We start from the raw sequence: 60948 nt of genomic DNA on the forward strand, positions 1-60948 counted from the left end.
TACAGAGCCCAGGTGAGGAATCTATTTTTATATTGCCACGACTTCTCCCTCAGATGCTCTTGGAAACAGCTTCAGCACAATCTCAGAAAGAGAATGCTACTCTGAGACTTTAACTTTGATTTATTGTAATATTGTGGTAGGTCTCCATTGAAGCCCTGAAGCCCTGAAGTTCTAAAAAGATTACTGTCTGGATTTTCTTTGCATGTCTTCAGGCAGAGCTAGGAAAGAAGGCAACAAGGATGTCTACATTAATCTTCAGTGAATTCCCTGCTAGCATGTTGGCCTCAAAGCAGTTCTTTTCCAGCTTGCATATGACCTTCAAGAATTGTTGGACTGAAACCCCCATCTTTCCTAACTATAGCATGGTGCTGTTGTCATAGGTTATGGTCATAGTCTACAGAAATCTAGAAGTCTAGATAGAAATATAGTCCAGCAATATTTATAAAAAATCAACTTTAGAAAGTGCTTAGTGAAGTAGAAAGAATGGATTCGGACATAGAATGTTGCAGAATCTGTCCCAGCTTGCCTTGGTTCCAAACAATAGAAGACTAGCACAGGACAGGAATATTATCTTTTTCCTAAATGTCCAAAAGCTTTATTTGAAGAAGATGCTTTGATTTATTCTTACAAGTCTCTCTCCCCCACCCCCCAATCCATGTGTCTTGACATGAAGTAGTCTTGATCAAGAAAAGGAAATCCTTCAGTAGCTGGAGGAGGTACTCAAATAAACAAACAAAAATTAGTGGGCTCCTGGAAACAGGATGATGACATAATGAGATTATAAGAGTAACCAGTTACTGAATGCCAGCCATCTTTTTCCTGACTGATGTGAACTGGGGAGGAATATACATTTTTATAGATATACGTGGTGGCTCAGTGGGTTAGGACGCTGAGCTTGTCGATCAGAAGGTCGGCAGTTTGGCGAGTCGAATCCCGAGTGCCGCGTAACAGAGTGAGTGCCTGTTACTCGTCCCAGCTTCTGCCAACCTAGCTGTTCGAAAGCACGTAAAAAAAATGCAAGTAGAAAAATAAGGACCACTACGGTGGGAAGGTAACAGTGTTCCGTGCGCCGTTGGCGTCTAGTCATGCCGGCCACATGACCACGGAGACGTCCTCGGACAAGCGCTGGCTCTTCGGCTTTGAAACGGAGATGAGCACCGGCCCGTAGAGTCGGAAACGACTAGCACACATGTGCGGGGGAACCTTTACCTTTACCTATAAAGTCAATATAAATCTTAATCCTTCTATTTTCCTTCTCAAAATTAAAATTAGACTGCTGATTTTGGATGGGTTAGTGCCAATCTTTGGTGGCTGTATACTGGGGAATTTTGGAGAGGATGACTTACAAACTGTGACCTACAATTTTCCCCTTTCCAGTCTTGAGACTCTGGCTGGATGACCTCTAATGTATATCATTCCCCTTTTGGATAAGTGAACCATAGAATCATATGGTTGGAAAGTCATTTGAAGCTCTTCTAGTCCAACCTCTGGCCAAGGAAGAAATCCTCATACCATCCCAGACAAATGGCCAATCAATCATGGCTTAAACATTCCCATGACCCCAGAAGGCAGGCTGTTTCATTGATTAATAGCCATCACGGACAGGTAATTCCTCCTTATTTTGGATTTGAGTGGCCTTTGTAAAGCTTCCGTCTGTTGGTTCTTCTGCTTTTTTACTATTTTTTTCCCCCACTACGGGAAATAAGTGCATCCCCTTCCTAGCCCTTCAAGTATTTGAAAACTGCACCCATCTGTCCCCTGAACCTTCCTTTAACTATTCTTCAAAGGATTTAGCCTCCAAACCCTTCATGTCACATTTATTCGCACTCTTTCTAATTTCTTAGCACCTTCTTCTACTGCAGCAGTGAAAACTGGGACACAGTATTTCCAAGGTCAGCCTGACCAATGCAACATCGAGCAGAGTGATCATTTGCTATGATTTTGACACTACCTTTCTGTTGATGCAACCCAAGACTGCATGAGCTCTTTTGGCAGCTGCCACACACCACTGGCCCAGTATGGCAGAAACATAACCTTGGCACTCCTCCAGATTATTGTTAGGCATTTTCATGTATTTTGCCACTCAAGAACAGATTGATTCTTGCATCAAAACAAAACAAGATCATTTGAGCAACCAATGCAATAGTTTGCTGGTTCTTCTAGGTGTAGCTTCCCAATTGGATTGGTCTGAAAATGTCCCAAAGATTTGCAATTCCTGTATTCATTTAAACAATTAGGGCATTCATTATGGCACCTCACATTATAGCAGATGAGCCTCATAGTTCCCAGCTGTCTTCTCTAACATCTGAAATCATTTTTCAGTATCTTCCCATCTGAGGAAGTCTTCTCTCTATGACTGATGGTTGGGTTGGAATCTTGATTTATGACTTAAAGATCCTATGTCTCCACATAGACTTCTCAATTAGCAGAGCAAACTTAGCTCTGTTCAGAAGAAAATCCCTTTAGATTTGTGCATGAGTCAGTATGGGATTGGAACCTAAAACTTAAATACTTAATCAAAGCAATGCACATAATGAGTCAAATAGCAGGTATGATGTGCATATTTAATACAAGTGCATGGGAATAAGTGTTCCCATAGAGCATTCCCTTTTTTCTTTCAACTCTCTAAAGTCTGCAGCAACATCTGCATTATCCCAAAAACAAAGAAACAATGTTTCTCGGTTCAGATTTTTTTAAAACTAATATGCAAATGTAATTAATAAATGTATTGCTCCATCAGTCAAAAGTCAATTGGTTAATTGATTAAAATGCCTGTGCCGGCAGTCTATAAATGTGTGAAAACTAGAAGTTTCTTTTCTCTTTTCTTTTTTTTTTAACTTCCATCACAAATGTGTGAAGCTTAGGAGAAAAATTCCTCAGGAGCAGAATGCAAGTATGGACAGTACATTAAGAAAATAAAATGAAAAAAAAGTGAAAAGATGCAATGAGAGGGGAGTTAGTACAATCATATGACAGTCTTGGTGAAGAGATCAAAAGAAGGAATCTTTCAAGTTACCAGGCCTTTTTAAAGCACCCTTCTAAAGCATTCTTTGTTAGAGCTCTTTGAAGACAGTGGGATCTTTAGGAATCAGGACAGGGAGATAGATGCTATATTAAAAAAAGGAAGGCTGGTGAAAGTCTTCCTCTAAGAATAAATGTCTTTCTGTCTGAAAATGATCCATTTAGCTGATAAGGTTGAAGTTTGGACAATGAGAAGCAAAATAGCAGGTTATCATGGGCAAACATTTTCCCAGCTGAGAAGAAGGTATGGATTCTGCAGAGATGTTGTGTTATCTGAGTGAATCTTGTTGTTTTGTCAATGTGTCATTTGAGAGAGATTTCAATCATCTGCTCTTCTTGGTGAATAAGAGGAGAAAATGTGCCTCAAAGCCACAAAAAACAGAGGTAAAGAAATATTCTAGTGTTATTATGTTTTCACCCATGGGATTCCATGCAGCAATGAACTGCATAGAACAGAACAGGGATGGGCAGTTATCAGCACAAACAGCCCAAGAACTGGGCCTAGCTTCCAAAGCACTTGGATTTTTTTTTTAGCTAGACTTATCAAATTGCAATCACTTTGGTAGTGACAATTGATCGAAGGCTTGATCCAAGTTAATTTACAAGGAAATACAGTTAGTCCTCAATTTACTATCATAAGAGTGCCCAGTGCTTTTTTTGTAAAAGAAAAAGGTGCCGGAACTCACACATGTCATACAACCATGGCCCAAGATCTCCAGTCCTTTCGCCGCGGCCTCAAAACACTCCTTTTCCACCTGGCTGACCTGGACTGACAGGCATTTTAATTATGTTTACAATTTTTAATTTATTTTTAATAATTTTAATTTATTGCACAGATGATTTTAATTTTATTTTTATCTTAATTTCTGTACTTATTATATGTTATTGTTGTTAGCCGCCCTGAGTCCTTCGGGAGATAGGGCGGGATATAAATCCCATAAATAAAATAAAATAAATAAATAAACCTGCCTTGCTTACCCTACAAGGTTCCATCCAAAAAAGGTGCCGGAACTCCATTCTGAGCGTTCTATGACAAAAAAAGCCCTGAGAGTGCCTGTCCATAATGGTCACAAATTGTACTAGCCATAAAACAGGTCGGTCAGATGACTAAATGATTTTACAATGTTTTTTTTTTAACTGTGGGCATTAAGAAACTCACTGCAGTCATTAAGTGTATTCGCAGTCGTTAAGTAAACCAAAGGATTCCTATGGGTAAAGTTTTGCTGAAAACTGAAAGTAACCGCCAGTTTGTGGCAAAACCATCGTGAAACATTGTCACATGACCCCGGAATGCTGAAAATGGCCAAAAAGGAGCCATATTGCCCAATGCCCAAAGTGCAGCCATGTGACTGTGCAGGAGGGAGCAACTCTGGATCCAGTTTATAAGTCCCCATTTCCAGGTCTATCATAACTCCAAACAGTTGCTAAGTAATACTGCTAATAAGTCACAGACTACCTGTAAGAGGGATGATATCCTCTTGCAGGAAACGACAGAAATGTATTCTCATTCTACGATTCTTTTTAAAAAATGATGCTTTGGGACGATGATAGTGAAGAAAATTCAAGCTGAGTTTTCTATCAAAGGGGCTGGGCACTGCAGATGAACACTTTGAACACTTTGCTCCAGTTTTCAAATCAATGTATGGTTTGTATGTCTCTCTTAAGGAGCAGCTTCTCTCCAAAACTTCAGTGTGCCTCAGGATCAGCTGTTCAAAAGTTTTGCAAAACAAAACTTGGCCAGCCTTTAGAGTCAACTGGCAGTGCATTCATAGGGCAAAGGATATTTGGTCTTCCTTCCCCCCCCCTTCTTCTTCTTTTCTCTTGTGGGGCTCAAAACCTCCAAGTCAGCAAGCAAAGAGGAATCGTGACAAATAATATCTGGTACAATGAACAATAATAAAGCCTAAGAAAGAGATTTAGGGCTAGGGGAGAAGGGGAAAAAGAATCTATAAAATCAGTGTTGATTCAGCAGTGCTGAAAAGCTGCTGAGCACACAATTTCTGAGGGTGATAGATGGGCACATGACAGCATGGATCGGATGGTGTTTTAAAAGGATTCTCTGAATCCCGATTCCCTTTGCCTCGTGTTTTTTCATAGAAATTGCCTGCCAGGGGCAAGATTTGCAAAAGGAGATTCATGGCACGTTCCCACTGCTGCTTTTTCCAAAAGTAGCCCTACTACATTCAGAAGGGCTACTCTGAGGAAACAGGTCGGAGGGCTCCACAGATTTTGCTGGGTTGTGCTGTCAATCTGCCAGGCCTATCCGACAATCACAAAAGAACTCCATGTGGACAGGATAAATGCTGCTCCAGACCGGCTTGTTAAAATGCATTGGAAGCTTCTTTGTGGTTGATTCATTTTTGTCCCAAGGCTCTCTGAGACCATCATCCCCCACAAAAGGCAATTTATAACAAGTGGTGAAATCCAGCCAAGATTTTCCGGACTAAAGAGCTGAAGTGATTCAAAGCTGGCAGAATCTTTCAATGCTGCTACATGTTATAAACGTCTGGCAGATCTCATCTGGTGTCTCAGGCTAAATTGGAACAGAAATTCAGGAAGGAACACCAGTTACAAACTAATTTCATGTCTAAAGAGATGGTAAAATGTTTATTCTTCCTTTTACTGCATACTTGTTTACAGCGGAAGATCAAAAATTGGGCTTGTCAAACCTACATTGTTTTTTATAGCACACCCAAGGTTTATTAACAAGAGCCAAATGCAAAAGAAATACATTCTGAATTAAAGATCAAACTGATTTAGAGCACAGATTGGTTATGTTCATACAATATCCCAATCCTGCTTTAAAAAACACAGTATCTCTGTTCTGGTCAGACCCCACCCAGAATATATGGGACACAATAATTCAAAACAGTAACAAACAGAAGCAAGTCCAGGGGTGGGTTTTCAAGATGGTGAAGGGTTTGGAAATCAGTCCTATAAGTATCAGTTAAGGAAGTGGGAATGTTTTGTCTGCAGAAGAGACAACTGAGAGGAGATATGGCATCTGAAGACCATATTGTGCCAACCAGAAACAATGGGTTAATATCTCAAGGGTGAACTTTCAGACAGCACAAGCTATTCTTTAGTGGACTAGACTGACACATGAAGTCACATGTTTACTTTCACAAGAAGGCTTCGAAGGAGATCATCTGCCAACGATACTCTAGTGCAGTGCTTCCTAAACCTGGGCATATTACCCAAAATTGGGTAAAAGTTATTTTTCTTTGAGTAACAACACATGAAACCCATTACCCATCAAGACAGGGACATTTAAACTGGCTTAAAAGTTACTGCATATAAAACACATGTGAAAAGTTCACAAAGTATTCTTAATAAGACACAAATAGACGAAATTAGCAATGGTAATTTGTTTAAAGGACATAAAGATCATTCAAAAACATGAACGATGTCTTTGAATGAATGAATTCAAATTCATTCAAACATGAATGAATGGGTGCTCCATCACTGGGGGTTTTCAAAAAAAGACTGGACAACCATATGTTTGAAATGGTATACAGTCTCCTGCTCAAACAGGGGGTTGGACTAGAAGACCTCCAAGGTCCCTTCCAACTCTATTATTTTATGTTCTATGTTCCATGACAGGGTTCCTGAACCTCTAGGCCTGTGGTGGCGAACCTATGGCACAGGTGCCAAAGGTGGCACGCAGAGCCCTCTGTGGGCATGCAGGCCGTCGCCCCAGTCCTAGGCCTTCAGCTGGGTTTTATAAAACCTTTTCACTTTAGGCCTCTGCCACCGTGTGCAAGAAAAAAAAAGGTTAAATCAATCAATCAATTTCAACTTCTTGGGGGGGGGGAAGATCTCGCAAAGTTGGAATTGATTGATTGAACTTTTTAGTTCCACCCAGTCTGCTGTTACCACTGCAGCCACGCCCACCCAATGGGCCATGCCCACCCGGCACCCAATGATACACAAGTGGGTTTGGGGTTGCAGTTTGGGCACTCAGTCTCTAAAAGGTTCACCATCACTGCTCTAGACGGGCCACAGAAAGGGTAGGTGAACACTGCACGTGAAAGTGGTATGTGCACATAAAACCATCCCCTCTTCCCACTGCCCATTGCTGCCACCCCCGCTGTCTCTACCAAGCCAGAAAGGTTGGAGACCACTGTTCTATGACATTGTCATAGTCCTTGAGTTACAACCATGCCTTCCAAAGTGACAGTGGTGCCTATGGAAGGGTCTTATGACTGGCCCTTAAAGTTTGATAAGACTTTTGAAAGATTTGGGGTAATGAAGAAAAAGGGTGGGAAACAATACTATAGTAGACTACATTGAGAGTTGATGTCTAAAGTCCCTTCCAACTCTATAATTCTATGTTCAAATGCTATGCTCAAATAATAAAATCATATTAAGACAATATGACAGCCTGATCTATCCATCATGTTAAGATAATGGCTGGGTTTCAACCACATACAAAACCACAGGTTATATCACTCCTATTTTAGTTTAGGTTAATATATTAGGCAAATTCAGTAACTGACTGCAGGGATTCTTTTTTCCCCCCACTACTGTAACTAAATTCAGTTTACAGTCAATAATAATAATAATAATAATAATAATAATAATAATAATAATAATAATAATAATAATAATAATAATAATAATAATAAAGTTGGAAGGGACCTTGGAGGTCATCTAGTCCAACCCCCTGCTCAGGCAGGAAACCCTATACCATTTCAGACAAATGGCTGGCCAGTCTCTTCTTAAAAACTTCCAGTGTTGGAGCATTCGCCACTTCTGGAGGCAGGTTGTTCCACTGGTTAATTGTTCTAACTGTCAGGAAGTTTCTCCTTAGTTCTAGGTTGCTTCTCTCCTTGACTAGTTTCCATCCGGTGCTTCTTGTCCTGCTTTCAGGTGCTTTGGAGAATAGCTTGACTCCCTCTTCTTTGTGGCAGCCCCTGAGATATTGGAACACTGCTATCATGTCACCCCTCACCCTTCTCTTCATTAAACTACACATACCCAATTCCAGCAACCGTTCCCTATATGTTTTAGCCTCCAGTCCCCCAATCATCTTTGTTGCTCTTCTCTGTACCCTTTCTAGAGTCTCAACATCTTTTTTACATCGTGGTGACCAAAACTGGATGCAATATTCCAGGTGTGGCCTTACCAAGGCATTGTAAAGTGGTATTAGTACTTCACACGATCTTGATTCTATCCCTCTGTTAATGCAGCCTAGCACTGTGTTGGCTTTTTTGGCAGCTGCAGCACACTGCTGGCTCATATTGAAGTGATTGTCCACTAGGACTCTGAGATATCTCTCACAGTTGCTACTATTGAGCAAGGTACCACCTATACTATACCTGTGCATTTGATTTTTCCTGCCTAAATGTAGAACCTTACTTTTTTCACCATTGAATTTCATTTTGTTAGATAGTGCCCAGTGTTCGAGTCTGTCCAGATCCTCCTGTATCTTAAGCCTATCTTCTGGAGTATTGGCTATTCCTGCCAGCTTTGTGTCGTCTGCAAATTTGATGAGTTCCCCATCTATCTATTTTTCACACAAAAAAAATCATTTTTGGGAATTCTGACCTTTCATTTTTCATTTTAGTGAGATGAGAAAAAACATTTGTAGCTATGATCATTAAGCAATCAAGAATTGGAAATTTTTCCTCATCTACTGAGAATTATGTGGGCATCTACTGATAGATTCTGATCTATATTCTGTTCACACAGACTAATTGTGCTGTAAGCAGCCCAGTGGGCTTGCTATAGGCTGACTAAGCATTTAAGATCAGTCTTTGAACAGATCTTTAAAATAAATGAGGCTGCAATGTATCATTGATTAATCTAATAATCAGTTAAAACAATTTTAGTTCAAGTTGATAAAGCAAACATTGTATGTGTGTATACACACACACATACACACACATATATACATATAATGTCAATTATTTTTAAGTAAAAAACTCATAAAAAGCACGTTTTTAATATGGTTCACTGTACAGTCAGTGTAACGTAGCGTGGTCACACACAGAGACGGACACTTGGCTGGGTGAAGAGACTTCTTTATTGATGGTCAGAACGAAGCTGGGGAAAGGGGGTTACCTGGTGTACCTTTATACCTGTCCAGGTGAATACCAACCAATGGATTCAAACCTGGGCTTCCCGCCAGTGCAGGTGGCCAATAGATTTAAACCCTGGCTTCCCGCCAGAGCTGGCCCGGGGCTGTCAAACTCGTTCAAACCAGGCTTTCCCGCCAAATACGGTTATAGCCTGGAGCTGTCCAGCCCCACGCCTCCTGCTGTGCTGACAGCCTGTGTATGCTTTAGTCGCATACACTACAGTCAGCCAGATGCTTAGGTTGGGTTTGGCATTTTTGTCCACCTGTGGATAGGCAGATGTTATTCAATGATGTTAAAGATATTATTGCAGGATAAAACCTATTCCAAGTAAAGCTACCTTTTGCAATTGACCAATGGTGAATTTGTCACTGCCGATGGTGTTCACATGATGCTCCAGTTTTCTGGAATTGCACTCAAAGTGCCTATTACTATTGGTACTATTACAACTATTAGTACTACTATTAATTTTATGTTGCTGCCTATATTACTTATACTACTAGTAGTAACATATAATTAATATCTTTTTTTAATGTAATTCCTGTTGTAACAGAAGCACACATAATAAAAAAAACTGACATTCTCCAGATTTGCTGGAACTTCAGCTATGTTGATTTAGGAATCCTGGGAGCCATAGTTTACATATGGATGCATGGAATATTCCACAAAGGCTAATTCACCATATACTTTTGTTCTTTGGTAATAGTCTTGCTTTTATACAGATTCCTAGTGCATTTTTTGATACATTTATCTGGAAGTAAATCTTACTAAATGGATCTTAATGGCCAAGACTGGTGTACCCGAAGATTAAAGTTCACTCATTGTTTAATTGGCAGGGTAGCTGAATCATTAAATTTATCAGATTCTTTAGACAGCAGGTGGGCTATCAAGGTTTCAGATAAATAAATAAATCTGTTAACTAAAGCCATTTCAGGCTTATAATAGCACGGGTATTCGTAGGTGGTTAGGATTTGTTAGGGAGAAACAAGATTAGATTAAATCTAACCAGGATGGAATTGCTATTTGTAAACATCTGGCTTTTTTTTAACATCACTCCCAGTAATTATTTTAGATGGAGTCACATGTGAGGTAACACACACACATACACACACACACACACAATCCCAAGGTCTCAGCTCTTCTAAGCCACATATCTTCTAAGCCTCAGCTCTTCTAAGAAACCATATCAGTGGGATTTTCACTTAGTTTTGGCTGATATGTCAGTTACAGCCCCACCTGGACTTAGACGTCTGGTGGCAGTAACTGCTATCTTGATCACTTCTTCAACACCCTCTATGCAGAGTCACCTTTGAAGATGACTTGCAAGCTGCAACTGTATGGTGGAATCAACAACTGAAAGGAAGGAGACCCTGTAGGGTAAGTTAAGACATATTCCAGCTTGGACTGCATAAGGGAGAGGAAGCATATGAGACCAAACACTTAGGACTATACCAGGCATTCCCAAGGAAAGACAAACAGCCTGGTGAAATTCTTGTGAACTGGTGAATCCACAATAAAGGAAGATGTTGACCTAAACCTTAGAGCTGTTCTGGTTCCTTGGGTCTGAGAAAGTAGAAAAAGTTTCAGCCAGATGGCTAATAGCCAGCCCACTCTTGCAGACTAACACTTATTTGACATATTGCATTGGCTGCTAGTAGTCTTCTGGACTCAAAATACAAAGCCCTATATGACACAGGACAGAAATATATCAGGAAATGACTTGCCAAAAGTGGCTGCCTTCACGACAGGTGCAAATAGCGTGAACCAAATGACAGTCCTTTCAGTGGGTAAATGACACACTGTGAAATACTCTGCATGGCTCTAACTATGCTAGTATTTTATCAGACTGTGATATTCTGCTCAAGCTTGCTTTTGATCTTGGTTCCCCTCAGGGAGAACCATCAATAACTATATTACGCTGTATTGTAATTATGGGTTTTTTGTTTTTTATACTAGCTTTGCTTTGGATTTCCTTGATGTGCATTGATTGCACTTTCTATCAGGACAGTGCAAAACGAAAACAATCAATCAACAAATCTCCTGTGGAAGACAAAAATAGTATTGTGGTGGTATCTAGTCAGTACCTCAACCTAGGTAAAGGTAAAGGTTCCCCCGCACATGCGTGCTAGTCGTTTCCAACTCTAGGGGCCGGAGAGCCAGCGCTTGTCCGAGGACATCTCTGTGGTCATGTGGCTGGCATGACTAGACGCCAAAGGCACACGGAACGCTGTTACCTTCCCACCGTAGTGGTCCCTATTTTTCTACTTGCATTTTTACATGCTTTCGAACTGCTAGGTTGGCAGAAGCTGGGACGAGTAACAGGCGCTCACTCTGTTACGCGGCACTCGGGATTCGACCCGCCAAACTGCCGACCTTCTGATCGACAAGCTCAGCGTCCTAACCCACTGAGCCACTGCGTCCCTTGCCTCAACCTACATTTATGTAATATAAAAAAACCCTGTTACTATTGAGACACTTATACCACATCGTTTCCAAGTTCTGAAGAGCACTAATTTTAGCATGCTTCAACAGGGGCCCAATACAAAGAAGTCCCCTATGAACAGAGACTGTAACAGAATAACAGAGTTGGAAGGGAACCTGGAGGTCTTCTAGTCCAAACCCCTGCTCAAGCAGGAAAACCTATTCCATTTCGGACAACTTCTTAAAAACCTAAAATGTTGGAGCGCCTACATTTTCTGGAATTATTCTAACTGATTAATTATTCTAAATGTTAGGAAATTTCTCCTTAGTTCTAGGTTGCCTCCTTGTGGACAAGGGGCTATTGAAACTACAGCTTATGTCCTGCTATACTATACCCTCTATAGAACGATTCCAGAGCCTACTTTATAAGATCTGACCCTGGTAAAACACCTGGGAAATTCTGCTCTTTGTTATGTACAGCTGTTATCAGATCTGTATGAGTCAGTCTCCTTCAGCATAGCTAAATTTTGTTATGCTGCCCATAAAATTAGGCAGACTTTGATAATTCACTGATGAACCCAACCACCAATTTCAGTATTCTATCTTGTTTGAGTTTTACTTTTTCTAATTTTTAATGTGTTTTTATTTATCAAAACAAGTCAGTGATCATAATAAAAAATCTATCCCAATGACAATTATCCTGGATCAGGTTCTCGGCTCAACTATTTCATATAATGGCCAATTGGATGCTTGGCTGGGCAATGATATCCATTTCACTTGTCTTTGATCCTGTGTCTGTGATCCTGACCTAGATATACAGTATCCCAAACTCCAAAAACATTAGGGCCAAAGGGTAGAAGTAAAGGAATGTCAGATTTATGGAGACCTTGGTACTCTCTCTACTCTGCAAGAAAATAACCAAGCATGCTTTTCAGAGGTATGGATTTCAACACCCATGATTCCCAGCCAGTATGCCTACTGTTGAGAATTCTAGAAGTTAAAGTTCATACATCTGGAGAGGGATTTCATTGGGAAGCCTGTTCACTAGGATCAGTCTCTCTTCCTTTTGGAAAAATGCAGAGGGGATTTTAACTGGGAAAACAGTATAGACAGGAGACATTCACTGCCATTTGATGTCAACATATCATTTGGTTTTGTTTATTGCTATAATTCATATACTTCTTGGATAGCACCTCCAGTTTTTTTGTGAGATATCACGTTTTCCTCCAATAATGCCCCTTTTTTAGTCTGTAACTTTTGTTGAGCACAGGTTATCTAGACAATGAGATTCCTTTTAAGCTAAGAACCAGATTCTGCCAGAAAACTATGAAATAAATCTGATACAGTAGCCTTCCCATCATGCAGTGGGAGAATTTGGCTTGGCAATGTAAATGTAATCCCCAGCAGATGAAAAAAACATTAACATTTTTTCCTCTCCTTGGGTGCCAAATGGTTAAGCTCTTATATGTCTCCCAGACCTATGGTTATGAGTCATTAGAGAAAAGCTATAGAAGGCCTTCTTTTTATGTCATCATTTATTACTGTGTATTAGAAAAGTAATTGCCCACAGTGAAGGAAAAAAGATTATGAAGTAAAGTTTACACTTCGTACTTAGCATTTAACATGTGGTTGGTGAGAAGATCAGGATCATTTTCATGCTCCATATATTTGTTCTTTTATTCAGAAATTGGTACCAAATGTCTTTCTTTCTTTTTCTTTCTTTCTTTCTTTCTTTCTTTCTTTCTTTCTTTCTTTCTTTCTTTCTTTCTTTCTTTCTTTCTTTCCTTTCTTTCTTTTTCTCTTTCTTTCTTCCTTCCTTCCTTCCTCTTTCTCTCTTTCTTTTCTTAATGCTGTCTTTCTTTTTATTTCTCTCTCTCTCTCTCTCCCTTCCCTTCCCTTTCCTTCCCTTCCCTTCCCTTTCCTTTCCTTTCCTCAACAGCAGCAGCCAGTTCAGAGATACTGCTTAATTTCTGTTATCTCAAAGCCTCAGATTATGAAGTCAGGAACATTTGATGTCGTGGGCCAGAATGAACACCAAGAACAAAATCTCGTGTCCCAGTAGATTTCAAGGACTAGTGTTAAAGGATGACTAGCTATAAGAAAAGTTCAAGAAAATAGAAAAGAGATTGGCTGTCCTGACTTGGAAAAGGATTGGAAGGAATCCTCCCTTTTCCAATTGGGAAAAATAGCAATAATTTGAATCAATTAGACAACTGGAAAAAAGACAAGGGAAGGGAAGAGTGCTATTTTGAAAGGCAATTTTTCACAATTTTTTCAAGAAGGTATCTGTATGCATATGCTGAAAACAGTAATCAACTCCAGATTTGGGGAAGCCAACTTAATTTAAGGCCCCAATGAATTAAATATGTCCGTTTCACTGAGTCCCAAACCAAGTCTTAAAAACTTCTAGCAAATTTAGAATCCCCAGTTTTTACATGAAAGTTTTTCCCTTTGCAACACTGCCACATGCGATGAACAACAACTACACATATTTCAGAGTCAAAGCTAAGAAACTGGAATTATCAAAAATCAGGATGAGAACCATATACAACCACCTCACCCCAATGGAATTAACCAGTCCTACCCATGCTATGGACCCCATTAATCAAGGCATTCTAATTGGTGAGGTCCAGGGAAAGAGCTTTTTCTGACATTGTTCCAGGCCTCTGGAACATTGTCCCCCCCCCCCCGAGGTGAAATCTGACCCACCTCTTGATCTTCTAAAAGGGCCTGAAACCTGGCCTGTGGCCCCAATGGGAGCCTGTCATGCCAGAGGTGGTTAATGGACTGAGCTAAGACACCAGTTCCACCCTATGTGTATCTTGCTCCCTTCCTTGCCATCCTTGTTAATTTTAAGTCAGTTTTGCTGTTAATATGTATTATTTTAATATTTTAATGTTTTATCTTGTTGCTTTTACTTGGTTGCAAGTGGTCTGGAGTCACCTCTAAGTGAGATGGGTGGCCTATACAATCATAGGGCTGGAAGGAACTTTGGAGGTCTTGAAGTCCAACCCCCTGCTCAAGGCAGAAGGCCTTATACCTCCCCTGATAAATAGTTGTCCAGTCTTTTCTTGAAGACCTCCAGTGATGGAGCACCCACAACTCTGGGAAGCAAGCTCTTCCATTAATTAATCATTCTCACTGTCAGGAAATTCCTTCTTATTTCCAGGTTGGCTCTCCCTCTGACAAGCTTCCATACCATTACTTCATTTCTTGCCTTCAGCGGCTTGGGACTCAGTGAGACTGACATATTTAATTCATTGGGGCATTAAATTAAGACCCCCTCCTGAGAGCCCTTCAAGTATTGGAAGACAGTGATCATGCCACCTCTAAGCCTTCTCTTTGTTAGGTAAATATATCAAGTTCCTTTAGCTGTTCTTTTTAGGATTTAGCTTCCAGACCACTTACCAACTTTGCTTCTCTTCTCTGCATTGTTTTTATTAGGGTCTCAGCATCTTTTTTGTATCATGGTAACCAGAACTGGATGCAGTCTTTCAAGAGTGACGTGGTGTGACCAGTGTGGTAGAGAGCAGCGCTATTACTTCTTGTGATCTTGATGCTATCCCTCTGTTGCTGCAGTCCAGGACTGCAATGACACTTTAAGAAATAATGAATATGAAACCACAGAACACCTTTAGACCAGCTCTAGGTGTAAAAGCATTCACTTAGGTCTAACATCAGATCTAACTTCTTCCTCAATTCAGGAATCTGAATTAAACTTCCTATGTAGAAGGAAGCATGTTGACCTAGCGGTTATGATGCTGGGCTTGTTGACCAGAAGGTTGCAATTCGAGACCCAAGCATAGTGTGATTGGGTGATCTCCTGTTTCTTGCCTCAGCTCCTGCTCACCTAGCAGTTCAAAAGCATGCAAATGCAAGTAGATAAATAGGTACCACTCTGGTGAAAAAGTAACAGTGTTCCTTGGCTTATAGTCATGCTGCCAACATGACCATAGAAGTGTCTTCAGACAATGCTGGCTCCCTTGCCTAGGAAACAGAGATGAGCACCGCCTCCTAGAGTCAGACACAATAGGACAGGGGAAATATTTAACTTTATCTTTTTTTTTCTTTTTTTACATAGATGGCTGCATAGCCACCTCTTGAAAACATCCTTGGAAAGAAAGCGCCCAACTCATTCATTCCATTGCTTCCATCATCAAACAGTATACAATACTGTCAGCACTTTTCTTTTCCTAATTATATTTTTTTCCTAATGATATTTTTAATATTTCATTGAAATCTATCTTCTGGCAACTTAAAGTCATTTCTTAGTACCCTGACCTTTAGAAATACAAGAGGATTATTTCCTGGGAGATGTACTTTCAGGTATTTGAAGAATAGAAGCAAAAACAAAACACAAAGTGATGTTGATGGATGAGACAACTGGTCTGAAAATAAAATTAAACAAATTTAACGTTGTTCCCTAAGGAAGCAAACACAAGTCTATTTCATCTACAAATTTGATAAGGATTCTCTTTACCTCTTCATCCAAGTCATTAGTAAAAAATAGTAGAAGAACTAGGATTGAACTTTGTCGCACTTCAACACATAATGATATTTTTCTCAAAAGTAACAAAAAGCTATTGAGGAGCACTCTTTAATAATGATTTTCAGCAAACTATGTACAGTACCCATATAATTATGCCATCCAGTCTATACTTTCTATGGTTTACTGCCCTTTATATACTTGTTCCTATGCATTTTTTAATTTTCTCCAGCTAGATATATGGTAGGATAATCTGTAAAACACTTTCATGTTAGTTGTGACCCAATGGTCAAGTATGTCATAATTACTTTGAATTTGTCCTCTAGGGTATTAACCAATTCCCCAAGTTAGGAATCACCTGCAGATTTAATAAGTGTCCCTTCTATTCCATCCTCTAGGTCAGGGGCCTCTAACCCTTGGGTCATGACCCAGTACTGGGCCACAGCCTGTTCAGAACCAGGCCATGCAAGAGCAGGCAAACAGGTGAACAGGTGACCTCTACCTGGACAAATGGAGCTGCATGCGAGGGCACTTGTCTGCTGCTTGCGTAGAACCATTATCTCTTCCCCTCCCTCTACACCACCATTGAAGCCACTGGTCCACAAAGTTGGAAAGTTTGGGGACCACTGTTCTAGGCATTTAAAACATTGCTGAATGGCACTATGTCCATGGGGTCGTGATGGGTCGGACACGACTTCACAACTAACAACAACATCAGCAAGTGAAACCATAACTGTGCTAAAGCTTTTACTTTAAGTTTCCATTGCTTTGCAGACCTGAAAAGGTCATAAATGCATGGATTGGTCATAAAGTTATTTTTTCATCACCATTTTGATTGCTAAATGAGGATTAGCTGTACACAGTGGGTAAATGGCTATCTGACCAACTTCACCATTTTGAAAAGTAGATGACAGGCTTTAAGAAACCAAAATAGATTTTATAGAGTCTTTATCAATCCTGGGCTATGTCATCTGCTACATCAGTTATATTAGAAACAGCCACTTCCCTCTTGAGAGAAATTGGAGGCGAAGAATATGTTAAATAGTATTGTTTTCTCATATTCCCCTTAATTTCTTCCCCATCTTCACCCTGAGATAGGGAATAATCTCCCTATTTGAGTCACATCCTGAGCCCTTATTCTTATTACATTTTGTATTCCTTGCCAGTCTCATCTTATTCTGAGTATTAGCCTTCTTGCTCTGTGCCCATACAGGCTAAAAGCACCAGTTCATATTCTTCCTTAATAATAAGCTAAGTGTACTTCCATTTTCCTTTTCAGCTTCAATAATAATAATAATAATAATAATAATAATAATAATAATAATAATAATAATAATAATAATAATAATAATAATAAAATTAATTTCTATACCACCCTTCTCCCGAAGGACTCAGGGCGGTATACAGGGCAATAAATACAATAAAAATACAATGTACAAAAGTTAAAAAAGAATTAAATATTGTAGCCCAATTACAGTAAAAATTAATAAAATTAATATTAAAATACCCCAAACCCATCAGACCAGGCCGGCTTGTTCAAATAAATACATTTTTAGGTCACGGCGGAAGGAGCGAAGGTCAGGAGCCATCCGGAGCTCAACCGGTAAACGGTTCCAAAGGTCTGGCGCGCCCACAGAGAATGCCCTCCCCCTGGAGGCCGCCAGTCGACACTCTCTGACCGACGGCACCCTGAGGAGGCCCTCTCTGTGGGAGCGCACTGGACGAAGGGAAGTTGATGCCGGCAGCAGGTGCTCCCGTAAGTAATCCAGACCCATGCCACTTAGGGCTTTATAGGTCATCACCAGCACCTTGAATCTCACCCGGAGGGCAACCGGAAGCCAATGCAGCTCGCGGAGTAGAGGTGTTACATGGGAGTATCGCGCGGCCGCATTCTGCACCAGCTAAAGCCTCTGAGTAGTCCTCAAGGGCAGCCCCATGTAGAGAGCATTGCAGTAGTCCAAACGGGAGGTCACGAGCGCATGAGTGACTGTGCGCAAGGCATCCCGGTCCAGATAGGGCCGCAACTGGCGCACCAGGCGAACCTGGGCAAAGGCCTCCCTAGTCACAGCTCCTATATGATCTTCCAAGGAGAGTTGCGAATCTAGGAGGACACCCAAGTTGCGAGCCCTATCTACGAGGGGTAATAACTCACCCCCCATAATTAGAGGTGGAATAATCTGAATTTCCCGAGATGCCGGCACGTACAACCACTCAGTCTTGTCGGGGTTGAGCCGAAGCCTGTTCCTCCCCATCCAGACCTAATCTAACCCCTTTTATATTTTTCCTTTTCATGCCTTCTGCTTCCAGTATCTCATTTCTCAGGATTTTTTTCACCCTCTGTGACTTCATTACAGGTAGTCCTCGAAGTTACAACAGCACAGAAAAAAGTGACATGTCCATTTTCCTACTTACGCCCATTGTAACATTTTCATGGTCACGAGATCAAAATTCAGACGCTTGGCGACTGACTCATATTTATGATGGTTGCAGCATCCCAGGGTCATGGAATCACTTTTTGTGACTTTCTGACAAGCAAGATCAGTGGGGAAGCTAGATGCACTTAACAAACATGTTACTAACTTAACAACTGCAGTGATTCACTTAACAACTATGGCAAGCAAGGTTGTAAAATGGGGCAAAACTCACTGAAGAACTGTCTCACTTAGAAACAGAAATTTTGGGCTCCATTCTGGTTGTTAAGTCAAGGACTACCTGTATTACTTAAAATTTCTAGCCATGATAGTGGCCCACCTTTCGCTTGAGTTGATTAATACCTGCCTTCCTAAAATCCCAAGGATAGAACTGGTTACTTCCACCTTTGCTCCCCTCCCTAAATGTTCCTCGTTTCCAAATAAAGCAAAAAGGATCGAAATGAGGTCAAGGTGTAGTGCTATCGGGCAAGGAAAACCAGACACTAATCCAATCAAGGTATGAGATATTTTAGCATCTTTCAGAGTAGATGTGAAGGCTGAAACTGCCAAGGCTGTTTCTTCTGGTATCACAAATATTTATGGTTACAGCTTTTTCATTTCTTTTTTATTGGATTTCTAGATAGAGCACATGTGCATTACCTCTTGTTTTATCCATGAAACAACTCACAATTCTGAGTTATTTTGGGCTGAGAGATACTGAAAGGCCTAAAGTGGTCAGCCCGTCAGGTTCATAGACATGTACACAGACATGTACATAGACATAGACATGGACTCAGCCCTGCTTAATTCCAGTCCAACTGTCTGGCATGAAAGACCAAGTCCACACGTGAAGGTTCAAGAAAACCGATTTACTGCTAAAAGTCTATGCATAGGAATTTTCTCAACTAATTGTTGGCACCCTGCTTAGAGTTAGATAAGGGTCAACGGCACTCAAGGAGGGGGTTGACCTTAGTTCCCTTGTGGCTATGTAGGGATTCTAGGCTGATCCCTCTTTTCACATCACCCCAGGTTCTACCATCCCTTTACTACAACAACTTCCTAGCCCCTATGCTGCCCTGGGTCTCCCATTGCTCTTGATATTTATTTATTAAATTTATATGCTACCCATCTCACTATTGAAGCAACTCTGGGCAGCTTACAACTCAGTAAAAACAAGAATAGCCTAAGGCAAATAATTCAAGTGTCCTCCACATCCAAGATCAAGACAGAAGCCAGAAATCTGATTCTGGTAAGATAAGAGATAGAAGATTTCCATCCAGGACCTGATATATTTTAACAAGATGGGTTGCTATATCTTGTAGCAGCTGATTTTCATTATTAGGACTTTGATATCTTTACAAGATTCCTCCCTTACTCTTCCGCCATTAGCTGTGGAATACTGGCTGACAGCTGTAGAGAGAGATTTATTATCTTGCTTTGGGCAAATCTTTGAAAGCAGGCTGTGTAGTCCCCAGAGCTAAAAGTTCTGGTTTGATACCCCCACCTTCCTCTTTCAAGGACTAAGGGCACTTGCTTTGTGAGAAGACAGAGAATTACCTGAAAGAAGGCATCTCCTTATTTTCCAAACAGCCATGACACACAGATCAAATGTATTTTCAATTTTGAATGTAAACAATCATTTGGCAAGAATGCAAGACACTCAGTATCCAAGACCTTCAAGCATTCCAGCTGAATTTAGAGAATAGAGAATAGAACAGAGCTGGAAGGGACCTTGGAGGTCCTCTAGTCCAGCCCTTTGCTCAAGCAGAGAACCTATACCTTCTCAGACAAGTGACTGTCTAGTCTCTTCTTAAAAATCTCCAGTGATGGAGCGCCTACGATCTCTGGAGGCAAGCTGTTCCACTGGTTAACTGTCCTCACTGTCAGGAAGTTTCTCCTTAATTCCAAGTTGCTTCTCTCTTTGATCAGTTTCCAACCATAGCTTCTCATCCTTCCCTCTGGTGCTTTGGTGAATAACGACCCTCTCTTCTTTGTGGCAGCCCCTCAAATACTAGAATACTGCTATTATGTCTCCCTATTTCTTCTTTTCTTTAGACTAGCCAAACCCAAGTCCCACAGCTGTTCTTCATATGTTTTAGTCCCCAGGCCTTTGATCATCTTAGTTGCTCTTCTCTGAATTTTTTCCAAACTCTCAACATCTTTTTTTGTGATATGGTGACCAAAATTGGCTGCGGTATTCCGGGTGTGGTCTTACTAGGGTTTTATAAAGTGGTACTAATACTTTGCGTGATCTTGATTCTATTCCTGTTTATTCAACCAAGGATTGTATTAGCTTTTTTTGGTTGCTGCTGCACGCTGCTGGCTTGTAGTCAAGTGATCGTCTGCTAGGACTCCAAAATCCTTCTCACAGTTACTGTTTTTGAGCCAAGTCTCACCCAGCCTGTACTTGTACCTTTTATTTTTCCTGACTAACTGTAAAACTTTGCTTTTCTCCACACTGAAGCTCATTTTGTTGGATAGGGCCCATGGTTCAAGTTTGTCAAGATCTTTTTGGATCCTGAGTTTGTCTTCTGGGGTGTTGGCTACTCCTGTCAGTTTGGTGTCATTTAAAAATACTGTATTTTATCTCTCCTGCAGAAGTAACAACAGGACACAAGCTTTTACTCGCAAGCTTGCTTTCAAGATCAGGACTTTGGTTTTCTAAAGCAAGACAGTAAAAAAAAAGTTTTGCAGCTATGTTTTTAAATCCTTGGGATATTTATAAATGCTTTTTAATGTTATAATAATATGAGATCTTTACCCAGGAAATGTGCCACAGGTAAAAAGTAGTGTTCCCTATTTCTAGATAGGCACATTGAGAACTGCTCAAGAATTACCTAGAAATTAAGCCTTTTGCAGGGTTTTATGAGTGATAAATTATTCTAGACGGCAAGGATTTAATATTGTATCTCAAATTTGGCATGCCCTCATGGTTTTCAACATTTATAATTCAATAGGAAAGGCTTTGTATCTGTCATGAATTAATCTTGTGCTAAAATCTATCTTCCATTTTTTCTGGAAATTATTATCCTTTTAAGAGAAATTTCTTTAAAAAAAGAAAAAGAAAAAAGAAAAAAACCTCTCCTTCTCCGGGTCGTCTTGAACCTCTTCAGTTCAATTAGACTACAAACTCCATCATCCCCAGGATGGTGTTTGAGGATGTCCTATGCACACAAACCAGGGATATAAATAGAAATAATAAATAAAGAGCATGCGTGGAAGGCTTTTAGTCGGGGCAGAATGAATTAGACAGCTATTTGAAGGCACTAAAGGTACCAAAAATATACCTCTTACAAAAATATGGAGCATAAACAATGCATTATCCTTTTAAAAAGGATGGATGGGAACTAAATAATTGATTCCCAGGATACACATACAAGATTATATTGTCTACGTCATGTTAGTGACAAACTCCTTGAAGTTGGTCATTCCAGCCGGAGACTTCATCTGACTCATTCGAGTTAAGCAAAACATCATCAATAGCAAAACACAAGCATTGCTGTGATACCAACTGCCCATGAGGTAGCTATTGGCACCTGATGCTCCTGTTGCTTTGCTTGTTAGCGTTGTTTATTCTTAGCTGCAGAAGTGGATCCTAGCTCAGATTGCTAATTATATGCTGTATTTCTTCAAGCACCTCTGCCTCTGACAATGAAAAATGTGCAAGCTTCAGCAGGGCCCAGTTTCCCAGCTACATCAGACAGGTTGAGCAGATCACTGTTAAGCTTTTATTCATGTTACATTTATATATGCCTGTCTTCTCTCTCTCTCTCTCTCTCTCTCTCTCTCTCTCTCTCTCTCTCTCTCTTTCCATCTCTCCATCTCATCTGTCTTATCTATCTGTCTTATCTATCTATCTATTTATCTATCTATCTTGTATCTTCCATTTTCTACAATCTATTTATCTCTCTATCTATATAACATCTATGTATCTCTCAATCATTATCAATCTATCGATCTATTTTTCCATCTATCTACCAGTCTCTCAGTCTCTCTCTCTTATCATTCCACCAAAACTATTAAGAGGTACTGGGGAACAAAGACAGTCTCTGGAGCTCTGTCTGTTCATTGAATCTCCAGCCATTGGTCTCATATATATATACTTCCAAGTATTTCAATCTGGACTTACATTAGTTCGTACTCTTTCATAAGTTTTTTTTTTAATTAATTCCCTCAATATACAAAAAGGAGGAGCGGAGAAAAAATGAGAATGAGAAACCTAAAAGTAATATGTATCACATGCATTCAAGCAGTTTTAAAGAAAATAATTTCATAGTACTTACTGCAAAACACAGTGAATATAGTAGACATAATTCCTGGGTTTAAACATAGAACATAGAATAACAGAATTGGAAAGGACCTTGGAGGTCTTCTAGTCCAACACCCTGGAACCTCTACCATTCCAGACAAATGGTTGTCCAATCTCTTTTTGAAAGCCTTCAGTGTTGAAGCATCCACAACTTCTGAAAGCAAGCGATTTCATTGGTTATGTTGAAAGAAAAATCAGGTCCTGTCCAAGCCGGAAATAAGAAAACGGAGACTGCTTTAGGAAAGAAGGTCCAGTTTGTTGAGTTGCAGAACCATAACTCCATGTGGTTCTAGGGCAGCTGACCAAGTGGGATTGGGATAGGTGGGTTTTTATATATTCTTTTGGGTTTTGTTTTTAGAATGCTCCAGGGAGTTGTGCATTGAGGTGGGCTTTTGTGTTCTAAGAGTGTTGGGCAACTTCTATTGTGGTTGATGGGTAAGTCCTGTATTGGATTTCTTGGGGTGAGGGGTTGCTGGATCTAATCTTATCACTCTGCTATTGTCAGCTGTCAAATCTTGCTGCAAGGGATTTGAAAATATTTTGTCTTGAATGGATTTCTGCCCCCGTAGTGTTTGCTCATGAATGGGGCCTCAATCTTTCTGAATAAATTACTGTATCTGCATTTCTAAAAGGTGATTTCCTGAGTTTCTACTTGGGGCAGGAGACTGGGGCCTGGTTTCTGTCTAAGATTTTTCTATTACCATTATTACTTGGGGGAAATATAATATTCTGCCTTTTTTTTAAATATCCCAAATATTTCCTTCTCTAGAATGGTGGGTGGGTGCGGACTTCCAACAATTATATTGTATTGTGCTTCACAGAATGAAAGGCAATATATTCCTTGTCTAAACCAACTGAAAGAATGTACCTTCCTCAAATATTTTTCATCCCATCCTGAGTATATCTTAAAACTGTGTTATCTCTACAACTAAATGGACTCCAACTTATCTCCTATCTGGAACCTTTGATGCATCCCATTCAGTATACGACCATCGGTTAAAGCAATATTTCTCAACTTCAGGTGCTTTAAGATGGGTGGACTTCAATTCCCAGAAGTTCCTAGCCAGCCTGTTTGGGGAATTCTGGGAGTTGAAATCCACCCATCTTAAAGCAGCCGGAGTTGAGAAGCACTGAATTAAAGGCAACCAGCATTAAACCTGCTTTGAAAACCTCCCGTTTTTCAGCTTCTAATCCAGCCTCTTAAAACCCTGCATTTTACGTAGAAGCTAAAGAACAAAAAACAAAAAGGTATTTTATTTTCCTTTGATTTTGCGCTCTTCTTGGCCATGGAGGGAGAACCGGCCACACAGGAGAAGTGGGGGGGGGGGGGAAACGAAAGGGAAACCGTTTACATTTTATTGGCTGGAGACAATGGGGTATGTAGTCCTCCCGATCAAAACACAATTGAAACACCCAGGAAAGTAACGGGGGAGAGCCGTGCGGGCCATTTTCTCCCGAGGAGGGCGGAGGTCCGAGAAGGAGTGACTGTACGGCGGGGGAGGGGGGAGGGGAGGGAAATGGCTGCGCCCTGCCGATTCACAGAAGGCATCCATCGCGCCGAGTCCGTACCGCGTGACGTCATCACGTCCCGCCGTTCGACGTCCAACGCCGGTTTGCGCGCTGGGAGGAAGTCGACGCCGACGGGGAGAGTCGACGGCCCTGGATGGGACGTAAAAGGCCGGTGTTAGCGTGACAACGACCGCTAGGTACTCTCGTGGCTATCGCCTTCTTTCCCTCCCGGCCCCCTCCAAAGATAGTTGGACTACATCCTTTACCAACCCCAGTTCAGTGGCTGGGCATGATGGGCCCCGTAGTCCAGTGTCCCTGCAAGTTGTCGGATGAAGGAAGGCTGAGATTATAAATCAGGCGTCTTCAAACTTGGCCCTTTTATGACTGGTGGACTTCAACTCCCAGAATTCCTCAGCCAGCATGGCTGGCTGAGGAATTCTGGGAGTTGAAGTCCACCAGTCATAAAAGGGCCAAGTTTGAAGACCCCTGTTATAAATGATGTAAATGTTTTATAAAGACCCGTTTTTGTGCCTGAGGTTTGGCAGGCTGCCCCCAAAAGATGGCTGATTTTATTTCTGGGAGTTTGTGTGTGTGTGTGTGTGTGTGTGTGTGTGTGTATGTGTATGTATGTGTGTGTTTTTAAAGGAAACTGCTAGACTTGATGAGCAGAGATGTTTCAGGGTTCTGTCCCTTTGGAGCTGAGAACAAATTAAGGGCCCTGTCTTTTAAGTATTTGGTCCTGGGAATGCCGCCTGAAATTGTGGGTGCTCCAGCCTGGAGAGCCATTTCTCCAGAATGGAAGATTCCTGCCCTGAATAAGGCGGGTGGGGGGGTGGACTAGAAGCCCTTCAAGGTCCCTTTCAGCCCTGGATGTATAGGGATAGAAAGGAAGCAGACTCAAGAATAGGTTTCAAACATAGCAGATGCTTTAGGACAGTGATGGCGAACCTTTTAGAGACCGAGTGCCCAAACTGCAACCCAAAACCCACTTATGTATCGTCGGGCGCCGGGTGGGTGTGGCCCATTGGGTGGCTGTGGCTCTGGTGGTAACGGCAGACTGGGTGGGACTAAAAAGTTCAATCAATTCCAACTTTGCGAGATCTTTTTTTTTCCCACGAGAAGTTGAAAGTGATTTTGAACTTTTTTTTTTGCACACGGCGGCGGAGGCCTAAAGTGAAAAGATTTTATAAAACCCAGCTAAAGGCCTAGGACTGGGACGATGGCGCACGTGCCCACAGAGAGGGCTCTGCGTGCCACCTGTGGAACGTGTGCCATAGGTTCGCCACCACGGCTTTAGTAAATAAGACATTCTGGAAAGTCAGCTCCCGAAATCTTCAAAACGAAAAGGTGTTGGTTCTTCTGAATTGGTTTTGGGTCTTCAAGCAGCCTAGTCCAGCAGTTGGTTTATATAAGAAAGGGCAAAGATTGCTGTTCCAAGATAGGATAGGATATGCAAAAGGGACCTATGCAAAAGTGGCCTAGAGAAAAAGAAAGAGCTTTCTAAATCAGAAACAAAAGCAATGTATAAAGTGTGCAACTGTAAAGAAGGCTCATCTGAATGTTTAAGCAGAAACTAGATCCCTCTCTAGCAAGGAGTCTTTAATTTGGACTTGTGCACTGAGCAGTGATGTGCCCTAAATGAATTCTTCTGCCTCTTCTGTGAAATGTAAGGTTTTGAGCATGACATCAATTTGTAGACAGAGGGCCCAAATTTAATTTAACTTCAGTATGTCAATAGCAAAGTATTAATATATTAAAGATGCATGTTGGGTAATTGTGAGTGGGGAAGAAGGTGCTATAGCTGAACATATGCTAATTGTTTCCAACAGATTTGTATACTCTGACTCCATTTTCCTATTTATAGTTTAATTTATAGTTTGATTCTCTTGCACTTCAGGATGTCTACACCGCCTTTAGCAGGGCCAGGATTGCCTTCTGGTCCATTTTCTGGGCCTCAGGGTCAGGCTGCACGAGAAGTGAACACAGCTTCGTTGTGTCGCATTGGTCAAGAGACTGTGCAGGACATTGTATTCCGCACTATGGAAATCTTCCAGCTGTTAAGAAATATGCAAGTAAGGAATCACCTGTCTCATCTCTTGTAGAAAACCTGAACTTAATTTTTAAAAAGGGCACAGTGAGAAACAGTTAAGCTAAAGACATCTTTGGAATTCAGAAAAGGAAGTCTTTGCCTCCTATATATTTTCATTAAAAAAACCTGCTTTAACGATTTATCTGCCTTTCTCCCTAGATAATTTACTTCTAAAATTGGAGAATATTAGCTTCACTGAGAATATGGTAAAGGAGGCAGATAATTCTTTTCTAATTAATCTGCCTCTTGGAGAGTATTCATTTTGAGTTCAAGATTTTTTTTTAAACAATGTGCTGCTATAAAGAAAACAGACCAATTGCATGTTTTTCCCCTTAATGTAAAATATAACCTTCTTGCTTCTGCTTATTTGCATGTACCTTGATGGCAGCTGGTAAATGTCATTCTTTATTATTCCATAGTTGATGGATTTGTAGGATTTTCCCATATTCACTTTTATTTCTTCTAGGAAATTCCTCCCCAGTTTTTTATATTTAAATTTTAAAATAATTCCCCTAACTTTTATTGTTTTATTTTGATTGCTTAGGTTTATTTTTTTAAATATAGTTCATATTTCCACTGAATCTGTAGAAAATGTCTATGTATTCAGCCAGTATTCTTCTGTTAGCAACCTACAGTTTTTACATGGACTTTTAAAAACATAGTTTACAGTTCTTTTCATCCTAAAAAATATAATTTTCCAGTTGCAGAATAATATGCTTTATTCAAAATTTGAAGAAAAAAATTATCAAAGAAAATTGTTTTGGCATGCCACATTTAGCATGTTTATATATGTTCTGCTGATCTCAATCAACCTCTCTTAATGCAGAAATTATGAAGCTGAAGGCTGTGGACCCCTTCCACTTTTCAGGACTTTGTGAGCAAACCTAAGGGGAATCACAAATTTGGGGGTGCTTTTGCATACAAAGTAGCATTGATGTCACAACTTGCTCACAATATGCTAACAAGAAGATCAGAATTTTCTTTAATTCTTGTTATAAGGCAGAAATATTGATCCAGAATGAATATGAAAATTGGCAGTGATCATGTTAAGAATAGAATCCCAGACTTTAGGAAGGATGCAAAATTATACAATCACACATGTCCCATTAAAATGTGCTTTTAAATGTGATTGTTTTATTATTACACTCAGTAACAAAACTGTCCTGCTGTGATATTACATAACTACCTTTGGCATTACAGCAAGCGGTCGCGATCGACTCCCAAGGATCAATGGGACTACCCATAATTGCTATTATTTATTTGTTTGTTTATTCAGTTTCTATAGCCGCCCATCTCAGTCAAGTGAGAGTACATAATTCTTAATTCTATTAACTAAAGTAGTATTAATTAAATTATTTTCATAAAATAACTGGGTGTTAAGGAACACTGAAGGCATCAGTGAGCTGATGAGCTTGAGGACCCCTGTATTAGAGGCTTCTGGGTCCCATTTGTAGGAAACAGGAGTGGGAGCATGCTAATAATTGAAATCCTTCTTGCAGACTTACTATCAGCTTCATTTATTTATTCAAAATTGTTGTCCTGCCCATCTTCCCTACATGGTGACTTTTCAGACCATTTTGGACACAGAGGGCTGGGTTAAGTAGGCTGATCCAGTAGTCTTCTACTTATGTTCTTATCCAAATATTCTGGAGCAGTTTCATGAGATGGCAGATTTCAGCTAGGGATGAATGAACACTGGCAAACAATAATTCTTCGCCTTCAGTTAGAAGAGATGTCTACTTCTAATCTGCCTTTGGCGAATCAGACTTCTCTGATCTCATAATATTTGCAAACATGTTTTTAAAATGAGGGGAAAATGCTCTTAGTAGGCTCTTCTCAGAGGTAGCTCTGACTATGAAATTCTTTTCCAGAAGAAGCTCATCAGTATTCAAAAACATATTTTGTAGGCATGGCGGATAATTTTATGATGGTGTTTTAATCTTTGATTATTATTTTCTATTTTGTTATATGCTTCAGTAAGTATAGACATTGGATAACATTCTAAATAAATTGAATGAAGCTCAGATAGCATTGGAAACTAAACAAGTTTTTCTCCAAAACTGTTCATGCTTGTTGAAAAAAATGAGTGAGGTTTTCTTTTGCCATTGTATAATCTCAAGGGTGGCTGAAATTTGATTTCTTGCTGTTAAATATTTGAATATTCCAGCTTCCAAATGGTGTCACCTATCATACGGGCACATATCAAGACAGATTAGGAAAGCTGCAAGAACATCTGCGCCAACTCTCAATACTGTTTCGGAAACTGAGATTAGTGTACGATAAGTGCAACGAAAATTGTGCAGGACTTGAACCTATTCCAATAGAGGTAAGTAAAATGGGCAGGGGAGACAGGCACAAATATCTAGACCTGAAGAAGAGGGAAAGTGATTTGTTTCCAGATCTCATTTATTCTAAAATCCCAAAATTCTTATGTGAAACCTGGATTAAAATGGATACAGCCAAATGCTAGTAATAACTACTGTAAAATCTTTACTTAATGGATCATTGGGGAAAGGGGGGGTGTCATTAAATACAAATGTCTGTAAAGTTCAAGCTTATCTTGTTTACATCCATTTATATTGTTTGCATAATTACCTAACTGATGCAAATGGCACCATTAGCACTAAAACTTCAATTTAGTAGACAAATCCTCAGTTTAATAGACGTTTGTCTGTTAAATTGGAGGAAGCCCAAATGAAATCTTTGTCCACTATATCTGAAGTCCACTCAACTGAGGTCCATTAAACCAAGAGTTTAGAACAATTCTTTCTGCAGAAATACTCTTCTGCTTTACCTCATGGTTTCTCAATTGCACAGCAAAGAGCGGGAAAATTATTATATTGCTCTTACTGTAAAACTACTGAGAGCTAATGTACTGCAGATCACCGAAGGATTTGCCAGTAGATCCAGATCAGCTTACGTATGGTATCCATCTTTTCCAGATGGTGAAACTTAATGTATTTTCCTGCTCATGCCTTTTGAATATGGTTGAAAAAATTATAGCGAGTTGCAAGTCGGTAAAAGGCAAAGTATATTTTTTATTGCTTTGAGACATCTTAAGCTTTCTGAAATGTCCAAGAACAGGTCATATAACATAAATGCTGTTAGAAAAAGGAACATTCCTGTAATTCATATTTACCATAATTGACTTACTATGACATAAATTACTATAACTCCAGATTCCACCAGACGTTCTCCATAAGTCTTAACATAGGATTTCCTCCCCCCCCCATTTATAGCAGCTCATTCCTTACGTGGAAGAGGATGGCTTTAAACATGATGATCGGGGAGCCACCAGCCAGCTACTCTTTGCTAGTGAAGAAAGACGGGAAATCATGGAAGTTATCAAGGTAGACAGTATTTTATTTCTGAGCACCTTTTTGTGGGATTGTAAGCCAAATATATATTTTTGACTCATTGAAAACAAAGATTAGTAAATAGAGCCCAGGACACAAATGTTGGGTTGTATATGAAACTTCATGGTGTATAGTCATGAAAAAGAAATAGAATAGAATATTCTTTATCGGCCAAGTGTGATTGGAATTTGTCTCTCCGCTGCATAAGCTCTCAATATACATACAAGCAACAAAGTGATAAATCATAAGTTACGGTCATAAATCATAGGAAACAACCAACAAAATAATAGTCATAAGATAATAATAGGAGTAGGCAATAGGAACGATAAAAAGGATAGTAATACAGCCCTACTACATGCTTAGATATCCTTAGGTATAACTCTGTGGAAATTAGGTGTTTAGCTGTGTGATAGCATGGGGGAGGGGGGGAACTGTCTGTGTCTAGTTGTTTTGGCATGCAATTCCCTGCAGCAGCATCCTGAGAGAAGAAGTTGAAATAATTTAGGTCAAGGATGTGCAGGGCCTGTAAATATATTAATTCATCCATCCATCCATTCATCTACTACCTTAAAGAACATTTTTGAACAACTATCATTGAAGGCGTTTATGCTGAGACTGTATAGCAAACATTTCAGAACATTCTAGGATTTTTAATTTTTCATTAAATTGTTTTAATTTGTAAAGTAGCCAGGTTGACTTATTAAACATTTTAACAAACAAAATAATGTATAAATAAATTAAAAATTCGATAATGTTCTGAAATGTTTGCTACATAATCTCAGCCAGTTTGGTCTGATGGTTAAGGCACCAGCCTAGAAAGCAGGAGATTTTGAGTTCAAGTCTCAAGTTAGCCGTGAAATCCAGCTGGATGAATTTGGACCAGTCACTGTCTCTCAGCCCAACCCACCTCACAGAATTGTTAGTTGTGGGGAAAATAGAAGGAAGAAGTATGTTGGATATATTGGCTGCCTCGAGTCATTTCTAAAAATAATAAAGGCGGGATACAAATAAATAACATTTTTTTTCTCCTTTAGTTGTGTATTAATTTTGCAGGAGATTACATTATACTATTTTAACTGTTTAAAGATTACATTAGAAAAATATGTTCCTTCTAGGGCAGACATGTCAAACTTGTGACGTCATGTGACGTCGCACAACGTATCAGGACGGTTTTGCCATTGGCGGTAATGGGGTGGGCGTGGTTTCCGGATGACACGTCCAGCCCGCGGGCCAGCAGTTTGACACCCATGTTCTAGGGCCATATATGGCAATTCTGTATTTTTACATTTTGAGATGTTATTCTGGATGTACTTACCAGCCCATGAACTAGGATTTGTTCTGATGTTTATTAAATGCTAATTCTTGTAGGACACTCATTTTATGTTTTGAAAATGAATTATGTGTCTGGGGAAACCAATCAAACCTTAGAAAAGTACTTAAGTCCCAAATGCTCTTCTTGTAATTCTCTTTAGTTCTGTGCCCTTCGTTGTACATGCTCACTCTTGGTAGCCATTTCATTCATTAGCTATGGTCTGGATTTATATTAATTAAAAATATTAAAATTGCACTCTTTTTTTCAGTTTAAGTTTCAATTTCAGTTTAATTTGCTGGTAGATTCCTGGCTTATAATGGTTTGAGGAATTTTGTTAGGTGCTTTATTCATAAATTTACTGTATGATAACTATTCAGTCATTTGCTTGGTGTTTCCATTTGTATAAGGATGGGGCTGGTTATTCATTCACGGGACACTAATTGAAAAAAAGAATAGATTCTTCTAAAAAGTCAGTACCTACTTTCTTTCTTCAACTGGACTCTTCTAGCAAGTGTCCTGCATTGTTCTCCCTTGAACTCCTATTGCCCATTGATGGTTACTTTTTATTAGAATAAACTGTATGCATTTCTTGGTATGTTTGCTTGAAGACATTTCATCACCTAACTAGGCAACATCATCACTGTGAGTGTACGGTTTTGCTGCCTACTTATATGCAGTAGCTTACAAGAATTTCTATTTTGAACTTCAAGTATCCATATTTGTTAACTATATATAACCTGCTTATTTGAAGAAAGACTCATTTTGGACAGAAAGTCTACAGCTTCCTCCAAAATTAACATTTGATCCTGAGGTTTGACCATCCGTAAGTACATCTCTAGTCTTGACATTTAAAGAAGGTCATGGATGTGCTCAGTCATTTAGCAATGTAGATCGATTTAGAGCATTCTGTCTTTCTTTTCCAGACAGAACACCACTAATGGTTTGCCTCAAAGGATTGTCAGTTTTACTTTTTAGAGAGAAATTGCATGGCATTTTTTTAACAGCCGATGTGATCAAATATACGTAGGTAAATATTTGTCTATGAAGAGCAGGTGCCTGTTAGCTTTGCATGGATTGGTTTTGCTGTAAAGGATGCCATAGAGAAGAGATGGGTAGAAAGATAGGGATAGAGAGATGTTTTCCATTTGGTATTTAAAAGATGAAAAAAAGCTTTGTGTGTTACTTTAAAATAATAAGCCACACTGGATTGTATTCAACCGGTGCCCTTGAATACAATTCTTTATCCCCTGAAGGAAAAGCTTTTATCTATTTATTTGTTATCACCCTGTCACCTCTCCAACTTACTGAGTTTTCCCAGTGTTTGAATAATTGGATGTTGTTGCACGGAGAATAGAAGGATAACCATTTAGGCACATCCCAATTTTTATTTCCATCACTTTGCTACCGTCGGAAGCTGCCATAAGAACAAAAAGCCTTTGCCAGCAGAAGGATGTCAGCTGTTTATTATCTAGTATATATTCAGTGTAACCTAGTAAAGGTATAGGTTCCCCTGCACATGCGTGCTAGTCGTTTCCAACTCTAGGGGCCGGTTCTCATCTCCGTTTCGAAGCCGAAGAGCCAGCGCTTGTCCGAGGACGTCTCCCTGGTCATGTGGCCGGCATGACTAGACGCCAAAGGCGCACGGAATGCTGTTACCTTCCCACCGAAGTGGTCCCTATTTTTAGGTGCTTTCGAACTGCTAGGTTGGCAGAAGCTGGGACGAGTAACAGTCACTTACTCTGTTACGCAGCACTCGGGATTCAACCCGCCAAACTGCCGACCTTCTGATCGACAAGCTCAGCATCCTAACCCACTGAGCCACCGCGTCCCTTCAGTTTAACCTACATAGGCCTAAAATTAATTGTTGCAATGGGCAGAGTTTTTCTTGGTTTAACTCTCGCAGAAGAAAGTTTGTAGATAGAAGCATACACAAATGTTAGGCTTATAGGGAACAATCTTTTTGGCAGGTTTGTCCAGTGGCATCCTGAACCTATAATAGAAGTAAGAAGAGCTTCAAAGAGCAAGGACAATATAAGGTCAGACAGAATAAAATAGGAGCCCTGTTCTCCCTCTTCTTCTTGTCCATCTCTGGATAAGGCTTTGATTTCAGAGACCTTTGGAGTTAGATGCACAGTTGCTGAATGGTCAGGATAAAGTAAACATCATAGGAATTAAAAACTCCATTAACTATTTTCAGCAAAGTGATATGCACGGAGGGGGATTGTGTGAGTCTTTGTCATAATTTCTTCATGGCAGGAGAGAGGGGGAAACATGTTCTTTATGCTAAAGATGGAATCAAATTTTCAGCTTTGGTGTTAAAATCTACAGTTGCAAATTAACTTCCAAGTTAATGCAGCTATCAAATTAGCATTTATGATTAAGGTACCTGAAGTGTGATGTCTTTTAGCTATTTGTCTGTGAAAGATAAATGCACAAATAAGATGATGTAAGATCTTACAATACAAAAATTATTGAATGAAAAGTAGGAAATGAGGATCCAGAGGACTTGGGCTGCAATCCATTAGGGCAAAGCAGTGTTTTTCAATCTTGGCAACTTTAAGATGTGTAGGATTCAGTTCCCAGAACGCCCAGACAGCATCCTAAAGTGGCCAAGTTTAAAAGATACTGGGATAGAGCAAAGATAGGGATTCTTTTATGTGATTCTGTCAGCCATAATCCAGTATGGTTAACATAGGTAAAGTAAAGGTGAAGGTTCCCCCGCACATGCGTGCTAGTCCATTTCCAACTCTAGGGGTGCTCATCTCTGTTTCAAAGCTGAAGAGCCAGCGCTTGTCCAAAGACGTCTCCGTGGTCATGTGGCCGGCATGACTAGACGCCAAAGGCGCACGGAACGCTGTTACCTTCCCACCGTAGTGGTCCCTATTTTTCTACTTGCGTTTTTACGTGCTTTCGAACTGTTAGGTTGGCAGAAGCTGGGATGAGTAACAGGCGCTCACTCTGCTACGCGGCACTCGGGATTCAACCCGCCAAACTGCCGACCATCTGATCGACAAGCTCAGCGTCCTAACCCACTGAGCCACCGCGTCCCTTATGGTTAACATGGAATAGCACAAAACATTCATTTACTTGCAGAGAAAAAGGAACAGATTAACTGTGTCATTTATCTCCAATGCCTTAAATATTATCATTCAATGCTCTGGGTAAGCATACATATAGAAAAATGAACTGTAAGTAGGGAGTCTAAAAGGCTCTGAACTCCAGCAGTCTTATTTGTAACATCCCTGTGAAAAACTAATTTGAGTGTTCATATGGAAATGCCAGACTACAGCCTAATTCAAGTTTGATTAGAAATGCATAGAATAAAATGTGACTGCATTGGCTGGTTCTGCCTTAGCTTCGTTGTTTTTTTTTACCATTTGGCCTTCCATGTAGTAATATAGATAGACACCCTTCATGATTAAGAATCCTGATGGGGTTGAATTCTAAATTGCATTGGAAACCTACAAATTTATGGAGAATAATCAGCCGGGCAACCCAAGTATAGCATAGTCAATGAAGCCCAAAGCCACATCCCTATTCTATACTCATGCAATTCTAACCCTGAGGAAATTTAATGCCTGAATACATCTTAGGCTGTCTGAATTTTGTTGTTGTTCATTGTTTCCTTTCTTCCAGCACAAAGGTATATAATTCATGCATTTTATTTAGTAATCTTTTGACTGCAGATTTTTTTTTGCCACAATCAAGCTATAAATCCCTGTCTTTTTTAAAAAAAATATTTCAGTCATTAAAATATCTTGGAAAGGTGAAAAATTGCTTTCAAAAGAATCAGTTTGACATTTCAGTTTCTGTCATTGCCAATTAGTGAGAAAAAAGATGTAAGGAAGCACTGGATTTCAATATAAAGTGCCTAGACGTCTTAAAAAAGAAAAAAAAAACACCCCAAAGCAGTGTGAATTTGGAAAAGCAAACCATTAGACTAAACTAATAGTATAACATTGCATAGGATTTTACTGTAATATAAATTTATGTGAGCGCTTTGCTGTCTTTAACTGTTAATATATTTTACAATCTCTTTTGGGGAGTTTATATATTTCTTTCCTTGTTGTCCACAAATGCTGATTTGTTTATCATCCTCCTTGGAGCATTCTTGTATGAGGATTTTCATAAATGTTTATGATATAATTTAATCACTTCTTTAAAAAGTATACTGGTATCACTGCATTATGATTTTTTTGCCTTGAAACCTTACCACCAGCTATATTTTGCCCTTCAAAAAAAATCGTATTGTATTCTCCTGGGTTTTTAAAAAAAAAAACATTTTGGAAGGACACTTTTTCAGAATAATAGCCTGGGATAAATATTTATTAGTTTCTACAGAGCAACCCTGCTTGAAATAAATTTAGCCTGACCGGTACCACATGCAAAACGCATAAATGAGCAAGAAACTTCGGAGCTTATATGTGCTCTGTTGCTTTGGCTTCAGCTTCATTTGCAGTCCTATGCTCAGTCGCCTGGAAGTAAGGTGCACTGAGCTTAGTAGAACTTAAAACTGAATAGACACTCACAGGCCTGTGTCATCAAGCCTAAAGCAGCTTGTGTTACACGATGCCATTCTTTGTAATATTTTCCTGTATAAAATAAAAGTGAAAGAAGAGAGTTCTCAGGTGCTCAGAGCAGCGTTCTACCATCAGGCTCCTTCAGAAAGTCCTCCGCTTAGAACAGGGGTGTCAAACTGCCAGCCCGCCGGCCGGTTTCATCATTCCAAAGCCGCGCCCGCCCCATTGCCGGCAATGCAAAAAGAGTCGCGGCACGTCACGTGACGCAGCCGGTTTGACACCCGTGGCTTAGAACATAGAATAACAGAGTGACATTGCAAGTCATGGTCACATGATGTTTTGCTTAACAACTGCGGGTGATTTGCTTAATGACTGCAGTGGAAGCGCGGGTGTAAGTCTATCACAGGGGTCTCCAAACTTGGCTGCTTTAAGACTTGTGGACTTCCAACTCCCAGAATTCCTCAGCCAGCAGGAAGAGGAATTTTGTTTGAAGACCCCTGGTTTTATCACAATCACACGATGTCTTGCTTAATCTCTTAGCAATGAAGTTGCCAATCCCAATTGTGGTCTTTAAATAAGGACTATCTGTAGAGCACGGGTGTCAAACTCAAGTTCATCAGCATTGCGGTTGCCCTCGGGGCCGGATACGTATGGCCTGGGTGGGCGTGGCCTACTGAGTGGGCGTGGCTAGAGTATGTATGGCCTACTGGGTGGGCGTGGCCAGCTCTACATCGTTCGCATCAAGGGTGCCTATGGGTGCCTGGGCAGGAGTGGGACAGATCTGAGGGTCTCTGGCAGAAGGAGGGTCTCTGGGCCAGGGCCAAGGCAGTGGGGGCCGTTCCCTCACTGTTTCCAGGATGGCTTCGCGGGCCGCATGAAACCACTTCGCAGGCCGGATCCAGCCCCCGGGCCTTGTGTTTGACATGTCTGCTGTAGAGGGTTTCATGGAGAAAACCAGCATTTTAAATTATTCTTGGAAATGTACTGATAACTCAGGCGGGACCAAAACACAGATATAATGTGTTCTACTGCTAGTCTCAAGCAGGTTGCTTCATTTTGCATCAGGCACCATTTCTGAGTGATCTTTAAGGCAGTCCTATGTGTATTGACTGCATCAGTTACCACTGCAAATTCTCCCATTCCAGGTAGGGAAATATCCTGGTTATATAGCTTTCATGTGGTTATCCAACATTAATCTTGAGTACAGAATGAACCCTGTAGACTTTCTCAGAGACAGTGCTGTCCTTTCCAGAGATAAGACCAAGAGTTCCTGGGCCTAACTTCAGCTTGTTTACTCCTATCCAGACCCCAACAGTCTCCAGGTGCTGAGAAAAGACTTCACACACTTCCAGAGTAACCCAGGGTGGTAATTCACAATTGGATATCAGCAGTATCTTGATATTGATGGACCAATGGATAATGTCAGTTATAGAATAGAATAGAGCAGGGTAGAATAGAATAGAATAGAATAGAATAGAATAGAATAGAATAGAATATAGAATATAGAATATAGAATATAGAATAGAATATAGAATAGAATAAATAGAATTCTTTATTGGCCAAGCAGGAATTTGTCTCCATTGCATAAGCTCACAGTGTACATAATAAATAGGTCATGGATCATGTTGAACAAAAAAAAAATGCTATGGGACCTTAGCAGTTCTAGTAATGAATTACCTGAAAAAGATGCCATGGTCCCATTTCTGTCAGTCCAGTCTAAATCTGACATTCTTCTCAAGTTATGACAGGAAAATTTTGGGGAACAATTAATGAAATCAGGTAGCTTTCCCTGATTGTCTTGAAACATTCTTCAAAAAATGGTTTTTGAACCTTTGAATTACAATACATAAGGGATGTGTCACTAGACATAATGAACATCTTTTTTTCAGTTCCCCTACAACTTGCTCACTTGGATTGAGGTGTTGAAAAGGTAGAACATTTTCCTTGATTCCTGAATGATAATTAAAAATGGAATGGAATGTGCCTTTGAAAGCTGCTTTTATTTTCTCCTCATGCAGAATTTCATTTCTTCCTTAGTATTAGCTGTGTAGCAATCTTTTAACTGGGGTTGCTAACTTGAGCTTCGCTTGAACTAAGACTCACCTTAGACACAAACTGAATAGAAACTTTTCTGGGTCAATATTTGATTCTTTGAAGGGCACCAAGGCTCCCTCTATTCATTGCCTTCTGTGGAGGACCAGCAAAAGTAGGCAGTATGAACCGTGTGTACCATTTCTGAATCAATATTTAATTTGCACTTCCCTGTCAATGATGAGGACATATATTGAAGTGAATTAAAATGGCTGGAAGTCAAGGTTGCCTTTTACTGTAACCTATGCTGTCTGAAGCTGACATTTTACCAGCTTTTTAGTACTTGTGCTACATTTCAAACCAGGTCACCTTAGACCAGCTTTCTCAACCTGTGGCATCTAGATGATTGGATCTGAATTCCCATCAAATCTCAGCCAGCTTGTTGGCAGAGTTGGTCAAGAGTGATGTAAGTTGAAGCCCAGGACATTTGGAAGGTGCAAACCTGGGAAAAGCTGCACAATTAGTTGCATAATCATGGCAAATTACGTTTTCACACATCAGTTTTTTCTGTACAAGACTATCCTTTCTCCTCATTCCCCTTCCTTATTCTTTTTCAATGGCCTAGGACAGGTCACCTTGATTCTGAGAACATTATGCACTTGTGCTGGCACTTTCACGATTTATTACTGATGAGTAGGCTCTTGTTTTCGTTTCCTTGAAAAAAGGAAGCTTACTTTGCAGCACCAAATATTCATGAGCAAATCTCTTCCCTCTCCACACCCCATTTATAATCTGAAAAGAAATCTGGAAGCCACTGAGATATTCTTGCCATCTGAATAATTTAAAATGTGTCAGTTTCTTTTGCCGAAAGGACTTACTATTTAAATTAAACAGCCAGATTCAGGGGAGCTGTTTTTTTTTAATACAAATTACATTCTGGATGCATTTCCCTCTTACTTATTTGATATTTCTGGAATTCCAATCTACGGCTTTACATTTAATATGTATATGTACTTGTGCTTAAGCCGGCTCTTATATTACGCTGCTTGGTTTTTGCTGCAACTCCTAGGAATTATTTTGCCTTCTCTTCGTTCACATTTTAGAGAACCAAGGCCAAGTTGTAGAGGCGATCTTCCATTCTGTAAAAATGGGTTTAACACAGTATGATCTTGTCAGTGGCCTGGTCTTTGCCTTTGGATCAGGGGTCTTCGAACATGGCCCTTTTATGACTTGTGGACTTCCAACTCCCAGAATTCCTCAGCCAGTGAAGTCCACAAGTCATAAAAGGGCCAAGTTTGAAGGCCCCTGGTTTGGATAGTCAGTTGATGACAGAGTAGCAATGATGGTGGATACCATGGTACCCTATGTACATACGCAGGATCTTTCACACTGTTGTTCACCTGTCTTATTTCCTAACTGCATGGGCCCTGGATTTTAACTAACTTTTTACATACCTACTGTATGCAAAAGTATTGTGATTTCAGAGTATCTTGAGTTTGAATGAGCTGATCCAATCTTGAAATGACCCAACAGTGTACTGTGTTCTAAGCTCAGAATGGTCCTGAATTTGAAACATGGTTGATCTGATACCAAAATACTTCTGATATTTTGAACACCTTTTAACTATTTCATACAAATTAGGTCTTATAAATTTATACACAAATTTCCTACAGACTATTTCTTGTGGGCCTACATACAATTTTTAGTTCAGTGTTATCAAAGTCTGGCTCAGTTGGTGATAACTACATGGATAAGTGATTGTCATATTGAACTATCTCCAGCAGTTAAGATTTTTAAGGACAGTTTTGTGATCTAGTTTGTTTCATTCATTTCCAATTGTGTAAAGGTAAAGGTTCCCCCGCACATGCGTGCTAGTCGTTTCCGACTCTAGGGGCGGGTGCTCATCTCCGTTTCAAAGCCGAAGAGCCAGCACTTGTCCAAGGATGTCTCTGTGGTCATGTGGCCGGCATGACTAGACGCCAAAGGCGCACGGAACGCTGTTACCTTCCCACCGTAGTGGTCCCTATTTTTCTACTTGCATTTTTACGTGCTTTCGAACTGCTAGGTGGGCAGAAGCTGGGACGAGTAACAGGCGCTCACTCTGTTACGCGGCACTCGGGATTCGACCCGCCGAACTGCCGACCTTCTGAACGACTAGCTCAGCGTCCTAACCCACTGAGCCACTGCATCCCAATTTTTTTTTCCAATTGTGAATCACTCCAATTCTTATAGCGGATTCTTCCTAATCGAGTGTTTTGAAGAATCATTATAAGCAGATATTCTGCTATCAAGACCTGATTGTTCTTTATATAATGCAAAGGCAGATACCTAGAGCTAATGTGAAAGGTGTGTCTAACTTACATACTTGCATCCAGTGTCAGAAAGTAGGTACAAAATGGCAGGTTGATGTTGTGATTTCATGCCACTCATTTATCATTTTTGTGATTTGCCTGTACTTTAATATATTAAGATGTATTACATATTCTCATATGGTTCAAAGAAAGGCTTGGCTGTAGGTAACAATAGGAAGGTAAAGGTCTTTCTCACATTCGTTATCCTGTTCATTGCACATTTTCATATAATGTAAATTTTCATGCCTTTCATTTCATTTCCATTCTTGGATATAGGTATGTGTATTAATATTTTCTAATCTAGGCTACACATTTTTGTTTCATATTTGTTGGGAATAGAGCTGATAGTACTTTCACTGTCTCCGCTGCAACTTCAAGCAGCTCATATGCACAAGTTGCTTTCCCAGTTAATTCTATATCAGAGCTGTTTCTATATATACAGGTATTCATTCTCTGCCATGTTTTTGTTCTATATTTCCATTGTTAAAAAGATCTTCCTACAGTCTTTCCATCTTTCTTTAGCTTTATTTGGCCCCATTAAGTCTCTTCTGTGGTTAATCTTCATTACTTTCATCTAAAAATTGTCTTATTTTCCCTTTCTTGTTTTATTTGTTAGCTTCCTTCATTAGTTTCCTTGTCTTTTCTTGTTTGTGTCCATACTTAATCGTCATATATCCCTTCTTGTTTCTCAAGATTTTCATCATCCTTTTTTTTTCTTTTCGACTAAGATCCCTTGTTCTAAAAACAACTTGGATATTTTCCCCTTTGAAATTTTCTGCTTCACAGTGTCTCTTATCTCTTCGGTAGCTCTCTTTTTTCACGTAAATTAAGCATCCTGAATCTGTCCTCTACTTTGATTTTATATTCTGGAGAAGTATGCCCTGCAAATCAAATCTTGCTGGTACGTTTACTTTTTTATTTTTTTTTAACCCCCACATTTCTCTCCCCACAGACTTACAGATGGCCTTAAACTTTATAAGCATTTTATATGCAAACCAAGTAATCTTATCTCTAATCTGCATTTGGTTTCCCATGCTTCTATTTTGGCAAAAATTGTATTCCAGTTGCCTATTGCATTACAAGATCTTTTCTTGCATTGAACATCTCTTAAAATGTTCATAGAATTTTTCAGTCTTCTACAGTTACATCTGCGGCGAGTCCATATTCTTTCTAACAGTGATGTTCACTAATTCTAATAGATCTTGTCCTATTGGAATGTAAGGAACATGGCCGCTTGGGTGGTTAGGATGCTGGTTTGACAAGCAGCAAGCTGCATTCGAGACCCAAGTTCTGCCTTGGGGCAGGGTGAGCTCTCGTCCTTTGCTCTAGCTCCTGATGGGGAGATGAAAGGAGCCCCCAGCTAGGCATCCCCTGGGCAATGGTGATGCCACCGGCTAATCCTCTTGGTACTTCTGACATGAGTGCAATGCGACTGGATTGTAACCAAGCACATATTTAGCTATTATGGCTTTTCAGAGTTTATTCCCCAAAGGTGCTTTGTAGTTCAGAAGAGTTCAAACATTAGCAGTTCTCTAAAGCAATTGGGTCTTTTCCTGGGATTCATGGCTGGCTGCCATAGCTGTTCTGAAATTCCAGGAAAAGATGCATCTGTTTCAAAAGATTGCAGACACCTTGCAACTTCTATTCTCTGAAATACCTTTCTGACATGAACTCAGGATTACTTGCACCGTCAAGTTACTAAAGCCCTTTGGAACGTCACTGTATTGGCAATGGCCTTATGCTTTACGCAGTATATTATACAACCACCTGATTTAAAAGACTTCCACTTCTCTGACCTACACTTATTTCTAAAAACATCCAATGTACCCTGCTTTAACTATTACAAGTTATCCTTGCTTGGGTCTTTCTACATTCCCTGTTCTCTATCCTTTTGAGATGTAAAACTCCTCTGGCATAATCACTGCTGGTAGCTATTAAAGTTGGCAATATTATCTCCAAATCTACTTGTGAAAAAATTCAGCATTCTTCTCTGGTAATTAGAGAAGTCTTTTCAGCTCTCATCACCTACTTGTTTAGATATTTCAGCCATGCCCATAGTCGGTACTTCTTTGTCTGCAACCATAGTTATGTGAGTTGCAGTTGCCTTCTTCCAGGTTTGATTTTGAAGTTTCTAGGTGGGTTGGTTTCTTTCATCCTTGCAAAGTCCTTCTCCTCTCCCTTCTGTGAATTACTCCCCTCCTTTTACCTTATTGTCAGTGATAACCTCAGGTTTAAATCTGCCTTGCTCTCAAGAAATTACTGAAGCTACTGAGCCCTCCCATTATTTATTTATTTATTTATTTGTTTGTTTGTTTGTTTATTTATTTATTTATTTATTTATTTATTTATTTATTTATTTATTTATTTATTTTATTACATTTATATACCGCCCTTTCCCGGAGGACTCAGGGCGGTTTACAGGGTAATTAAAAACCAAAAATACAAAAGTTAAAAACCAAGTTTAAAAAAGATTAAATTTATCCCTGTATCAATAAAACCCCCAATTAAAATAAATTAATCCTCAGCCTGGGCCAGAGAGCTCGAAGAGCCAGGTGTTCAGGCCCCGGCGGAATGAACGGAGGTCGGGGGCAGTCCTCAGCTCCACTGGCAGCTGGTTCCAAAGGGCAGGCGCCCCCACTGAGAAGGCCCTATCCCTGGGTGTTACCCGCCGGCAATCTCTTACCGGTGGCACCCTGAGAAGACCCTCCCTGTGGGAGCGCACGGGACGAAGGGAACTTGATGCCGGCAGCAGGTGTTCCCTCAGATATCCCGGACCCAAGCCATGTAGGGCTTTATAGGCTTTATATATAAAGTCAGCGCCTTCTCCGAGAGCCTATACCTTTCTAAAAATGCCTTGCACTGCTAACACTCTTTAAAGTGAGAGAACATTTAATGGGATGTTTATCAACTAGCAAGATTAGAAATTGGAGCTGAGAGATCATACATTTGATCAGTGGAAATGAATGCTTAAAAAAAATATACAGGTCACAGCAAGAGGGGAAGGAATGCATGGGCATTGAAACCCAATATCGATCCCTCCCTCTCTTTCTGAATCCAAATCCTTGGGTCCTTTTAAAGGCCTGCTGGTTGAAACAAGAGGAACCCAAGATGGATGGTTCCTGTTGTATCTGGTGCTAGCGGCTTGAGCTTAATAACTGCTTTGTGCTGCTTGATTGCTTATTTGTTTGTTTGTTTATTAAAGTATATTTGTTTTGTTATTTATTTTGGAAACTGCCCTCTCTTCTTCGCAGAGAAACACGCATGCAGAGGCAGTATGCAAGTAATATACAGTATAACAACATTTTTTAAAAAAGAAAGTGTCAAATTTTATTAGGAGGCGAAGATCGTTATAATTCAAAGTTAAAAGGTGAGGGGGAGAGTCTTCAAAGCTCCCGTGTTGAACCCCAAGAAAGACAGCAGATCCTGTTCTTCAGACAATTCTGAAAGGCCAGGAGAGTGGGGAACTACCTCACCTTGGGGGTGGGTGGGATGTCCCAAAGGCTGAAGGCAATGGCAGAGGAGGTATTCTTCCTGGACCTTTAATTTAAGTGGAATGGGCTGATGTAATGGGGCAAGGATAGTTATGCAGTCGATCACTTTAGTGAAGACTGATTGTGCTAGTAAATCACAGAAGTGCGCTTTTTGTGATGGAGGGGTTAACAAGGCTGGCATTACACCAACTATAATAAAATGAGTGGATCTATGTAGCCAAATACTGTTTACAGGTTTTCATTGTGTACGGTCCTAAACCTAGCAGCAGAGACAAAGGTTTCCTTGCCTCTACCAGAAAAAAAGACATATAAATCAATACTATAAAATTAGTTTATATAGAAATATTTCTTTCTTCTCCATTTGAAGTTCTGAAATCATTCTCTTACTGGGGCTGTTTGTTAACGTTTTCTAGATTACTTCATTGTCTTCTTGATTTTCTTTTCAAGTTTTACTTGTTATTAACATTTGACATGTTTAAATAGCTTCTCTCCAGACACCTGTCCCTGTGACAAATGACTGGAAAAAGAAGAGCTAGTAAACTTCATAGGATTTCATTCTTTAGAGAACTTCTAAAATACGAAAGAAAAAGTCTGGATAATTTGAATTTATTTTCCACCAGCCATAGTAGGCAATTATTATTTTTTTTCTTTGCTGTAAAAATAAAGTATGTTTCTCATTGTAACTTTATTGCAGAGGTTTTATTACCGCTACAGCAGCTGAAAAGTAATTAAGTTTAGCAGTTGGAAATGGACTTTTCACCAGATATGAAAGAAATTCATACAAAACCTTAGTAAAACCTCATCTAGAATACTGGATCCAGTTTTGGTCACCACATTATAAAAAAGATGTTGAGACTTCAGATGTTGAGACTAAAACATACGAAGAATGGTTGGAAGAATTGGGTATAGCTAGTCTAGAGAAAATCAGGGACGCGGTGGCTCAGTGGGTTAGGACACTGAGCTTGTCGATCAGAAGTTCGGCAGTTTGGCGGGTTGAATCCCGAGTGCCGCGTAGCAGAGTGAGCGCCTGTTACTCGTCTCAGCTTCTGCCAACCTAGCAGTTCGAAAGCACATAAAAATGCAAGTAGAAAAATAGGGACCCCTACGGTGGGAAGGTAACAGCGTTCCGTGCGCCTTTGGAGTCTAGTCATGCCGGCCACATGACCACGGAGACGTCCTCAGACAAACGCTGGCTCTTCGGCTTTGAAACGGAGATGAGCACCGGCCCCTAGAGTCGGAAACGACTACCACGCATGTGCGGGGGAACCTTTACCTTTACCTTTAGTCTAGACAAAAAGACTAGGGATGATGTGATAGCAGTGTTCTAATACTTGAGGAGTTTCCACAAAGGAGAGGGGGGGTCTCCTGCTTGAACAGGGGGGGGGGCTTGGACTAGAAGCCTCCAAGGTCCCTTCCAGCTCTATTCGGTTCAGTTCGGTTCGGTTTGGTTCATTCTGCATCAGCTGAACAACAACTGGGAGAGTGGAAGGATTCTTATGTGATTTTGTGACTTTGAAGTCCTGGGATTTGTGTAATGTGGGCTTTGTGTTCTTAAGGAGTGTTTGGCAATTTCTATTGTGGCTGATGGCTCGTGTTGGATTTTGGAGTGAGGGGTTACTGGTTCTAATTCTATTGCTCTGCTATTGTTAGCTGTAAGTTTTGCTGCAAGGGATTTTGAAGTACAGTATTTTTGTCCTGAATGGATTTTGCCTGTAGCATTCCTTTACTTATGAATGGAGCCATTTGGGGAAGGCTTCCTTAGCCAGCAGCAGTGCTGGCTGCTGGCTCCTTAACTTTCCTTTCTAAAAGGTAAAGGTAAAGTTTCCCCCCTGCACATGCGTGCTAGTCGTTTCCGACTCTAGGGGCCGGTGCTCATCTCCCATTCAAAGCCGAAGAGCCAGCATTTGTCTGAGGACGTCTCCGTGGTCATGTGGCCAGCATGACTAGATGCCAAAGGCGCACGGAACACTGTTACCTTCCCACCGTAGCGGTCCCTATTTTTCTACTTGCATTTTTACGTGCTTTCGAACTGCTAGGTTGGCAGAAGCTGGGACGAGTAACAGGCGCTCACTCTGTTACGCGGCACTCGGGATTCGACCCGCCAAACTGCCGACCATCTGATCGACAAGCTCAGCGTCTTAACCCACTGAGCCACCGTGTCCCATCTTTCCTTTCTAGCCAATGGCTAATTCTTAAAGGGGAATGTGCCTTTTTAAGCTAGTTCCCTCTGCAGCTTGTCTTTTCTGTCTCTGGAGGCTGTTCCTTGTTTGATAAATATATGGAAGAGGGAAAATATGGAGGGGGAGTTCCCAAATTCTTTCTGCAGAAGGAAGGAGATGGGAAGGAGAAAGAGGGAAGGAGGGAAACAGGAAAGAAGAGAGGAGGGAGGGAGATTGTAATGAAAGGGAGGGAGGGTCTGAAGGAAGTCCCACCTTAGCACTTGGCCACCAGCAGCCCTTCCATTGACTTGGCTTGTCAAAAGGTTGCAGAAGGGGATCACATGTCCCTGGGACACTGTGACCATGATAAAGATGAATCAGTTGCCAAGCATCCAAATATAAATCACATGACCCTGGGGATGCTGCAATGGTCATAAGTGTGAAAAATGGTCATGAGTCACTTCAGTGCCGTTGTAACTTTGAACAGTCACTAAGCGAATTGTTGTAAGTCGAGGACTACCTGTACTTTTTCACTTTTTTCCTTTTTTGGGGGGTCATCAAGTTTCTGACACCGTGCTAAGTGGTATTCGAATATTGCCATATCCTAAAAGTGGTACAATCGGTGAAAAGGTTGAAAAGCCCTGGACTAGAAGAACTTCCAAAGGTCCCTTCCAACTCTGTTATTCTGTAACTTTGAAAAGCACTGATCTATAATATGGAGTGGGGTTTAGAAAGATTCAGTGCAGCCCTGTTAACCTGATATAGACATGGAATACATTGCAATATTTGGAGGTATTGAACTATGTCAAGAGTTCCTGAAACAAGCCAACCAACACAAAGCAAAATCCATTGAGCACTATCTAGTTTAAAAGTCACAGCATGGTATGGCATTCCTGTTGCAGTCTGGAAAGAACCCCATGGGGCAGTTGAGAAGGAAAGCCACACAGTGTGTAGCACTAAAATCCAAAGAGCTGAACCCCAGGAAGAACATTTATCCGATAAAATATGCTTGAGAAGGCATGGCTCCTATCTTTAACTGCAAATTCAGATTGAGCTTGCTAACCTAGGAGGCAAAATGCTATGCAGCCAAACCAAATTGAACATTATTACTTTGGGACTGAATGTAAAATGGATTTGGGTGGAGGAAAAATGAGTGTTAGGTTCTTTATGCAGAGAGATCTAAGTGACATCACACTGTGAGACCGAAATTGCAAATGCTTCAGTTCTCAGTCATAGAGAAAGCACAAACTAAGCTATAATTTTTGGCCTTGGAAAAATCAAAATGCTTCAATGCCACAATTGACAGAACTTTGTAGTAACTCAATTCATCTCTGTGCCAGTCATTAATACAACCTATTTGTACAATGCTTTGTGAAGGCAGTCCGGTTTTGTGGTATTAAACAGATGGTTTTAAATTGGGAATGTGGCTGCCTTTAGGTTTTTTTTTAAGCTTTGTCTTCACTTGTCCTTTGTTCATTAAATATTGAGGGTAAAATACAAGGACTTGTGGCCTGAGATGCTCTTGAACTCAGTATACTTTAATTTCTGAGTAGATATGGCATAGCTACTTACAGTAATAAATAAATATATAAATGCATGCTAGGTTCAGATACATTAGTCAACATCTCTTAAAATGATGGGAAAAGGCAAGTTAAGTTGTTTTTGTTACTAAAATTCCTGCTGAGCAGAATGGTGCCTTAGATTTCTATTTCTAGTTCCAACAAGTTATTGGTAGATCTTTAAAACTTAATAGAATTCTGTTTGATTATTCATTTTCATGCAACAGGATTAGTCTCAGCTGGAAATCAAGTTTGATATATATTGGCAAAGTTATCTGAAGAGCTGGTAGGGCTTTTTTTCCCCATGGCTCCATCTACCAGTTGTTAATCCTTCCAAGATGTAAGCATCATTCTAGTATAAAGTAGACTCTTCTAGTGAGTTTCTCCTTAAAAGAGGCAGTGTGGATAATACAAAGTTTTACTCCCGTGTTTAAAGCAAGTTCCTGCAGTAGAGATCATTCTGTATCTGTATATATCTGTATATTCCCTGGAAAATGAAGGGCCAAAATTTGCAAGGAATTTTCACAGGTAAGTAAAGAATCTCCCAGGTCCAGACTTACGGTATTCCACAATATGGAAAGGTGTGAAGTATCATGCTAAGGGCTAAATAAGTGGTGTGGAATTTGTTGCTTTCCATGTATCGTTGAATGACAGTTCTGAGCCTGCATGGATAGTAGTGAGGCAAGCTTGTTGTATCAGCAAGATTTGAATGGCAAAGGGTTTTCTATTCTGAACTGGGTATGGGTATCATATCCTTCCCCCCCCCCCTTTTTTTTTGTGCCATTGTGCCTGGCAATTGCCTGGAAAAATCCCTACACTTTTCTTGGCAAGGTTTCAGAAGTGGCTTGTCACTGGCTGCTTTCTGGGGTTAAGAGAGCGTGACTAGTCCAAGGTCACCCAGCTGGCTTCATCCCTAAGGCAGGACTAGAACTCACAGTCTCCTGGTTTCTTAACCATAACCCCAAACTGCCTCTCATATCCTACCCATATTGCCTCTTTACTCCAGGACCTGTTCAGAGCATGTGTGTTGCTTATTTTCTTATTCCTGAAGCCCCTATAACAGGGGTGTCAAACTGCCAGTCCACTGGCTGGACACGTCACGATGAAACTGCGCCCACCCCATTGCCGGCAGTGGGGAAAAAGCTCCGATACATCGCGTGATGTCACGTGATGTTGCGAGCTTGACGTGTCTTCCCTATACTGACATAAGCTTGCTAATAGGGAAATACCTTTCTAAGAAAGGAGATGTGGAAGTTGCAGCCTACAGTTGGGAAATCAAGTTAGGCGAAAAGATGCTCTTCTTTGACTGTTTCTTAATTCATTCTCCTTCCATACATTGACTATCAACCATTAATCTTTCTACCTTGATTTGGCACTGAGCAATAGACTTTTCTACTGTCCTGCATACCGCCATTCCCTCAATTAAAATTCACAGTGTGTAGCCCAAACAAGCAGCGCTGTTGACAGTTTATTTTATTTCCCCCCCCCCCATTTCTTTTCACAGAAACTGAAGCAGAAGAATCAACAGCTGAAGCAAATCATGGATCAATTGCGGAATCTCATTTGGGACATAAATGCCATGTTAGCAATGAGGAACTGAATACGTTTTTCTTTCTTTCTCATTATAATATTTGATGTTATTTGTTACAGAAGAATAACTTTTTAAAGAAGACTTGGAGGGGAGAAGGGTATCTTATTTCCCCCCCCCCCGAAATGTTTTGAAACAGCGAGACCCACAGGTATTCGATTATACCTTAAATAATCATGTATATATTTGTTACAATTTGGTTATGTATATTTAAGCTTTGAAGTTCTAGGCAGTGATTAAATTCAATGTGAGCTTTAATTTTCAGTCCAGACTGGACAACTTTTATTTTTGAGGTTTGGGCAACAGTTTATTTTATATTAAATAGTATAAAGTCATTTCATGAAGAAAAACAAAGGATAGTTTGTCTTAAAGAATGCATTCTTGTTCTCAACAAGAAGTGATCTGGATCAAGTTGTGTAATTTCACCATCGTTTTTTAAAAAAACCCAATCATAAAACATATTTCCTCAGGCAAGGGGTTTTAAATTTAGAATTAAGCCATGATTGTTAGAATGTACTAATCTGCATGACCAACTTACTATTGATGACAAAAGCCAAGCACTCAAACAAGAAAGAGGAAAATGTCAAGGAAAGCTTTAGCAGAAGGGTGAATGTTTTATGTTTAGCAATGGTGGATAGGATTTAAACAAAAATAGATTTTTTTTGTCTTAATTTAAAATAATTTCCTGCAAGGTTGCCTTCTTTGTTTGCAACTAAAATGGGTCATTGAATGTGGGAGCACAATTTACTTAGAGACTTCAGAATTAGAGAAGCCGGCCTCACTGCATCACAAATGGAATCAGAACACGACAACAGAAGCTACCCTCCCCCTCTTATCCCCTTTTCCCCCAGATGGTCACAAACGTTTCAGAACAAAATACTACCCTCCATCAACCTACCACCTTGACATCTTAAAAATGATTTTTTTTCATGACAATTGATAGATGGCATCCTGCCTAGCCTTAATAAATACATTCAAGGTTGCCTTCTTAATCAGATGCCTTTTAAAGTGACTAACACTAGTTTGGTAGGATTTTCTTTTCTTTGATATATCTATGTGTGTGTGTGTGTGTGTGTGTGTGTGTGTAGTCCTTTTCCCCTAAGGAAAAAAAATATTGCTATGTATCTTTTATAGTATTTCTGTTGGTGGCAACTTTCTTTCAGGAGTCCTAACCAGCTAGAATGCTTCCTTTTTAAGTGCTTGTTGGATGAGAAGCTGTTGAATCTCCTGACCCTTGCTTCTGACTGGTGAGATACAGAGATTGAAAACTAGTTGGACAGGACAAGTGTGGACTGAAGACCATCTCACTATTTATTGTCCCTTGTTACCAAAATCCCAGGTTTATTGTCTTATGGAATGTGGGAATTCTATTCAGGTGTCATCCATTCGTTGGAACTCATAATTGATTGAGATGCGTTCTGTATGTGTTGGGGTCCAATCACTGTCATCTCTAAGTAGCCGCCAAGGATGGTGGAAAATATAGTCCTATCCCTATAGAATGCGCCAAGTTGAAGCAAACAAATGCCAGCCATTGTTTAGCAGGCACTGTGATTTGTACCAAAGCCTTCACAGCCTAAGAAGCCAAACAGTTAATTGGCCGAGACAAACCTTTTATCTTATTTGGGGGTGAAAACTGGCAGCTGATATATTTCTTCAGTTGTTTAAAAAAGATGGTGTGATCAGGGGGAAAAAAATCCCCCTATTTGCAACTAAAGTATATACAAATCAAACTGTCTGGATGCTATGCCTGGAAGTGCTGTGGGAATTTGTAAACAAACCCTCTTGACAACCAATTTTATGGAATCTGAAACAGCTAAGGAAGTAATGAAATAGCAGACAAAAATAAATGATTCTTTTAAAATTGCCATTAGGTAACTTGGCTATTTAAGCCTACAATTATTTACTCAGAACTAAGCCTCCCTGATTCCGGTGGGATTACAGCTAGAGAAGGTGTTCTGGATTGGGTCTTCTTTCATATTTATGGGAAATAGAAAGAAAGAATCACCTAGGGCAGAACTCAAAATGTTAATAAAGTAGTAGATCCGTTGCATTCAATTGCAAACTTTTGGATTTATGTCAGCGTAACTGGGAGCAGAATTTGACTTCATTTGTTTATTCATAAGGCACAGATCTTACTAGACAAAGAGCTATGCATTTCCACCTAGTCTTTTTTTTTTGTTTCAAATGCTAACGGGATAAGATGGCACAAAAAGCATAATATATCTGGAACAAGTGCACTCATTTATTTGTTTGTTTCATTTAGACTCTTCCTTGCCCTCCAGAAGCTGCAGGCAACATGCACTGTATTAGTTTTCCTGTAGTTTTCCCTATGACATCAATTCTGTGGGTTCAGCTAGCCAAGAGTAGGACACTAGGTCAGTCACCCAGTGAGTTTCCATAGCTCAAAGTAGATTTGATTCTGGTTTCTTCCAGTCTACGTACAACGCCTCCATCACTATCCCACACTGGCTCTCAATATCCCTTCTTACACATCAAAGGGGATCGTTAATGCAGAAGTCTAGGCCTTCTGATTTGAATCTATGCAATGATTGTGAATAATGAAATGTTTCAATGGGATGTAAAATCAAGATTTTTATATTTTGGTGCTCTCTGAGCTTGATTGTTTGCTTTCAGAGATATCCTTACCCAAGTGGGTAGCTTTGTAACATCATCAGCACTGATGATGTTGCCTAGTCGGGTAATGACCCATCTATAAGTAAACAACCAAACTCAGAGAGCACCAAGGACCCCATAATTCAACCCTGACCTATAGATAAACTCTTCTATTTTTGTAGAAGGCTTAATGATAAGGCTTAATGAGTTCACTGTTTCACTACTTTGGCTTGAAAAGTCTTTGGCCTCAAGAATTTTTACAGCCTGTTTCTACTCATCAAATCAAGCTAAAGACATAAGTGTCTATATTTTGTATTAATTTTACCTATGGATATCTAAAAACAATACTCTGGGTCAATAGTAAAGAATAGCAAAAGTTTTGTTTGATAATTTGTGGACCCATGACCTGCATTCATTCCATCTTTTTTTTGCCAAATGTGCAAAATGCAATCTGATGAATGCTTCTTCAGTTATTAAATTTAGTGGGTCTTGCTTTCAGGTAAGTCTTATAAGATTACAGCCTTAAGCTATGGTTTCATACTAAGATGAGATGTGTGCTATGGTCAGAATACCCCAGCTGAAGCCACCTGTCTTTAGATTTCCATTGACCCTTAATGTGTACTGATCCATTGAATCAGTTGCCGCGTCACAAGAATCAAATGGATTACTTTGAAGTTGCTTGCTTGAAGGGCAAAATCTAAATGGAATAAACAAGAGCTAGAGCCAGTTATTCTGGTTTTCAGAGGTGGCTTTTAAGAGATTCCATCATAATAGCAGAGAATTGCCGTCATGCTGTGGTAAGAAGACTAATTACTTCCTATAGCAAGAATGTCCAACTTTGGCAATTTTAAGACTTGTGGAATTGAACTCCCAGAGTTTCCCAGGAAATTCATAGGAAATTCCAGGAGTTGACATTCACAGACCTTAAGGCTGCCAAGGTTGGATGCCTCTATTCTATAGGCAGGCTTTAGTTGCATTCCCATGAAAAGGCTGGTGTGTTTGGCAACCATCTGCATGTAATGTGGCTAATGGAATGTTGACTTGCTGTATGTTCCTCTCTGGGCTTTTTATCTTTTCTCCAGAATTTTTCCCCCCTCTTCTTAATGTATGAGGTTTTGTTTCAATAGAGATACAGTATCTCACTGACAGCACTAGCCGTTATTCCTCTTTGCAAAACTTGACGGCTAAGACCTATGGAAATTTCTCTGATTGGTTCTAAGCTCTTTTGCTTAGTGCCATCAAATCAATCTCCCTAAGCTTGGAGAATATAGTTTCTTAAGACAATTATTAAGGCAATGGATGGAAACTAATCAAGGAGAGAAGCAACCTAGAACTAAGGAGAAACTTCCTGACAGCTAGAACAACTAACCAGTGGAACAACCTGCCTCCAGAAGCTGTGAATGCTCCAACACTGGAAGTTTTTAAGAAGAGACTGGACAGCCATTTGTCTGAAATGATATAGGGTTTCCTGCCTTAGCAGGGGGTTGGACTAGATGACCTCCAAGGTCCCCTCCAACTTCTTCTTCTTCTTCTTCTTCTTCTTATTATTATTATTATTATTATTATTAGTATTAGTATTAGTATTAGTATTAATTTAATTTAATAATTTAATTTAATAATTTGATTTCTATACCGCCCTTCTCCCGAAGGACTCAGGGCGGTGAACAGGGCAATACACAATAAAAAACCAGATACAAAAATTAAAAAACCATTAAAAACCAATTAAACATCATGCCCATAAAATCAATACATAATTAAGTTAAAAACTAATTTTAAAAACCCAACCCCATCCCGTCAGACCAGGCCAGCTTGTTCGAAAAAGAATGTTTTAAGATCGCGCCGGAAGGAGCGAAGGTCGGGGGCCGTCCGGAGCTCAACTGGTAAGCTGTTCCAGAGGTCTGGCACGCCCACAGAGAACGCTCTCCCCCTGGGGGTCACCAATCTGCATTCTTTGATCGGCGGCACCCTGAGGAGGCCCTCTCTGTGGGAGCGCACTGGACGGAGGGACGTTGACGCCGGTCGCAGGTGTTGCCGTAGGTAATCCGGACCCATGCCATGAAGGGCTTTGTACGTCATAACTAACACCTTGAACCTCACCCGGAGAGCAACCGGTAGCCAATGCAGCTCGCGGAGCAGAGGTGTAACATGGGAGTATCGGGAAACTCCCAAGACGACTCGCGCGGCTGCATTCTGCACCAGCTGGAGTCTCCGGGTGGACCTCAAGGGCAGCCCCATGTAGAGAGCATTACAGTAGTCTAGACGAGAGGTCACGAGCGCATGAGTGACTGTGCGCAAGGCATCCCGGTCTAGATAGGGCCGCAACTGGCGCACCAGGCGAACCTGGGCAAAGGCCCAACTAGTCACAGCTCCAATATGCTCTTCCAAGGAGAGCTGTGAATCTAGAAGGACCCCCAAGTTGCGGGCCCTATCTACGGGGGGTAATAGCTCACCCCCCATGGCCAATGATGGGATAATCGGAATTTCCCGGGATGCCGGCACGAACAGCCACTCAGTCTTGTCAGGGTTGAGTCGAAGCCTGTTCCTCCCCATCCAGACCCGGACCGCCTCCAGGCAACGGGACATCACGTCAAGGGCATCGCTGGGGTGGTTTGGGGTAGAAATAAAAAGTTGGGTATCATCAGCATATTGGTGATACCCAACTCCAAAACCACGAATGATCTCACCCAGCGGCTTCATATAGATGTTAAACAGGAGAGGCGAGAGAACCGATCCCTGAGGAACTCCACAAATGAGAGGTCTCAGGGTCGATCTCTGCCCCCCTGCCAACACCGACTGCGAACGTCCCAGGAGGTAAGAGGAGAACCACTGGAGAACCGTGCCTCCCACTCCTAACCCCCTGAGACGTCGCAGCAGGATACCATGGTCGATGGTATCAAAAGCCGCTGAGAGGTCTAAAAGGACTAGGACAGAGGAACAACCCCTGTCCCGAGCCCGCCAGAGATCATTCACCAGCGCGACCAATGCCGTCTCCGTGCTGTACCCGGGCCTGAAACCCGATTGGTACGGGTCTAGGTAGTCAGCTTCCTCCAAGAACAAAGGGAGCTGATGCGCCACCACGCTCTCAACAACCTTCGCCAAAAAGCGAAGGTTGGAGACCGGACGATAGTTGTTTAAAATTGCTGGGTCCAAGGCAGGCTTCTTGAGAAGGGGTCTCACCACCGCCTCCTTCAAGGCGGCGGGAAAACTACCCTGACTCAAAGAAGCAGTAATCACTGCCTGGAGCCAGCCTCGTGTCCCATCCCGGGCTGCATAAGTCAGCCAGGAGGGGCACGGGTCCAACAAACACGTGGTGGAGCTCAGCTTCCCCATGATCTTGTCCACTACTTCAGGGGTCACAGGATCGAACTCTTCCCAGATTAAATCGACAAGACCGCCCGTATCCTCTTCGTCAGACTCTGCCCAGTCGGAGTCCAAACCGGTCCGGATCCGAGCGATTTTGTCCGACAGAAATCGACTAAACTCCTCGGCTCGACCCTGCAAGGGTTCCTCCCTCACCTCCTGATTAAGGAGAGAGCGAGTCACCCTAAACAGGGCGGCCGGGCGATTCTCTGCGGACGCAATGAGGGTGGCAAAGTGGTTAGACCTAGCCACCCTCAATGCTGCGAGATAAGTTCGCGTAAACGACCTTAGTCGTAACCGGTCAGATTCGGATCGGCTGGACCTCCAACAGCTCTCTAGGCCCCGTCTCCGATGCTTCATCTCGCGGAGCTCCATGGAGAACCATGGGGCCCGTTGGGATCTGCGTCGGGTCAAGGGCCGCATGGGTACAACTTGGTCGAGTGCCTCTGTGGCTGCCCTTTCCCAGGCTTCCACCAGGGCATCGACCGAGCTGTGAGCAAAGGAGGCAGGTGGGGGCCCAAGCGCCGTTTGGAACCGCTCAGGGTCCATAAGGCGCCTAGGGCGGAACCATCTTGTTGGCTCAGCAACCCCACGACAGGGAGTGGCAAAACGGAAGACCATCCGCAGGAGATGATGATCGGTCCATGACAGGGGTAAATTAATTGGGGAACACCCCCCCCAGATCATCTAACCACCGTCCAGATAGAAAAACCAGATCGAGCGTGTGACCCCCTCCGTGAGTTGGGCCCAGAATAACCTGCTTCAGGTCCATGGCCGTCATGGAAGCCATGAACTCCCGAGCTAACTCAGATGATCCCCCCAGGGATGGTAGGTTGAAGTCACCCAAAACTATAAGTTTGGGGAACTCAACCACCAACCCTGAGAGGATATCGAGAAGCTCAGGCAGGGCTGCTGCCACGTGTCTAGGTGAAATATACACCAACAGCAAGCCCAACTGAGCTCTGGGACCACATCTCAGGAGGAGGGACTCACACCCGGCTATCTGGACTATGGTGGCCTCCCGCGGACATAAGGTCTCCCTCACAACAACTGCCACTCCACCGCCCCTACCTTGAGCCCTAGGCTGGTGCAGCACCCGGAAACCTGATGGGCTAAGATCAACCAGGGGGACCCCGCCCTCTGGGCCCAACCAGGTCTCCGTAATGCAAGCCAGGTCCGCATGCTCCTCCTCAATCAGATCGCGAATGAGAGGTGCTTTATTCATTACAGACCTGGCATTAAAATACACGAGCCTGAGCTCAGGTGGCTGCTCATCTTCGCTCCCGGTACCACGTGCTGAAATCAGAGGGTCGGAGCGCATCACCGCTTGAAGACAGCGGGGACGCACCCCCGGGTATTGATGTGGCCCTCTGTTCCTACACCTGCGGCCATTCCCAACCGCCGTGGGAATAGATAATCCCACACCCTGCCCCGGGGCCCCGTAAACCCCCAGCCCGGCCCCTACCACGGCGCGATCAGTCCCTGACCTGGTCTGAGAAACGGTTGGTGGAACCCCCCTAGTTTCCAACCGAGCCGATGAGCCCACCCCGCTCCCTAACCCCTCAAAACATTTAGCTAAAAAACACACCAGGGGCCTCTTATTAAATTTGGAAGAGAGGCTCCTGTCCCTGCCCAGCCATCTCTCGGGGTCCCAATAATTGGGTCTGTCATCAAGAGGCACGATGGAAAAGCAGGCGGGTCGCACCCAGGAGAGGGGGGCACCCCTGAGCGCCAATAAGGCTGTGCTGGAGTAAGATAAAATCATTAGTCCGGGGGAGTCCAGTCAGGCAGTCCATCAGTCAAAAGTTGGAAAGCTGAAAGTCAAAAGTGTCCAATTCACCAGCTCCCTGCCACTGAGCTGGGTACCAGTCAGATGACTCCAGGATAGAACAGGCACCTCCCTCTCACGAAGGGCCCAGATCTACGATGGGATGGACAGTTGCCAACTCAAAAGGGCATACCTCCCTAGATCTCTCACCTCTAGGGAGGCAGCAGATGGTAATTGGTTGGTATCGATGATAACATATACGAGCCGCCCTCTCACAGAGGCTCGTCCAAGACCTTCTTGCTTCAGTGGGGACCATAGAGAGAGAAAAAGAAGAGCAGCAGTTATCAGGATTAACCTGAGGGTAACCATAGTTAAGTTGGAGAGCAGAGTTCCTCTCAAGGCGGGAAACGCAAAGCGGGGAGAGCAGGAGACGCAGGATAGAAGATCGATGGACCCCGATGCAGGGGGCTGAAAGCCGGAGGCAAAAAGCCCGTCGCCCAGCCAGCCACACACAGCACCAGAAGTCAGGCAGTCCCACGCCAGCCGCAGGCCTCCCCGATCGAGAGCAAACAAGAATAACTTCAAACAGACCTCCACAGACCGCGCAGGGGCCACGAGCCAGCAAAACGCTCCCCATTCCGCTCGCAGTCGATCACTCCACCGTTCTATTCTGAGGCCGAGTCAACCTCCATTACTAAGCAAACAGGAAAATCGGAGGCCACTCTAGGCCGCGGCTCTATCGGCCCCGAGGATCCACCATTCGGAGCCCTCCAAGCCGCGGCTCCTCCCAGCTCCACCAGGGCCTCCGAGATGAAGACACCGAAGCTTAGTTGGAAAATGGAGGGCTGCAACTCCAACTGCATGCTGACTCTCCTTCTCTCTCGGTTCAATCAACTCTCCGAGCCACGACAAAGAGGAAAAACATCTCCGCGGGCTCGGAGGAACCCCAAAGGACCGGTAAGGACACCAAAACTGGAAACGCTCCACGGAGCTCAGCCCAGCACCTCCGCCATCGTGGGCATGCGCAGTTTAGTATTAGTATTAGTATTATTAGTATTATTATTAGTATTATTATTAGTATTATTATTAGTATTATTATTAGTATTATTATTAGTATTATTATTAGTATTATTATTATTATTATTACACGGGCAAGCCACTTATCAACTAGCAACTGCAACCAATGGTGCAGAGTTTCATACCCATATTGAAGTAGCCAAAGCAGGCCATTGACTTCTTCAGAACTAACAGAGGACTGTTCTCAAAACCCAAATGTAGCAAATGAGGCTTATTTCCAAACTCAGAACATTAGAGACCACTAAAGGGCACAGTTTAGGGTTTCCTGCTTGAGCAGGGGGTTGGTTTAGAAGACCAAAGTCTCTTTCAACTCTGTTATTCTGTTATTCGAGCATACGAAAAACTCTGGACAGTCCATACCAAGGACATTCTTGTCCAAGCTTTGTTTCCACCATGGCCAATTAACTGCCTATGGAAAGCCCAAGAGCAGGATCTGACAGCAACCTCAGCGTTCCCTAGCAACTGGTTATCAAGAGGCCTTCCCATTCTGAGAAGCGGTTATTGAAAGTCTTTTTTTTTCCCCTCCAAGAAATATATAAAGCTGCTTCGCCCGGAGCCACACCATGATTTTCCACTGAATGACCCAGTTTTCTAAGAATTTAGACTAGTTAAATCTGGAACTTACATGTAACCCCCTTCTGTACGTTGAGCTATACCTAGGAAAGTGTAAAAAGAAAAAGAGGAATCACGTAATTCAGAAGCTACAGAGCAGACTAGGTTCAGACAAGTTCCTAGATCTGAAAAGGTTGGAAATTACTGTCTACTTTTGAAAAGGAAGAAATGAAAATTCAAAGTAATTAATAGCATTTCCAGAGGATTTTGTAATGCACATCATTGTAAGATCTATGAAGTCATTATAAGACTTACAAGGTACAAATTAGCTCCTGTGCTGGTCACTAGGATGCTGTCAGAACCATTCAGTTCAATTTTAAAACCTAAAATAGATTTTTCTGCTTGTCTCTTAGCCTGTTAACACCACTATCATCATGACAAAGCTCTCTGTCCCTGTATGTCCCAATTCATTTCTTCTGTAAAAATTTGACATTCTCTCTAGGTGCATCTAGATTTTGAAACTGCAATCCGTTTGGACTAACGAGTGGGAAGGATCAACTGATGACAATTTCAAAAATTGTCAGGATCAACTGATGACAATTTCAAAAAGCAATGCTGTTTTTTCCTTCACCGGGTCTGCTTTTTTGTTGTATCACACAAACTCCCCTGTTACTGGGTTAATGGGATATGACAGAAATGACAGAAAGCATGTTACGAATTATTAGGGGGGGGGGGGGAAGCTTAGCCCTGGAGTTCTTTATTTTTAATCTTTGCGTGCCTCCATCTCTTCCCATCTGGACTTGGATGCATTCCTTTTTTAAAACATATTTTTTTAAAATGTTAGAAATGGTCTAGTTCAGTCTGGATCTTTCAAGAGGATCCTGGTGGCATACGCATCACTTATCACCACCCCTTCATCCCTGAGACAATGCTATATGATATCCTTGGCCAGGGGTGTCAAACACCCCGCCCGTGGGCCGGTTTCATCATACTGAAGCCGCACCCACCCCACTGCCGGCAATGCAAAAAAAGTCAAGATACGTTAGACATGTCACTTGACGTGGCGAGTTTGACACCTGTGTCCTAGGCTGAAAACGTGCCTACATGGGTTTCTTGTCTGGTCTTCCTTCAAGATGCTGGTTGGATTTTACGCTCCTTGTAAAGGTCTGGGGGAAAAAAAGTATTGCAAGGGGGAGTAGGTTCTCTCCAGATGCCAAAAATAACAAGAGCCTCAGTGAGAACGACGGCACAACTCGTAGCTTTTGTTGATACAACTGGGGTGCTGGGCCTTTGCCCTGAAAATCCAGATTCCGCATTACCAATTTATCTACAAAGCTTTCATTCATTTGATATGTTCTCATTCTACTCTGTCAGGAACTTGGAAAAAATGGAAATAAAAGCAATGGATAGTATGACCTGGATAGGCAGTCTAAGCACAGCCTCAGTTGGATGCTTCTCTGTTTAGCATTTTGCAAGCCATTTTACGATGAGATTTTACAAACACACGTTTCAGGGCTGAAAGGATGCTGGTTGGCTTCTGGCTTGGACCATGTGGATGCCCAGCAGCAGAGCACAAGCAGCCCAGTTCATCATAGACATCAGAGAAGGCTTTTGACCTTGAAAACAATGACCATGTGAACACAACTCTGTTTAGAGGGGCATTAGAATAAATAGCCAGATGTTTGACCCTTGGCTTAAGTGTTCAAGCCCAAACTAAATACTTTGCAGGATCTTTCATCTCTGGGCTAGGGAATTATTTGACCTAGCTTAAATTGGTAATGATGGGGCATACTCTACTGCTGAACCCATTGACTCAGTTACTGAGTACCATGTCCAGCAATAAAACAAGATTTTGCTAGTAATTAATGCAAAAGTTAAGAGACTGATATCTTTGCCTTTGATTCTTGCAGTAGAAAATATTCTGAGTATTGCTGTGTCAATGTGGATTCTTTCCACATTCAACATCCAGGAGACAGACAGACAGACACATATATAAATCTATATATATCTTGGTCATGCTCACTTAAGTTGTAAAGGAAAGGTATGTCATTCATTTCAACATTAATAAACTTATTTAAGATTCTTCCAAGAGACACATGTGTAAGTAAACTGAATGTAAATTATTGGAGGGTGGAGTTCACATCCACTAAACTGAGGGGTAAGCTGTGGTTTGTTGAATAATATGTTCATACACTGGGCTAATTCATAAACCATGGATATAACCATTAATATAACCATATTATACTCATGACTTAGTTAATATGCTAAAACAAAAAGTCAAGCCCTATAGGTATAAGGTAAACTTAGGCTCACTTTTCCATTTCTACATCCTTTTAATGTGTTTTGAATGTTTGTAGAAGATCTAAATACATTTGGAAAAAAAGATCAGTGTCTTCCTCTCATTCCCTACATTTTACAATTTTGATTGCAGAACCCAATTGGGGTTATCTTTGGTAAAAGACTTTTTTTCCTAAGAAATAAAGGTATAAAAGAAGCATCTCTGTGTTAGATTCTCTTTCTGTTATTCCGCTGTCTGTCTCTCTCCCAGAATAATCTCAAATTATTTAGGGGGTGGAGGGGGGGGAGAGGTTTGCACTAGTTGTTGAAATCCAGATAGCCCATTCCATCTCATTCCACCGTATTTAATGAGCCTACCGCTAGTTTTAGAAGGGAATATTTATTTTATCAAGACATCCAGAAGTTGGGATGTACACGAATCAAAGATCTCACCCAACATGGAACTATCTAAACGCGCACAACTCCTATTATTCATGACCGTCGTGGCTTCAGATTGACCCTGGGTGATCTGTAACAGCTTCTCGGTGGCAGGAAATGCATGCTACATGTCTCTCTTTGATTTGATAAACCCCTCACTGGGCTGCTGG

At 41.2% G+C, this 60948-nt stretch overlaps 1 protein-coding gene across 1 annotated transcript; it reads left to right on the top strand.

The window, feature by feature from the left end:
• Positions 1–24344: 24344 nt before the first annotated feature.
• MED30 (mediator complex subunit 30) lies at positions 24345–60560 on the top strand. Its single transcript, XM_081323712.1, has 7 exons — positions 24345–24434; positions 26135–26309; positions 28494–28652; positions 29566–29676; positions 48610–48844; positions 49857–49940; positions 58566–60560. The coding sequence occupies exons 2-5, from the start codon at positions 26136–26138 to the stop codon at positions 48703–48705; spliced, it is 540 nt and encodes a 179-aa protein (XP_081179838.1). The 5' UTR covers positions 24345–24434; position 26135; the 3' UTR covers positions 48706–48844; positions 49857–49940; positions 58566–60560.
• Positions 60561–60948: the final 388 nt, after the last annotated feature.

This window comes from Vipera berus, assembly GCF_964194415.1.
Source record: "Vipera berus genome assembly, chromosome: 3".
NCBI lineage: Eukaryota > Metazoa > Chordata > Lepidosauria > Squamata > Viperidae > Vipera > Vipera berus.

Excerpts from the sequence above, each read along its gene's own strand:
- MED30 (XM_081323712.1), top strand. The coding sequence starts at position 26,136 with ATGTCTACACCGCCTTTAGCAGGGCCAGGATTGCCTTCTGGTCCATTT. Across the intron at positions 28,653-29,565 it reads TTGAACCTATTCCAATAGAG|CAGCTCATTCCTTACGTGGA; the intron begins GTAAGTAAAATG and ends CCCCATTTATAG. Across the intron at positions 29,677-48,609 it reads AAATCATGGAAGTTATCAAG|AAACTGAAGCAGAAGAATCA; the intron begins GTAGACAGTATT and ends TTCTTTTCACAG.